This window comes from Mesoplodon bidens, assembly GCF_964165515.1.
Source record: "Mesoplodon bidens genome assembly, contig: HAP1_SCAFFOLD_164, whole genome shotgun sequence".
Classification (NCBI taxonomy): domain Eukaryota; kingdom Metazoa; phylum Chordata; class Mammalia; order Artiodactyla; family Ziphiidae; genus Mesoplodon; species Mesoplodon bidens.
The window spans coordinates 184,871-256,959 of record NW_027671188.1 but is presented as its reverse complement, the minus strand read 5'-3'; the positions used below and the strand labels follow the sequence as shown (position 1 = coordinate 256,959).

The 72,089-nt window shown below is 41.6% G+C and overlaps 1 pseudogene across 1 annotated transcript; it reads left to right on the top strand.

Annotated features, from left to right (window-relative positions):
* The first annotated feature begins 17,055 nt into the window (after positions 1 to 17,055).
* On the top strand, positions 17,056 to 67,835 carry LOC308611705 (ubiquitin-like modifier-activating enzyme 1; annotated as a pseudogene). The gene is made up of 22 exons: positions 17,056 to 17,119; positions 18,019 to 18,108; positions 23,226 to 23,522; positions 51,212 to 51,346; positions 55,922 to 56,019; positions 56,106 to 56,252; positions 56,376 to 56,551; positions 56,671 to 56,775; positions 56,866 to 56,946; positions 57,277 to 57,432; positions 59,860 to 60,026; positions 60,149 to 60,345; positions 61,979 to 62,043; positions 62,265 to 62,460; positions 63,121 to 63,182; positions 63,305 to 63,491; positions 65,368 to 65,522; positions 65,621 to 65,713; positions 65,837 to 66,018; positions 66,305 to 66,405; positions 66,510 to 66,582; positions 67,699 to 67,835. The product of its transcript is annotated as a ubiquitin-like modifier-activating enzyme 1 (transcript).
* The last annotated feature ends 4,254 nt before the right edge of the window (positions 67,836 to 72,089 follow it).

Below are 72,089 nucleotides of genomic sequence, written 5' to 3'. Positions count from 1 at the left end.
TATTCCTTACAGTGACAGTGTGCATGGTGACACTGCACCCAGTAACAGTGTTCATGGTGACAGTGTTCACGGTGATAGTTCCCATGCTGAGAGTGTCCATGGTGACAGTGCCCATAGTCACAATTCTTATGGTGTATTGCTCACAGTGACAGTGCCCATGGTGAAATTACCCAGGGTGACATTACTCATGGTGACAGTGCTCAGGGTGATAGTGCCCATGGTGAGAGTGCCCATGGTCACAATTTTCACAGTGATAATACCTATGGTGAGTGTACCTAGGGTGACAATGCCCATGGTGGCATGCCCATGGTGACAGTGCTCATGGTGAAAGTGTTCATGGTGACAGTGCCCAGGTTTACAGTGTTTATGGTGATAGATGTCACGGTGTCAGTGCCCACGGGGACAGTGCCAAGGCTGACAAAGCCCATGGTGTTACTTCCCATTGTGATAGTGCCCACGGTGACAGTGCCCATGGTGACAGCGCTCAGTGTGACAAGGCCCATGGTGACAGTGCTCACGGTGACCGTGCTCATGGTGACAGTGCCCATGGTGAAAGTGCTCACCTGGTAAGTGTCCCTGATAACATTACCCATGGTGGTAGTGCCCCTGGTGACAGTACCCATAGTGAAAGTGCTAATGGTGAGAATGCCCATGGTGACAGTGCCCAGTGTGAAAAGGCCCATGGTGACAGTGCTCACGGTGACCATGCCCATGGTGACAGTGCCGATGGTGAGAATGCCAGTAGTGAGAGTGCTCATGGTGAAACTGCCCATGGTAACATTGCCCATGGTGATAGTTCTCATGGTGTCAACCCCACAGTGACAGTGCCAATGGTGATAGTGCCCGTGGTGAGAGTTCTTACATGGAGTGCGACCATAATGACCATTTTCACGGTGACAGTGCCCATGATGATATTACCCATGGTGACAGTACTCTTGGTAAAAGTGCCCATGGTGACACTGCACATGGTGGCAGTGCAAAATGGTGACAGTGCCCATGGTGATGTTGACCATGGTGACATTGCTTACGGTGATAGTCCTTATAGTGATAGTGTGTATGGTGAAACTGCAACAGTGACACAGTGCTCATGGTGACAGTGTTCACGGCGATAGTGCCGATAGTGAATGTGCCGTTGGTGATAGTGCCCATAGTCACAATTCTCACAGTGTAGTGCTCACGGTGACAGTGCCCATAGTGAGAATACACAAGGTGACAGTATTCATGGTGACATTGCTCACGGTGAGAGTGCCCATGTTCACAACTCTCAAGGTGATAGTGCCCATGGTGACAATACCCAGGGTGACAGAGCTCATGGTAAAAGTGCTCACGGTGACAGTGCCCGTGGTGACAGTACCTAAGGTGATATCTCAAATGGTGAGTGTGCTCATGGTGACAGTGCCCATGGTGACAATACCCAGGGTGTCCTGCCCATGGTGACAGTGATCATGGTGACACTTCTCTTGTGGACAGTGCCATAAGTGACATTGTTCATTGTGGCAGTGTTCATGGTGACAGTGCCCATGGTTACATTGCTTATGGTGATAGATGTCACGGTGGCCGTGCCACAGTGAAAGTGCCCACGCTGACAAAACCTATGGTGATACTTCCCATTTTGACAGGGCTCACGGTGACAGAGCCCATGGTGACAGTGCCCAAGATCACAGTTCCCATGGTGAGAGTGCTAATGGTGACTGTGCCCATGGTGACAGTGCCCAGTGTGACAACGCCCATTGTGACAGTGCTCACGGTGACCGTGCCGATGCTGACAGTGCCGATCGTGATAGTGCCAATAGTGAGAGTGCTCATGGTGATACTGCTCACAGTAATAGTGCTCATGGTTACAGTGCAAATGGTGACAATACCCATGATGACACTACTCATGTTGAAAACACCCATGTGGCAGTTCTCATAGTGACCGTTCTCATGGTGACAGTGCAAATGGTGACAATACCCATGGTGAGAGTACTCATGTTGAAAATACACATGGTGGCAGTTCTCATAGTGACCGTTCTCATGGTGACAGTGCTCATAATAGCAGTGCCCAAGGTGGCAGTGCTCGTGGTGACAGTGCTAATGGTGACAGTACTCTTGGTGGCAGTTCCCATGGGGACAGTACTGATGGTGACACTGGGCATTGTTACAGTACCTATGGTAACTGTGCTCACAGTGATAGTGCACATCGTGACAGTGCCCATGGTGGTAGGTCACCTGGTGACAGTGCTAAATAGTGACAGTGCACTTGCTGACAGTGCTCATGGTGATAGTGCCATGGTGACAGTGCAAAAGGGTGATAGTGCCCATGGTGACATTGCTCATGGTGATTTTGCTTATGGTGATAGTCATTACGCTGAAAGTGCACATGATGACACTGCACGCAGTGTCAGTGTTCATGGTGACAGTGTTTATGGTGATAGTTCACATGGTGTGTACATGGTGACAGTGCCCATAGTCCCAAATCTCATGGTGTAGTGCTCATAGTGAGAGTGCCCATGGTGAAAATACCCAGGGTGACAGTACTCATGTTGACAGTGCTCAGGGTTATAGTGCCCATGGTGACAGTGCCCATGTTCACAATTCTCACAGTGATAATGCCTATGGTTTGAGTACCTAGTGTGGCAATGCCCATGGAGACAGTGCCCAAGGTGTCATGCCCATGGGGACAGTGCTCATGGTGACTGTGCTCACGTTTGCAGTGCCATAAATAACAGTGCTCATTGGGGCAGTGCTCATGGTGACCATGCTCATGGTGACTATGCCCATGTTTAGAGTGTTTATGGTGATAGATGTCACGGTGTCAGTGCCCACAGGGACAGTGCCTATGCTGACAAAGCCCATGTGATACTTCCCATTGTGAAAGTGCCCATGGTGACATCGCCCAGTGTGACAAGTCCCATGGTGACACTGCTCATGGTGACAGTGCCCATTGTGACAGTGCCGATGGTGAGAGTGCCAATAGTGACAGTGCTCATGGTGCAACTGCCCATGGAGACATTGCCCATGGTGATAGTGCTCTTGGTAACAACCCCACAGTGACAGGGCCAATGGTGATAGTCCCCGTGGTGACAGTTCTTACATTGAATGTGACCATGGTGACAGTTCTCACGGTGAGAGAGCCTATGGTGAAAATTCTAATAGTGACCATGCTCACGGTAACAGTGCCCATGGTGATTTTACCCAGGGTGACAGAGCTCATGGTAAAAGTGCTCACGGTGGCAGTGCCCATGGTGACAGTACTTAAAGTGACAATTCCCATGCTAGGAGTGCTCATGGTAACAGTGCCCATGGTGACAATACCAAGGGTGTCCTGCCCATGGTGACAGTGATCATGGTGACACTGCTCATGTGGACAGAGCCATAAGTGACTGTGCTCATTGTGTCAGTGCTCATGGTGACCGTGCTCATGCTGAACAGTGCCCAAGGTTACAGTGCTTATGGTGATCAATGTCACGGTGGCTGTGCCCACGGTGACAGTGTCCACGATGACAAAGCCCATGGTGATACTTCCCATTGTGACAGTGCCCACGGTGACAGAGACCATGGTGACAGTGCACAAGATAACAGTACCCAGGGTGAGAGTGATAACTGTGACTGTGGCCATGTTGAGAGCACCCAGTGTGACAACACCCATTGTGAAAGTGCTCACAGCGACTGTGTCAATGCTGACAGTGCCGATGGTGATAGTGTCAATTGACAGAGTCCTCACGGTGACACTGTCCATGGAGACACTGCCCATAGCGATAGTGCTCATCGTGACAACACCTCGGAGGCAGTGCTAATGGTGAGAGTCCTCGTGGTGACAGTTCTCACGGTGAAAGTGACCCTGTTGAAATTGCTCATGGTGACAGTGCTCATGGTGACAGTGCTCAAGGTGATAGTCTCCATGTTGACAGTGCCCATGGTGACTCTTCTCATGGTGACAGTGCCTATGGTGATAATGCTCTTAGTGACAGTGCTCACGGGGACAGTGCCCATGGTGACAGTGACCACGGTGACTGTTCTCACCATGATAGTGTCCATGGTGACAGTGTTCGTGGTGACAGTCCGCATTGAGGCTGTGCCCATGGTGACAGTTCTCAGGGTTATAGTGCTCACAGTGATAGTACTCACGTTGACAGTGTCCAAGGTGACAATACCGATGGTGACAGTAATCATGGTGAAAGTGCCCATGGTGGCAGTTCTCATAGTGACAGTTCTTGTGACAGTGCTCATGGTGGCAGTGCCCATGGTGAGACTACCAAAGGTGAAAACTGACCATGGTGACAGTGCACATGGTCATGGTGCATCTGGTGGCAGTGCGCATAGTGACAGTGCCCATGGTGATAGTGCCCATGGTGAGAGTGCCCATGGTTACAGTGCTCATGGAGACAGTGCCCATGGTGACAGTGCCCCTTGTGACGGTGCACACCGTGAGAGTGCCCATGGTGGCTGTGCCCATGGTGACAGTTCTTATCATGATAGTGCTCACGGTAGCAGTGTTTATGGTAAGAGTGGTCACGGTGGCAGTGCTCACAATGAGAGTGCCAAAGGGGAGAATACTGTCTGTGACAGTGCCCATGGTGACTTTTCTCTGTGTGACAGTGCCCTTGGGGAGAGTTAGCAGGGTGAGATTTTTCACAATAAGATCTGTCACCATGGGCACAGACACCATGGGCACTCTAACGGTGTGCACTGTCCCCAGGGGCACTGACACTATGGGTACTGTCACCATGAGCACTGTAACCATGGGCACTCTCACCATGGGCACTATCCATATGAGCAATATCACTATGGACACTGTCACCATTTTGTACTGCCACCATGTGCAGTGTCACCATGGGCATTTTCACTATGAGTACTGTCACCATGGGTAATATCACCATGGTCACTGTCACCGTGAGCACTCTCACTATGAGAATTTTCACCATTGGCCCTATCACCATGAGAATTGTCACCATGGGCACTGTCAACATGGAGACTATCATCTTGAGCACTATCACCATGAACACTGTCACCATGAGCAATTTCAACAGGGCCACTTTCACCATGAGAACGGTCATCACCGGGGCTCTCACCATTGGCACTGCCTCCGAGAGGTTGTCACGATGAGCACTATCACCATGGGCAGTGTCTCCATGGGCAGTTTCACCATGAGCACCCTCACTATTGGCACTATCACCATTGGCACTGTCAACGTCAGCACGGTCACCGTGAGCACTGTCACAATGGGTGTTGTCACACTGGGTGCTGTCACAATGGGCACAGTCACCATTAGCAGTCTCACCATGGGCACTGTGACCATGGGCACTGTCACCATAAGCACGGTCACCATGAGCACTGCCACAATGAGCACTGTCACTTATGTCACTGTCCTCATGAGAAGTGTCACCATGATCAATCTCACCATGGGCAGGACACCCTGGGTATTGCCACCATGGGCACTGTCACCATGAGCACTCTCACCATGGGAATTGTCACCTTAGGTACTGTCACCATGGGCACTGTCACCGTGAACACTTTTACCATGAGCTTTGTCACCCTGGGTATTGTCACTATGGGCACTATCACCATGAGAGTTGTAAACATGGGCACTCTCACAATGGGCACTATCACCATGAGCAATGTCACCATGAATACTGTCACAATGTGTATTGTCACCATGGGCACTGTCACCGTTAGCACTCTCACCATGGGCACTGTGATCTTGGGCACTGTCACCATGGGATCTGCCCCCGTTGGCACTGTCACAATGGGAAGTATCACCATGGGCTTTGTCAGCGTGGGCAATGTCACCGTGGGCAAGGCCACCATGACATCTATCACCATAGGCTCTGTAACCATGGGCACTGGCACCATGAGCACGGTCACCATGAGCACTGCCACAATGAGCAATGTCACTTATGGAACTGTCCTCATGAAAAGTGTCCCCATGGTCACTGTCACCATGGGCAGGACACCCTGGGTATTGTCACCATGGGCACTGTCTCTATGAGCATTCTCACCATGGAAATTTTCACCGTAGGTACTGTCACCATGGACACTGTCTCCGTGAACACTTTTATCATGAGCTCTGTCACCCTGGGTATGGTCACAATGGGCACTATCACCGTGAGAGTTGTGTACATGGGCACTCTCACCATGGGCACTATCACCATGAGAAATGTCACCATGAATACTGTCACCCTGTGTATTTTCAGCATGGTCACTGTCACCGTAAGCAATACACCGTGAGAATTGTGACTATGGGCACAGTCACCATTGGCACATTCACCATTGGCACTATCGCCGTGAACACTGTCACCATGAGCACTATCACTGTGTGCAGTTTCACCATACACACTCTCACTGTAAGGACTAACACCATAAGCAATGTCACCATGATCAATATCCTCATGGACACTGTCACCATTTTGTACTGCCACCATGTGCAGTGTCACCATGGGCATTTTCACTATGAGTTCTGTCACCATGGGTAATATCACCATGGTCACTGTCACCATGAGCACTCTCACTATTAGAATTTTCACCATTGGCCCTGTCACCATGAGATTTGTCACCATTGGCACTGCCAACATGGAGACTATCACCTTGAGCACTGTCACCATGGTCACATTTAATGTAAGACCTGTCACCTCGGGGACTACCAACATTGGTACTGTCACCATGGGGTTGTCACCATGAGCACTATCACCATGGGCGATGTCTCCTTGGGCAGTTTTACCATGAGCACTGTCACTATTGGCAATCTCACCATCGGCAGTGTCACCATGGGCACCATCACCGTGAGCACTGTCACCATGGGCCTTGTGACACTGGGTGCTGTCACCATGGGCACTGTCACCGTAGGCACTGTCACAATGGGAAGTATCACCATGGTCTTTGTCAGCCTTGGCACTGTCCCCGTGGGCACTGACACCGTGACATCTATCACCATAAACACTGTAAACATGGGCAATGTCACCATGAGCACTGGCACAATGAGCACTGTTATTTATGGCACTGCCACCATGAGCACTGTGACCCTGAGCACTGTCACCATGGGCATGACACCATGGGCACTGTCACCATGGGCATTGTCACCCTAGGTACTCTCACCATAGGCATTATCACTGTGAGAATTGTGAACATGGGCAATGCCAATATGAACACTGTCACCATGAGTACAATCTTCCTGTTTATTGTCACCCTGGGCACTGTACCGTGAGCACTACACCATGAGAATTGTGACTCTGGGCACTGTCACCATCGGCTCATTCACCATCAGCACTATCGCCGTTAACACTGCCACCATGAGCACTGTCACTGTGTGCAGTTTCACCATACACACTATCACCGTAAGCAATGTCACCATGAGCAATATCTCCATAGGCACTGCCACTATTTTGCACTGCCACCATGTGCAGTGTCACCATGGGCACATTTACCATGAGTACTGTCATGGGTAATATCACCATGGACACTTCACCGTGAGCACTGTCACTATGAGAATTTTCACCATAGGCACTGTCACCATGAGAAGTGTCACCATGGGCACTGTCAACATGGAGACCATCACCTTGAGCACTGTCACCATGAGCACTGTCACCATGAGCAATATCACCATGGTCACATTCAATGTAAGAACTGTCAGCACGGGGACTATCACCATTGGAACTGTCACTGAGGGGTTGTCAAAATGAGCACTATCACCATGGGCATTGCCTCCATGGGCAGTTTCACCCTGAGCACTGTCACTATTTGCACTCTCACTGTTGGCACTATCACCACAGGCACGGTCACTGTGGGCCCTGTCACCATGGGCCTTCTCACACTGGGCACTGTCATCATGGGCACTGTCACAATGGGAAGTATCACCATGGGCTTTGTCAGCGTGGGCACTGTCTCCTTGGGCACTGACACCATGACATCTATCACCATAAACGCTGTAAACATGGACACTATCACCATGAGCATGGCCACCATGAGCACTGCCACAATGAGCACTGTTATTTATGGCACTGCAATCATGAGCACTGTCACCATGAGCACTGTCACCATGGGCCTTCTCACACTGGGCACTGTCATCATGGGCACTGTCACAATGGGAAGTATCACCATGGGCTTTGTCAGCGTGGGCACTGTCTCCGTGGGCACTGAAACCATGACATCTATCACCATAAACACTGTAAACATGGACACTGTCACCATGAGCATGGCCACCATGAGCACTGTGACCCTGAGCACTGTCACCATGGGCATGATACCATGGGCACTGTCACCATGGGCATTTTCACCCTAGGTTCTCTCACCATAGGCATTATCACTGTGAGAATTGTGAACATGGACACTGTTACCATGGACACTATCACCATGAACACTCTCACCGTGATCACTGTTACCATGGGTACTGTCACTGTGAGCACTATCACCATAGGCAATGGCAGCGTGGGCACTGTCACCATGGGCACTGTCATCATGGGTATTGTCACCGTGGGCAGTGTCACCATGGGCAAGGCCACCATGGGCAATACCACTGTGAGCACTGTCAGCACGGGTACTAGTATCATGTGCACTGTCACTGTGAGCAATGTCAGCATGGGTTGTCGCCGTTTGCACTGTCACCATGAGAACTGACAACATGAGCACTGTCACCATTTTCCACTGCCACAATGTGCACTACCACCATGTGCACTGTCACCATGGGCACTATCACCATGAGCACTGGCACCATGAGTACTGTCATCATGGGCACTCTCACCAAGGGCACGGCCACCCTGTGCACTGTTACCATGGTCACTATCACCGTGAGCACTGTCACCATGGGAACTACCAACATGGGCACTGTCATCATGAGCACTTTCACAAAGGGCACTGCCACCACGGCACTATTCACGTGAGCACACTCACCATGGGCACTATCACCATACGCACTGTCAGTTTCAGCACAATCACCATGGGTACTGCAACCCTGACCAATGTCACCATTAGCACTGTCACCATTCTCAGTATCACCATGTGCACTGTCACCATGGGCACTATCACCATGAGAACTGTCAGTCTGAGCACTGTCACCATGGGTATTGTGACTTTGGGCACTGTCACCGTGAGCTCTGTCACCATGGTCACTTTGCCATGAGCACTGCCACTCTGACCACTCTCACTATAAGAACTGTCACCATGGGCACTTTCACGATGGGCACTTCCAACATTGGCACTATCACCATGAGCACTGTCAACGAAAGCACTGTCACCGTGGGCAGTGTCAGCATGCACAATGTCACTGCAAGGACTATCACATTAAGAAATGTCATGATGGGCACTGTCAACATTTTGCACTGCCACCATGTGCACTATCAACTTAGGCACTGTCACCATGAGCACTTTATCACTGAGTACTCTCACCATGGGTAATATCACAATGGGCACTCTCACCATGAGAACTATCACCATGAACAATGTCATGATGGGCACTGGCGCAATGGGTCTTGTCACTATGAGCACTGAAACAATGGGCACTATCACCGTGAGAAATCTCACCACGCTAACTGTCCCCAAGGGCACTGTCACAGAGAGAAAAGTCATCATGAGAACTGTCCCAGTCAGTATTCTCACCATGGGTACTCTCTTTGTGGGTAATGCCTCCGTGAGCACTATTACCATGAACACTGCTACCGTGAGCACTAGCATGATAAGAACTGTCACTATGGGCACGGCCACCATGGGCACTCTCAGGGTGTGCACTGTCACCAGGGACACTGTCACCATGAGCAATGTAACCATGGGCACTCTCACCATGAGCAATATCACCATGGGCACTGTCACTCTTTGCACTGCCACCAGATGCACCATGACCATGTACACTGTCACCATGGGCAGTGTCACCATTGGTAGTCTCACTATGGGCACTGCCACCATGAGCACTGTCACCATGAGCACAGCCACCATGAGCACCATCACAAGAACTGTCACTATGAGAACTGTCACCATGGGCACTTTCACATGATTACGGTCACCGTGGTTATTGTCACCTTTGGCACTGTCAACGTGAGTATTATCACCGTGAGCACAATCACCCTGAGCACTGTCACCATGGGCACAGCCTCAATGCGGACTGTCACCGTGAACACTGTCACCATGGCCACTACCATGGTGAGAACAGTCACCATGGTCACTGTCACCATGGGCACTGTCCCCGTGAGCACCGTCACTAAGGGCATAATCACCATATGCACTGTCACCGTGAGAACAGTCACCATGGGCACTGTCAAAATGGAAACTATCACCATGAGCAATGTCACCATGAGCAATTACAACAGGATCACTTTCACCGTTAGAACTGTCACCGCGGGGACTCTCACCATTGGCACTGCCTCCGAGGGTTTGTCATGATGAGCACTGTCACCATGGGCAATGTCTCCATGGGCAGTGTCACCATGAGCACTCTCAATATTGGCACTATCAACATCAGCAGTGTCAGCATAGGCACGGTCACCGTGAGCACTGTCATAAAGGGCATTGTCACACTGTGTGCTGTCACCATGGGAACAGTCACCGTTAGCGCTCTCACCATGGGCACTGTGATCTTGGGCACTGTCACCATGGACTCTGCCCCCGTTGGCACTGTCACAATGGGAAGTATCACCATGGGCTTTGTCAACCTAGGCAGTGTCCCCGTGGTCACTGACACCGTGACATCTATCACCATAAACATTGTAAACATTGGCACGGTCACCATGAGCACTGGCACAATGAGCACTGTTATTTATGGCACTGCCACCATGAAAACTGTGACCCTGAGCACTGTCACCATGAGCATGACACCATGGGCACTGTCACCATGGGCATTGTCACCCTAGGTATTCTCACCATTGGCATTATCACTGTGAGAATTGTGAACATGGGCACTGTCACCATGTGCACTGTCACTGTAAGGACTATCCCTGTAAGCAGTGTCACCATGAGCAATGTCACAGTGGGCACTGTCACCATTTTGCACTGCCACCATGTGCGGTGTCACCATGGGCACTTTCACCATGAGTACTCTCACCATGGGAAATATCACCATGGACACTGTCACCGTGAGCACTGTCACTATGAGAATTTTCACCATAGCCACTGTCACAATGAGAACTGTCACCATGGTCACATTCAATGTAATAACTGTCACCTCGGGGACTATCACCATTGACACTGCCACCGTGGTGTTGCCACCATGAGCACTATCTCCATGGGCAATGTCTCCATGGGCAGTATTACCATGAGCACTGTCACCATGGGAATTGTCACTTTAGGCTCTGTCAGCATGGGACTGTCACCATAAGCACTTTTTCGATGAGCTCTGTCACCCTGGGTATTGTCACCATGGGCACTATCACCGTGAGAGTTGTGAACATGGGCAATCTCACTGTGGACACTATCACCATGAGCAATGTCACCATGAATACTGTCACCCTGTGTATTGACACCATGGGCACTGTCACCATGAGCACTATACCGTGAGAATTGTGAGAATGGGCACTGTCACCATTGGCACATTCATCATCGGCACTATCGCCATGAACACTGTCACCATGAGTACTGTCACTGTGTGCAGTTTCACCATACACACTATCACCGTAAGAACTATCACCATAAGCAATGTCACCATGAGCAATATCACCATGGGCACTGTCACCATTTTGCACTGCCACTATGTGCAGTGTCACCATGGGTAATATCACCATAGGCACTATCACTGTGAGAAATGTGACCATGCAGAATGTCTCTATGGGCACTGGTACCATGGGCATTGTCACTGTGAGCACTGTAACAACGGGCACTCTCACCGTGAGAAATCTCACCATGCTAACTGTCCCCATGGGAACTGTCACCGTGAGAAGTGTCACCATGGGCACTGTAACTGTCGGCACTTTCACCATGGGCACTGTCATTGTGGGCACTCTCACCATGGCCATTGCCACCTTGGACTCTATCACCATGAACACTGTAACAATGCCCATTATCACCGTGTGCAGTGTCACCATGGGCACTATCACCATGAGTACTGTCACCTTGAGTAATATCACCATGGGAACTGTCACCGTGAGCACTGTCACTATGAGAATTTTGACCATAGGCACTGTTACCATGAGAAATGTCACCATGGGCACCGTCAACATGGAGACCATCACCTTGAGCACTGTCACCATGAGCACTGCCACCATGAGCAATGTCACCATGGTCACATTCAATGTAAGAACTGTCACCACGGGGACTATCACCGTTGGCACTGTCACCGTGGTGTTGTCACCATGAGCACTATCACCATGGGCAATGTCTCCATGGGCAGTTTCACCATGAGCACTGTCACTATTGGCCATCTCACTATCGGCCCTGTCACCATGGTCATGGTCACCATGAGCACTCTCACCATGGGCCTTGTCACACTGGGTGCTGTCACCATGGGCGCTGTCACCGTGGGCACTATCACAATGGGAAAAATCAGCAAGAGCTTTGTCACCAAGGGCACTGTCCCCATGGGCACTGACACCGTGAACTCTGTCACCTTAAACACTGTAAACATTTGCACTGTCACCATGAGCACGGTCACCATGAGAACTGCCACAATGAGCACTGTTATTTATGGCACTGCCAACATGAGCACTGTCACCATGAGCACTGTCTCCATGGTCATGACACCATGGGCACTGTCACCAGAGGCATTGTAACCCTAGGTACTCTCACCATAGGCATTATCACTCTGAGAATTGTGAACATGGGCACTGTCCTATGGGCATTATCACCATGAGCACTGTCACCATGAGTACTCTCACCCTGGGTATTTTCACCATGGGCACTGTCACTGTGAGCCCTACACCATGAGAATTGTGACTATGGGCACTGTTACTATGGACACTCTCACCATGGGAACTATCACCATGAACATTGTCACAATGAACACTGTCACTGTGTGCACTGTCACTATGTGCACTGTCACCATAAGGACTATCACTGTAAGTAAAGTCACCATGAGCAATATCACCATGGGCACTCTCACCTTCTTGCACTGCCACCACGTACACTGTCACCATGGGTAATATCACCAAAGGCACTTTCACCATGAGAAATATGACCGTGCGGAATGTCTCTATGGGCACTGGCATCATAGGCCTTCTCACAGAGCACACTGTCACAACGGGCAATATCACCGTGAGAAATCTCACCATGCTAACTATCCCCATGGGCACTGTGACTGTGAGAAGGGTCACCATGGGAACTGTCACTGTCGGCACTTTCACTTTGGGCACTGTCATTGTGGGCACTGTCACCATGGCCACTGCCAGCTTGGGCTCTGTCACCATGAACACTGTAACAATGTCCATTATCACCGTGTGCACTGTCACCATGGGCACTATCACCATGAGCACTGTCAGCATGTGCACTGTCACTATTTAGCACTGTCACCAGGTGAACTACCACCAGGGGCACTGTCACGATGTGCACTATCACAGTGAGCACGGTTACCATCGGCACTGTAACAATGCACAGTGTCACCATCGGTACTGTCCCCATGGGAACTGCCACCAAGTACACTGTCACCAGTAGCACTGTCACCACGAGCACTGCCACCTTGGGAACTGCTATTATGAGCACTGTCACCATGAGAACTGTCGCTATGAGAACTGCCACCATGGGTATTTTCAACATGAGTACCATCACCATGGGTATTGTCACCATTTGCACTGTCACCATAAGCACTATTACCGTCAGCACTATCACCGTGAGCACTCTCACTGTCGTCACTGTCCCCACGAGCACTGTTGCCCTGGGTACTGACACAATTCGGACTGTCACCATGAGCCCTGTCACCATGGGCAATATCACTGTGAGCACTCTCACCTTACTCACTGTCTCATGGGCACTGTTACCATGAGCACTGTCAACATAGACAATAGTGCTGTGGGCACTGTCACCATGGGCACTGCCACCATGTGCACTCTCACTGTGAGCACTGTCACCATGGGTACTGCAACCATGAGAAATATCACCGTGAGTACTGTCTGCATGGGTTGTCACCATGTGCACTGTCACCATGAGAACTGTCAACATGGGCACTGTCACCATTTTTCACTGCCACCATGTTCAATGTCACCATGGGCACTCTCACCATTTTTCATTGCCACCATGTGCAATGTCACCATGGGCACTATCACCGTGAGAATTGTCACCAAGAGTACTGTCATCATGGGTACTGTCACCAAGGGCACTGCCACCACGTGCACTGTTATCATGGTCACCAGCATCGTGAGCACTTTCACAATGGGAACTACCACCATGGGCATTATCAACGTAAGGACTCTCACCATTGGCAATATCACCATGGGCACTCTCACCATCGGCACTATTGCCATGAACACTGTCACCATGAACACTGTCACCGTGTGCAGTTTCACCATACAAACTATCACTGTAAGGACTATCACCGTAAGCAATGTCACCATGAGCAATATCACCATGGGCACTGTCACCATTTTGCACTGCAACCATGTGTAGTGTCACCATGGACACTTTTACCATGAGTACTGTCACCATGAGTAATATCACCATGGGCACTCTCACCATAAGCACTGTCACTATGAGAATTTTCACCAAAGGCACTGTCACCGTGAGAACTGTCACTATGGTCACATTCAATGTAAGAACTGTCACCACGGGGACTATTACCATTGGCACTGTCACTGTGGACTTGTCACCATGAACACTATCAACATGGGGAGTATCTCCATGGGCTGTTTCCCCATGAGCACTGTCACTATTGGCACTCTCACAATCGGCACTGTCACAATGGGCACAGTCACCATGAGCAGTGTCACCATGGGCCTTGTCACACTGGGCACTGTCACCATGGGCACTTTCACAATGGGAATTATCACCACGGTCTTTGTCAGCGTGGGCACTGTCCCCATTGGCACTGACACCGTGACATCTATCAGCATAAGCACTTTAAACGTGGGCACTGTCACCATGAGCACGGTCACCATGAGCACTGTCACCATGGACCTTGTCACATTGGGCGCTGTCACCATGGGCACTGTCACCATGAGCATGCTCACCTTAAGCACTGCCACAATGAGCACTGTTATTTATGGCTCTCCCAACATGAGCACTGTTACCATGAGCACTGTCACCATGGGCATGACACCATGAGCACTGTCACCATGGGCATTGTCACCCTAGGTACTCTCACCATAGGCATTATCACTGTGAGAATTGTGAACATGGACACTGTCACCATGGGCACTATCACATTGAGCACTGTCACCGTGAGTACTGTCACCCTGGGTATTTTCACCATGGGCAGTGTCACTGTGAGCACTACACCATGAGAGTTGTGACTATGGGCACTGTCACCATGGACACTCTCACCATGGGAACAACCACCGTGAACATTGTCATCATGAACACTGTCACCATGTGCACTGTCACCATGAGAACTGTCAGTATGGGCACTGTCACCATTATTCACTGCAACCGTGTGCACTACCACCATGGGCACTGTCACCATGGGCACTATCACGGTGAGCACTGTCACCATGAGTACTGTCATCATGGGCACTCTCAGCAAGGGCACGGCCACCATGTGCACAGTTACCATGGTCACTATCACCGTGAGCACTGTCACCATGGGAACTACCAACATGGGCACTGTCATCATGAGCACTTTCACAATGGGAACTGCCACCATGGGCACTATTAATGTAAGCACTCTCACCATGGGCACTATCACCAAGGGCACTGTCAGTTTCAGCACTATCACCATGGGTACTGCAACCATGACCACTGTCACCACAAACACTGTCACCATTCTCAGTATCACCATGTGCACTGTCACCATGGGCACTGTCACCATGAGAACTGTCAGCCTGAGCACTGTCACCATGTGTATTGTGACTTTGGGCACTGTCACCATGAGCACTGTCACCTTGGGCACTGGCACAATGTGAACTTTCACCATGAACATTGTCATCATGTGCACAATCACTGTTAGAACTGTCATGGTCGTCACTGTCAAAATGGGAACTGTAACCGTGAGCACTTTCACCGTGAGGGTTGTGACCATGGGCACTGTCACCATGGGCAAGGTTCCCATGGACAATTTCACTGTTAGTACTGTCACCATGGACACTATAAGTATGGGCACTGTCACCGTGAGCTCCGTCACCATGGGCACTTTCACCATGAGCACTGACACTCTGACCACTCTCACCATAAGAGAGGTCACCATGGGCACTTTCACGATGGGCACTTCCACCATTGGCACTATCACTGTGATCACTGTCAACAAGAGCACTGTCACGGTGGGCAGTGTCACCATGTGCACTATCCCCGCAAGAACTATCACATTAAGCAATGTCACAATGGGCACTGTCACCATTTGCACTGCCACCATGTGCACTATCACCTTAGGCACTGTCACCATGAGCATTTTATCACTGAGTACTGTCACCATGGGTAATATCACCATGGGCACTGTCACCGTGAGAACTGTCACCATGAGCAATGCCATGATGGGCACTGGAGCCATGGGTCTTGTCACTATGAGCACTGAAACAATGGGCACTATCACCGTGAGAAATCTCACCATGCTAACTCTCCCCAAGGGCACTATCACAGAGAGAAAAGTCACCATCGGAACTGTCACAGTCAGTATTCTCACCTTTGGCATTCTCATTGTGGGCACTGCCTCCGTGGGCACTATTATCATGAACACTGGTACCGTGAGCACTATCATGATAAGAACTTTGACCATGGGCACGGCCACCATGGGCATTCTCACGGTGTGCACTGTCACCAGGGGCATTGTCACCATGGACACTGTCACAATGAGCATGATAACCATGGGCACTCTCACCAATGGCACTATCACCATGAGCAATATCACCATGGGCACTGTCACTATTTTGCACTGCCACCAGAGGCACCATGACTATGTGCACTGTCACCATGTGCAGTGTCACCATTGGTATTCTCACCATGGGCACTGCCACCATGAGCACTGTCACCACGAGCACTGCCACCATGAGCACTGTCACAAGAACTGTCCCTATGAGAACTGCCACCATGGGCACTTTCACCATGATTATTGACACCGTGAGTATTGTCTCCTTGGGCAATGTCATCGTGAGTACTATCACCATGAGCACTATCACCCTGAGAACTGTCACCACGGGCACAGCCTCAATGCGGGCTGTCATCATGAACACTGTCACCATGGGCACTATCACGTTGAGAACAGTCACCGTGGTCACTGTCACCATGGGCACTGTCACTGTGAGCACTGTCACTAAGAGCATTATCACCATAGGCACTGTCACTATGAGAACAGTCACCATGGGCACTGTCAACATGGAGACTATCACCTTGAGCACTGTCACCATGAGCAATTTCAACAGGGTCACTTCCACCGTGAGAACTGTGACCATGCATACTCTCACTATTGGCACTGCCTCTTAGGGGTTGTCACGATGAGCACTATCACCATTGTCAGTGTCTCCATGGGCCGTGTCACCCTGTGCACTCTCAATATTGGCACTATTACCATCGGCACTGTCATCATCGGCATGGTCACCGTGAGCACTGTCACAATGGGTGTTGTCACAATGGGCGCTGTCACCATGGGCACAGTCACCATTAGCACTCTCACCATGAGCACTGTGATATTGGGCACTGTCACCATGGACTCTGTCACCTTGGGCACTGTCAGAATGGGAAGTATCACCATGGGCTTTGTCAGCATGGGCACTGTTACCATAGGCATGGCCACCGTGACATCTATCACCATAAGCACTGTAACCAGGGGCACTGTCACCATAAGCATGGTCACCATGAACACTGCCACAATGAGCACTATCACCATGGGCAATGTCTCCATGGGCAGTTTCACCATGAGCACTGTCACTATTGGCACTCTCACCATCGGCACTGTCACCATTGGCACGGTCACCGTTAGCCTTGTCACCATGGGCCTTGTCACACTGGGCGCTGTCACCATGGGCACTGTTAGGGTGGGCTCTGTCACAATAGGAAGTATCACCATGGGCTTTGTCAGCGTGGACACTGTCCCCGTGGACACTGACACCGTGACATCTATCACCATAAACACTGTATACAAGGGTAATGTCACCATGAGCACGGTTACCATGAGCACTGCCACAATGAGCACTGTTATTTATGGCACTGCCAACATGGCACAGTCACCATGAGTGCTCTCTACCATGGGCATGACCCCATGGGCACTGTCACCATGGGCATTGTCACCCTAGGTACTCTCACCATAGGCATTATCACTGTGAGAATTGTGAACATGGGCAATGTCACCAAGGGCACTGTCACCATGGGCACTCTCACCATGAGTACTGTCACCCTGGGCATTTTCTCTTTGGGCACTGTCACTGTGAGCACTACAGCATGAGATTTGTGACTATGGTCACTGTCACCATGGACACTCTCACAATGGGAACTATCACCGTGAACACTGTCACCATGAACACTGTCACTCTGTGCAGTGTCACCATGCACACTGTGACCATAAGGATTATCAATGTAAGCCAAGTCACCATGAGCAATGTCACCATGGGCACTGTCAACATTTTGCACTGCCACCATGTGCAGTGTCAAGATGGGTAATATCATTATAGGCACATGCACTCTGAGAAATGTTACCATGTGGAATGTCTCTATGGGAACTGGCACCATGGGCATTGTCACTGTGAGCACTGTCACAATGGGCACTATCACTGTGCCAAATCTCACCATGCTAACTGTCCCAATGCGTACTGCCACCGTTAGAAGTGTCAGCATGGGCACTGTCACCAAGGGCACTGTCACCAAGGGCACTGTCATTGTGGGCACTGTCACCATGGCCACTGCCAGCTTGGGCTCTGTCACCATGAACACTGTAACAATGTCCATTATCACCGTGTGCACTGTCACCATGGGCACTATCACCATGAGCACTGTCAGCATGTGCACTGTCACTATTTAGCACTGTCACCAGGTGAACTACCACCAGGGGCACTCTCACGATGTGCACTATCACCGTGAGCACGGTTACCTTGGGCACTGTTACAATGCACAGTGTCACCATCGGTACTGTCCCCATGGGAACTGCCACCAAGTGCACTGTCACCAGTAGCACTGTCACCACGAGCACTGCCACCTTGGGAACTGCTATTATGAGCACTGTCACCATGAGAACTGTCGCTATGAGAACTGCCACCATGGGTATTTTCAACATGAGTACCGTCACCATGGGTATTGTCACCATTTGCACTGTCACCATAAGCACTATTACCGTCAGCACTATCACCGTGAGCACTCTCACTGTCGTCACTGTCCCCACGAGCACTGTTGCACTGGGTACTGACACAATTCGGACTGTCACCATGAGCCCTGTCACCATGGGCAATATCACTGTGAGCACTCTCACCTTACTCACTGTCTCATGGGCACTGTTACCATGAGCACTGTCAACATAGACAATAGTGCTGTGGGCACTGTCACCATGGGCACTGCCACCATGTGCACTCTCACTGTGAGCACTGTCACCATGGGTACTGCAACCATGAGAAATATCACCGTGAGTACTGTCTGCATGGGTTGTCACCATGTGCACTGTCACCATGAGAACTGTCAACATGGGCACTCTCACCATTTTTCACTGCCACCATGTGCAATGTCACCATGGGCACCATCACCGTGAGAATTGTCACCATGAGTACTGTCATCATGGGCACTGTTACCAAGGGCACTGCCACCACGTGCACTGTTATCATGGTCACCAGCATCGTGAGCAATTTCACAATGGGAACTACCGCCATGGGCATTATCAATGTAAGGACTCTCACCATGGGCACTATCACCATGGGCACTCTCACCATGAGCACTGTCACTAATTGCATTATCACCATAGGCACTGTCACCATGTGAACAGTCACCATGGGCACTGTCATCATGGAGACTATCACCTTGAGCATTGTCACCATGAACACAGTCAATAGGGTCACTTTCACCATGAGAACTGTCACCACGGGGACTCTCACCATTGGCACTGCCTCCGAGGGGATGTCACGATGAGCACTATCACCATGGGCAGTGTCTCCATGGGCAGTTTCACTGTGAGCACTCTCACTATTGGCACTATCACCATCGGCACTGTCAGCATCAGTACGGTCACCGTGAGCAGAGTCACAATGGGCATTGTCACAGTGGGCACTGTCACAAAGGGCACAGTCTACATTAGCATTCTCACTATGGGCACTGTGATCTTGGGCACTGTCAACGTGGGCTCTTTCACTGTGGGCACTGTCACAATGGGAGGTATCACCATGGGCTTTGTCAGCGTGGGCACTGTCACCGTGGGCATGGCCACCGTGACCTCTGTCACCATAAGCACTGTAACAATGGGCACCGTCCCTCTGAGCACAGTCACCATGAGCACTGCCACAATGAGAACTGTCATTTATGGCACTGTCCACATGAGCAGTTTCACCATGATCACTGTCACCATGGGCAGGACACCCTGTGTATTGTCACCATGAGCACTCTCACCATGGGAATTGTCACCTTAGGTACTGTCACCATGGGCACTGTCTCCATGAGCACTTTTACCATGAGCTCTGTCACCCTGGTATTGTCACCATGAGCACTATACCGTGAGAATTATGACTATGGGCACTGTCAGCATGGGCACATTCACCATCGGCACTATCGCCGTGAACACTGTCACCATGAGCACTGTCACTGTGTCAAGTTTCACCATACACACTATCACCATAAGAACTATCACCATAAGCAGTGTCACCATGAGCAATATCACCATGGGCACTGTCACCATTTTGCACTGCCACCATGTGCAGTGTCACCATGGGCACTTTTACCATGAGTACTCTCACCATGGGTAATAACACCATGGGCACTCTCACCGTGAGCACTGTCACTATGAGAATTTTCACCATAGGCACTGTCACCGTGAGAATTGTCACCTAGGTCACATTCAACATAAGAACTGTCACCACGGGGACCATCAAAATTGGCACTGTCACCGTGGGGTTGTCAGCATGAGCACTATCACCACGGCTAATGTCTCCATGGGCAATTTTACCATGAGCACTGTCAATATTGGTTCTCTCACTATCGGCCCTGTCACCATGGGCATGGTCACCATGAGCACTGTCACCATGGGCCTTGTCACACTGGATGCTGTCACCATGGCCCATGTCACCATGGCCACAGTCACAATGGGAAGTATCACCATGCGCTTTGTCATCCTGGACACTGTCCCCTTGGGCACTGACACTGTGATATCTATCATCATAAACACTGTAAACATGGGCACTGTCACCATGAGCACTGCCACAATGAACACTGTTATTTATGGCACTGCCAACATGAGCCCTGTCACCATGAGCACAGTCACCATGGGCATGAAACCATGGGCACTGTCACCATGGGCATTGTCACCCTAGGTACTCTCAGCATAGGCATTATCACTGTGAGAATTGTGAACATGGGCACTGTCACCATGGGCACTATCACCATGAGCACTCTCACCATGAGTACTGTCACCCTGGGTATTTTCACCATGGGCACTGTCACTTTGAGCACTCCACCATGAGAATTGTGACTGTGGGCACTTCCACAATGGGCACTATCACTGTGATCACTGTCACCATGTGTACTGCAACCATAAGAACTGTCACCGTGAGTACTGTCTGCTTTGGTTGTCACCGTGTGCACTGTTATCATGAGAACTGTCAACATGGGCACTGTCACCGTTTTTCAGTGCCACCATGTTCAATGTCACCATTGGCACTATCGCCGTGAGAACTGTCACCATGAGTACTGTTGTCATGGGCACTGTCACCAAGGGCACAGCCACCATGTGCACTGTTACCATGGTCACTATCACCATGAGCACTGTCACCATGGGAACTACCAACATGGGCAATGTCATCATGAGCACTTTCACAATGGGAACTGCCACCATGGGCACTATCAATGGGCGGACTCTCACCATGGGCACTATCACCATGGGCACTGTCACTGTGAGCACTGTCACCATCGGCACTGTCACCATGAGCACTATTAGTGTGAGCACTACCACCGCGAGTACTCTCACCATGGTCACTGTCACCATGGGCACTGTCACCATGAGCACTGGCACAATGCGGACTGTCACAATGAGACCTCTCACCATGGACATTATCACCATGAGGACCCTCACCGTGGTCACTGTTACCATGGGTACTGTCACTGTGAGCACTGTTACCATAAGCAATGGCACCGTGGGCACTGTCTCCATGTGCACTGTCATCATGGGCATTGTCACCATGGGCAGTGTCACCGTGGGCACCGCCACCATTGGCACTATCACTGTGAGCTTCTTTACAAAACAAGTTTGGGCACGTTCTTTACCTTATTATGTCAGTCATGTAAGGTCACATTCTAACTTGCCTGGAATCATATGTGAAGGTAATCGCCAAGCTGACCTTTTGACACGAATTGTCGCTTTCCCTTGTATTGAGGAGGCACAAGCTTCACATAATTTGCATCATCAAAATTCCGTAGCTCTGTGATATCAATTTCAACTGCCCCGGGAGACAGCCAGATCTATAATTAAAAATTGTCCACATTGTCCAACTTATTCATCCAGTTTGCCCATGGGGGTCAACCCTAGAGGATTATTACCTAATATGTTATGGCAAATGGATGTAACTCATGTGCCAACTTTTGGAAAGCTATCTTATGTACATGGTTCTGTGGATACCTATTCTCATGTAATTCTTGCCTCAGCAAGAACCGGGAAAGCTTTTAAGGATGTTATGCAACACGTATTTTTCTGTTTTGCCTTTCTAGGCATTCCAAAAGCTCTAAAAACTGATAACGCTCCTGCCTACATTTCTAAGGCTTTTAAAAACTTTTGTGAAAACTTTAATATTTCCCATTCTATGGGAATCCCCTATAATCCTCAGGGTCATGCAATAGTGGAAAGAGCCCATCATACTTTAAAAGTTCAAATTACAAATTTACAGCAAGGGGAATTCAAATACACTTCTCCACATCACATCTTCAACACACACTATTTGTATTAAATAATTTGAATACTGATTCACAAGGTAATACTGCCATGATGAGACATTGGAATCCCGATATTAATAAACCTAAACATAGGGTGAAATGGAAGGATCTGCTCACTCGTCAATGGAAAGGACCTGATATTTTCTAACCAGCGGCTGAGGGTATGCTTGTGTATTTCCACAGGACGCTGACTCGCCGTTGTGGGTGCCTGACCGTCTCATCAGTCATGTCGGGCCCTCCGACCCCGCCTTACCACTTCCCAGTCAGGCACAAGGCACCACAGCCGGAGACGTCAGCTAATGAATCACCATCAGCTAAAGAACCACTGCTGCAGCAGATACAAAAGCTCACCATTGGAGAGAGACCAATTCTTTGTCTTCCGCGTCCGCACCCAAGACCTCGCAAGACACAAGCCATCTCTACAAGAACTTCGAATCCACCAACGTGGGGTCAGATTAAACGCTTGCTGATGACGCCGATAAAGTGGTAACAGAGCAGGGAGCTACCTTAACACCTGGAAATCTTGTTGTTGCTATGCTTGCTATATTGGCCTGCCAGGTAACTAGGGGAAATGCTTTGGATAAATCTTATTGGACATATCTCCCTGATCCACCGATTTTACAAACTGTAGCCTGGGATAATGAGGGTATACCAGTGTCTACTACTATGCCCAGGTTAATGGGAGGAGCCATAAGCTCCTATCCATATAATAAATTTAAAACAAATAATAATTTTACATTTCATGGAAAATCAGGGTTCCATACTATATGTTTTATATTTCCATCAATTAATAACTCTGTAGCCTCTCGTAAGGATGGATGTATACCGGTTTTTCTTAAAGGACAGCTTACTGCTTCTCCTTTGAGTCAATCTAATAAGAGACTTCTTTGGTCTTTGATTTACCTAGCACCTGGAGAAGATCCAACATATAATCAACCTTCCTCTCATCTTTAAAATTTCTTCCTTGTAATCCTCCTTATGGTATCCATACAGGAGTACAATCATCTATATTACAATCTCCGGAAGACCAATTGGATAGTAACTGGGACGCTGTAGATACCAATACAAGATTTCCTACATGGAATTATTGTATATATTCTTCAAGAATTGATATTCCCATAGAGGATACCACAAAAATGTGCATGATTGGAGTAATCCTGATCCATGAAAGGATTATAGATCTTATTTACAACATCATGCACATTATGATTGGAATAATACACTCATTCCTGCTTCTATGCTTGTTTATAGATGGCACACTGGAGGATGTGTGCCTCCTATACTAACTATGGCTCAAGAGAGTATGTATTATGCACAGACCCAGCTTTGGAAAGCTATTGCTGCACCACCACCAGTTATTCTTCATAGACCTAAAAATATGGGTATTTATTCTATGCAGGCTTGTGTGTCTGCACCTCATGTATTCTTGGTAGCCCCAAAATATGTGGATCTAAATATTTATTATAATACTTCTGATTCTACTTTTTGGACACATTGCTATGATTGTATTTCGACAAGTTGTATAAATCCCTCTATGAATGTACAAGTTTTAATGATTCTTAAACGACCTCCATACATTATGTTGCCTTAAAATTATCATCTGCCTTGTATGATGATTATGGCTTACATGTTTTGCATGAAACTGAACTTTTATTACATTCAAAGAGACTTGTTGCAGCTTTAATTCTAGCAATATCTACATTTATAGCTGTAATAGCATCACTTTCTCTTTCAATAAGTTCCTTAGCTCAACATGTACATACAGCTCAACACGTAAATGAGCTTTCAAAAATGTATCTTTAGCTCTGGCTACTCAGGAAGTTATAGACAGAAAGTTAGAAGCAAAGGTGGATGCCTTAGAAGAAGCAATTTTACACATAGGGCATGAATTAACAGTGCTCAAAGTAAGATTAGCTTTGAGGTGTCATAAAAAATATAGATGGATTTGTGTTACTCCTCTAAAAGTGAATGCATCATTATATTCTTGGGAATAAATTCGTACTCATATTATGGGAGTTTGGAACCAAACAGATGCTAGTTTAGACCCTACTAAATTACATCAAGATATTCATGACATAGGAAATACAAACTTAGGTTTATCTCCGGCACAGTCTGCTCAGAAATTTTTTGAAAGTATTAAGTCACTTGTGTCACATAAAACCTTATTCTCAATGCTCATTAATGGAGGAATCATGGCAGTTGTTGTACTAATTCTGATATTTTTACTTCCAGTCCTCATTAGAATAATTATTAAAAGCATCAAACAACTTTCCGTGGAGCTACATACTGCACTTTTAAAAAATAAAAAAGGGGGAGATGTCGGAAGCCATCCTGGAGGCATTGCACCATGACAAAGTCATGAGCAACGGAAGGCACTACAAGGCAGTGCCGTGTCAGTAAGGTGGACTACAGCTCCGTTGTTATGTTTTATGATAATAACTTTACATACAGGGGCAATTTTGGGGGGATGTTGCTCCAGGTGAAAAAAAATTCCTCTAGGACTCCCCCTCCTGAAACTATCATAGGATGGGAAGTACCCACTAAAGCCCTGTGTAAATGGTAAAGAATTAAGAGCCTGGAGCTAAGGGGATGTTTTTGTTAAAAACACCCTCTAGTATGGAGTTACGGCCATGGGCTGGAGTTCCTGATGATGACATAGGAAATTTATGGTTCTATTATAAAGGAAAATTAATTATAGAAAAACAAATGACTAGAGCAGAATTCGTTGCCCGGATAGGGAGAAAACGCTGTCTCAGTTGAAGGAAACAACGAGAAAGAGCATGCAGGTACATTGTAAATATTTTCCTGGAACCATTGTAAAAGGATGCACATGCAAGAAGCAAAATAGGAACAAGTAGCTCCAAATTTTACAATTGAAATAATCATAGAACTGCTTGGCTTGGTTACTAAGAAACAACCTGTGATTAATGGGAACTTGGGGAAATATTTTAATAGGACATCTAGAAACTAGGGGATGTTTGTTTTAAAAAATCTTTATAGAATATTTTCAGGTTTGATTGTGCTAAGATTGTTTGGCCACGTACCTGGTAATGTAATCAACTACGATATATAAACCTGTGATTGTAAACAATAGAGGAAGAATGGAGAATAAAGACATGAGAAAGAGAAACATGCAATGCTGATACTTTAAGAAGTGTAATAGAATTATTTCCTTTGCTGACGCTATCCATCCCTCGGGTATCCCGAGACTCACTAGAGCTGGACTCTGGCAATATATGGCCTTTATTATGTTGTGGAATCTTCCTTCGATGTCTACTGTGTGGAGGGTTTTTATCATAACCTGGTGTTGAATTTTTTCAAAAGCTTTCTCTGCTTCTATTGAGATGATCACATGTGTTTTCTCTTTCAATTTTTTAATATGGTGTATCACATTGATTGATTTGCATATATTGAAGAATCCTTTTATTCCTGCAATAAACCCCACTTGATCATGGTGTATTTTCCTTTTAATGTGCTGTTGGCTTCTGTTTGCTACTATTTTGTTGAGGATTTTTGCATCTATATTCATCAGTGATATTGTCCTGCAGTTTTCTTTTTTTGTGATATCTTTGTCTGGTTGTGGTATCAGTGATAGTGTCTCCATAGAATTAGTTTTGGACTTTTCCTCCCTCTGCCATATTTTGGAAGAGTTTGAGAAAGACAGATGTTAAACTCTTTAAGCCAGAAAGGACTGGCAGGACATCTTAAGTGATGAAGGAGAAAAACCTGCAACTAAGATTAATTTTTTTTGAAATATGTGAGATCACACCATGTTTGTTTTTATATGCCTGACTTACTTCTTAAGTACTTCTCACTTCATCGTACTTCTGCTCAACATCTCTTACTATTAGAGATGTTGACTTAACATAGTGCCCTCAAGGTGCACCCATTTTGTTACAAAAGGCAGCATTTTCCTTCTACTATGCCTGAATATATTTTTATTGTGACACATTTTTTTTCCTGCCACACAAAATACTTTTCTGTGCCACATTTTCTTTTTCCATCTATTCCGCCTAAGTGTGTTGTTTTCCTGTTATGGCATTTGAGAATGATGGTGCAGTGTACATGGGATGCAGGTATCTTTATGACTCGGTGATTTTCCTTCCTCTATAAAAATATCCAAAGATTTTTTCTGGATGATTTAGTAGTTCTACATTTTTAGCTTTTTGAGGAATCTTCAAACTGGTTTCTAGAGCGGCTATACCAGTCAGCATTCCTAACAAGAATGTAGGAGGGTTCCCTTTTGTCATGCCTGCTATCTTCTCTTTTTTTTTATAATAGACAATCTAATAGATATGAGGTGATATTCCACTACAGAGGTTTTGCACTTTCCTAATATATGTTTGTTATTAGCTGCTTATTTCGTATGTGTTTCTAATATTTTCTGCAATTCTGTAGATTGCCTGTTAATTCTATTGATTGTTTCCTTTATTATATAGGAATGTTTCAGTTCAATTTCACTTCACTTAACTTTTGATTTTGTTGCCTGCTCTACTGCTGTCATAGCCAAGGAATTATTGCCAAGGCCAATCTTGAGAAGTTTGTTCCTTATCTTTTCTCAATGGATTTGAAACATTTAGGTCTTATCTTTAAAGCAATTTCCCCAACATTTCTGAGATACAATTGACATATAACGTTGGCAGTTTTAAGGTACACAGCATGATGGTTAGATTTACATCTATGCTGTGAAATAATGTGATAATAATGTTAGTTAATACTTCTATCACCTCACATGGTTACCAAATTTGTGTGTGTGCTGTAAGAACATTTAAGATCTACTTTCCGAGTAACTTTTAAACATGCAATAACGTATTGGTAACTAACTCACTATCCTGTAATTTAGATCCCAAGAAGTTACACATTTTATAACATGAAATTTATGCTCTCTGACTATCATCTCCCTATTTCTCCGAACCTCACACCTATTAAATACATATACACTCTTTTTTTTGAAGACCTCAGCCATTTAGATTTCATAAATAAGTGGGATCACACAGTTTGTCTTTATGTCTCTGATTGTTTCACTAAGAATAATGCCTGCAAGTTGATTATATGTGGTCACAAATTGCAGGAATTTCATTATATGACTGTATAATATCCACTGTCGTAATATATACATTTCTTAATCCATTTAATCATTGATAAACGGTTAGTGACTATGCCTGGCATATTTTAGATAAATATTTACACAGTGAACATGGGAGTGCAAATATCTCTGTAAGTTAACTGATTTCATTTCTTTCAATTATGTATATTCAGAAATGGAATTGCTAGGTTATATGGTGGTATTATTTTTAGAATTTTGAGGAACATCCATATTATTTTCCATAGTGGTTGTACTAAGTTACACTACCACCAAAAGTCTGTAAGTGTTCCCTGTTTTCTACATGCTTGACTACACTTTTATGTCTTTTCTTTTTCATAATAACCACTATGAAATGCGTGAGTTGCTATCTCATTGTGGTTTTATTTTGCATTTCTCTTACTATTAAAGAGGTTGAGCAAATGTTCATGTGTCAGTTGGTCATTTGTAAGTCTCCTATGGGGGGAATATATCTGCTAAGATCTTCAGCCCACCTTTTAATTAGATTATTCAACTTTTCTAAAAAAAACTAAGTCTTTTTTATGTTTCAACATTAGTCCTGTAGCTGGCATGTTGTTGGCAAATATTTTCTCCCATTCCATAGGAGAATTCTTATGCCTCCTGTTCCTTTGCCTCTTCACTCTGTTCAAGTTTCTTTTTGTGCAGAGGCTTTTAAATTTGATGTTTTCACACATGTTGAATTTTCTTTTTGTTCCTTCTTCTTTTGGTATCATATCCAAAAGAATCATTGCTGACACAAATGCCTTGGAGATTTTTTTCTGTTTAATTCTAAGGATTTTGTGATTTCTGTTCACGTTGTGTTAATTTTTGAGTCATCTAAGATGGGTGTTCAATTTTATTCTTTTCCATGTGGATATTCAGCTTTTCCAACACTACTTAGTGTAAAGTCTATTTTTACTCCATTGTTTATTCTTGTCTTCTTTGTCATGTGTTAGTTGACTGGACATGGCTGAGTTTATTTCTGGGCTCTCAGTCCTATTCTATTGGTATTTTGTCTGTTTTTATTCTAATTTCACATTATTTTGGTTACCGTAACTTTGTATAATAGTTTGAAACCAGGAAGTGAGTTGCACCCAGCTTTGTTTATCTTGCTGAAAATTGCCTTGTCTATTTTCAGTGTCCTTTGTTGTTTCGTACAATTTTTAGGATTATTATTCTATTTCTGGGAAAATTGTCATTGAAATGTTGATTGGGATTCCATTGAAACTGTAGATAGCTTGAGGTAGCGTGAACATTTTAACAGTATTAATTCTTTCAATTTAGAAATATGGGATACTTTTCTATTTACATATATCTTCTTCAGTTTTTGTAAATGTTATATTTTTAGGTGTACAGATGGTTTTGTCTCCTTGCTTAAATGTATTCCTAACATTTTATTGTTTTAGGTGCTGCGGTAAATGTAAGTGTTTTTTTTTTTTTTTCTCTCAGGTATTTTCTTGTTAGTGTATAGAAATGCAACTAATTTTGTATTCTTATTTCAAATCCAACAAAATTACTGATTTCATGTATTAGTTCTAACAGTTTCATGGGGTTTTGGTGGAGTCTTTAGGATTTCCTGCATACAGAATATGTCATCTTCAAACCAAGACATTTTAAATTCTTCCTTTCCACTTTGGATCCCTTTCATTTCTTTTCCGTGCCTAATGGTTCTGGCTAGGGATTCTACTATTATGTTGAAGAGAAGTGGTGATAGTGAGCATTTTTTATTTGTTCCTGTCTTAGAGGAAAAGTTTTCCGCTTTTCATCTTGAATATGATGTTAGCTGTGGGCTTGATAATATATGATCTTTATTACATTTAAAATGTTTCTTCTCTCCCCAGGTAGTTGAAAGCTTTAATCAAGAAAATTTAGAAAATTCTTTCAAACATTTCTTCTGCATGCTATTCGTGTCGTAAATTAAAATTTTTGATTTAAAAATGTTAACTGCCCTTGCATCACCAGGAATTATTTCACCTTAGCATGTTGAACATTTTAGTGTGTTTTTGAATTTGGTTTGCTAGAATTTTGTTGAGAATTTTTGCATCTATATGTACAAGGATATTAGCTTGTAAGTTCTGTGCTTTTTGTTTTGTTTTGTTTTGTTTTGTGTTCCCTTCTATTTCCTTATGTGGCTTTGTTAATCAAGAAAATCCTGGTTTTATAAAATGAGTTTGGAAATGTTTCCTCTTTTGTAGTTATTTGGGAGAGTTTGGGAAGGACTGGCAATAAATCTTCATTAAATGTTCAGTAGAATTCACCAGTGAAACTAACTGATCCTGGGCTTCTCTTTGTTGGGAGAGTTTTGAATAGTGCTTCAATTTCCTAAGTCAGTATTTGTATGATCAAGATATTTTTTGTTTGTTTGTTTTTTGCTTCTTCATGATTGTCTTGCTATGTTTTATATAGGAGTTTTTGGAGATTTATCCATTTTTGTAACCCAGTTTTTTAGCATTCTTTATAACTATTTGTATGCTATGGTGTCAGCTGCAATTTCTCCTCTTTCAGTTAAAGTTTTATTTATTAAGCTCTTTTTTTCTCTTCGTTAGTCTTGCTAAATCTTGTCAATTTTATGATCCTTTCCAAATTCCAACACTTGGATTCAGTTTTTCCTAATTATCTGATATTTGTTTTATTCATTTCCATTTGAATCTTTCTTATTTTTTTCCTTTTATTCCTGGTGCTTAATTTGTTCATTTTTCCTAGTCCTTCATGCATATGCACAAGTGGTTTATTTTAGATTATTCTTTTCTCTTTTAGAAGAATCTATGATTGCTAAAATTAATTCATCCATTGACTGATTTTTCTATATTCCAAACGTTTTGGTATGTTGTCATTTTCGTTTATCTGAAGGTAGTTTCAGATTTCCCTTTTGACTTCTTCCTTGACCCATATATATTTCCAGTGTGTGTTGTATAAGTTTACATATAAGGGATTTTTCTTTTTCTCTTGTTATTGATTTCTAGCTTCATAACATTATGATCAAAAAAGATGCTTAATGTGACTCTGATCTTCTTAAATTTGTTAACGCTTGCTTTATGTTTCAAGACAGTGTCCATTCTGGGAAATGCTCCTTCAGCACTTAAGCAGAATATGAATTTTGGTACTGTTGAATGGAAGTTTTCTATAAGTTTATTAGGTACATTCTGTTTCTTTATTAATTTTCTAAGGTAGAAAGTGGGATAATACAGTCACTTACTATTATTTGTTTTATTGTTGATTTATCCTCTCAGATCTTTTTTTTTTTTTTTTTTTGTGGGCGGGTGTGGGTATACGGGTCTCTCACTCTTGTGGCATCTCCCGCTGCAGAGCACAGGCTCCGGACGTGCAGGCTCAGTGGCCATGGCTCACGGGCCCAGCCGCTCCACGGCATGTGGGTTCTTCCCAGACCGGGGCATGAAGGCATGCCCCCTGCACGGCAGGTGGACTCTCAAGCACTGCGCCACCAGGGAAGCCCTCTATCAGATCTCTTTTTTTTTTTTTTTTTTTTTTTGTTTTTTTGCGGTAGGCGGGCCTCTCACTGTTGTGGCCTCTCCCCCTGCAGAGCACAGGCTCCGGACGCGCAGGCTCCGCAGCCATGGCCCACGGGCCCAGCCGCTCCGCGGCATGTGGGATCCTCCCAGACCGGGGCACGAACCCGTGTCCCCTGCCTCGGCAGGCGGACTCTCAACCACTGCACCACCAGGGAAGCCCCCTCTATCAGATCTCTTAATGGTTGATTTAAATATTTGTTTAATCCCGCAACGTTCAGTACCTATATATTTACAATTATTATTTTATCTTGATAAATTGATCCATTATCATTGTATACTGACCTTATTTATCACTTGTGACCTACTTTGACTGAAAGTCTGTATTACCTGAGATTGGGAGATCAAGTCCTGCACTTGTTTGGAAACTGTTTGGACTATCAATTTCTATTCCCTCACCTTCAGCTTATGTGTGTCCTTAATGATAAAATGGTTCTTTTAGACAGCATATTGTTTTTTTATCATTTATATGGCAATATAATTGTTTTACACTGTTGTGTTAGTTTCTGCTGTATAGTAAAGTGAATCAGCTATAGGTATATTCCCATATCCACTCCCTCTTGCATCTCCCTCCCACCCTCCCTATCCCACCAAGCTAGGTGGTCACAAAGCACTGAACGTATCTCCCTGTGCTATGCAGCTGCTTTCCACTAGCTATCTATTTTACATTTCGTAGTGTATATATGTACAGACGACTCTCTAACTTCATGCCAGCTTACCCTTTCCACTCACTATATTCTCAAGTCAATTCTCTATATCAACATCTTTATTGCTGTCCTACACCTACATTCATCAGAATGTTTTTTAATTCCCTATATATATATATATATATATTAGCAAAAAGTTTGTCTTTTGTTTCTTTCTGACTCATTTCACACAGTATGACAGACTCTAAGTCTATCCACCTAACTGCAAATAGCTCAATTTTTATTTCTATTTATGGCTCAGTGATATTCCATTGTATATATATGACACACCTTCTTTATCCATTCTTCTGTCAATTGATACTTAGGTGTTTACCTGTCCTGGCTATTGTAATTACACCTGTAATGAACTTTGTGGTCTATGACCCTTTTGGAATTATGCTTTTCTCAGGGTATATACAAAGAAGCGGGATTGCGGGGTCATATATTAGTTCAAGTTTTAGGTTCTTAATGACCTCCATATTGTTCACCATAGTGGCTGTAACAATTTACATTCCCACTAACAGTGCAAGAGGGTACTGTTTTCCATACACCACTCCAGAATTTAGAGTTTGTAGAATTTTGAAGTTGATGGCTATTCTGACTAGTGTGAGGTGACACCTCATTGTAGTTTGATTTATATTTCTTTAATGATTCATGATATTGAGCAACCTTCTATGTGTTTTATTGCAATCTGTGTATCATCTTTGGAGAAATGTCTATTTAGGTCTTCTGCCCACTTTTGGATTGTTGTTTGTATTTTTTGGTTTAGAGCTGCATGAGCTGCTGGTAAATTTTGAAGATTAATCGTTTGTCAGTTGCTTCATTTGCAAATATTTTCTGATTCTGAGGGTTGTCATTTGGTCTTGTTTGTGGTTCCCTTTGTTGTGAAAAATGTTTTAAGTTTCATTAGTTCCCATTTGTTTAATTTTGTTTTTATTTCCATTTCTTTAGGAAGTGGGTCACAAAGAATCTTGCCGTGATTTATGTCATAGAGTGTTCTGCCTATGTGTTCCTCTAAGTGTATGATAGTGTGGAAACTTACTTTTAGGACTCTAATCCATTTGTGTTTATTTTTGTGTATGGTGTTAGGGAGTGTTCTGATTTCATTCTTGTACATGTAGCTTTTCAGTTTTCCCAGCACTACTTGTTGAATAGGATGTCTTATCTCCATTGTATATTCTTGCAACCTTTATCAAAAAGTAGGTGACCATATGTGCATGGGTTTACCTCTGGGCTTTCTATCCTGTTCCGTTGATCTATATTTCGGTTTTTGTGCCAGTATCGTACTATCTTGATTATTGTAGATTTGTAGTATAGTCTGAAGTCCTGGAGCCTGATTCATCCAGCTGCGTTTTTCTTTCTCAAGAGTTCTTTTGGTATTTAGTGTCTTTTTTTGTTTCCATACACACTGTGTAATTTTTTCTCCTAGTTCCCTGGAATATGCCATTGGTAATTTGATAATGATTGCATTGACTCTGTAGATTGCGTTAGGTCATATAGTCATTTTCACTATGTTGATTCCTACAACCCAAGAACATAATATATCTCTCCATCTCTTTGTATCCTCTTTCATTTCTTTCATCAGCGTCTTATAGGTTTCTGCATACAGGTCTTCTGTCTACCTTGGTATATTCGTTCCTATTCTATTTGTTGCAATGGTAAATGAGAGTGTTTCCTTAATTTCTCTTTCAGATTTTTCATCATTAGCCTATAGGAATCCCAGAGATTTCTGTGCATTAAAGTTGTATCCTGCTACTTTCCCAAAATCATTGATTAGCGCTAGGCATTTTCTGGTAACATCTTTAGGATTCTCTCTGTGTAGTATCAGGTCATCTGCAAAGAGTGACAACTTTAGAGTACCTCCCAGAACTTCTGCTGGCAGTGTCCTTGTCCCTATGGTGAGCCACAACAGCCCCCCGCCTCTGCAGGAGACCCTCCAACATTAGCAGGGAAGTGTGGCCACGGCTGCCTTACCGGAGAGCAGGTCTTCCCTTGCCTTGCGAGCCCTGGGGTGGGGCTCACTTTACGCCTGGTGTGGGGTTGGTGTGATCAGCTTCGCAGTCTGGAAGGCTTTAGGAGTTCACAGTATAAAAGACTTTCGAAGTAAAATGCAATCAATATTTCCAGCAATTCCCAAGAACTCTGAATCGGCTGTTGAATGGGAGGAAGCATTGAAATCCAAATGAGATGAGCATGGTGGGTGAAGTCCAGAACGATTGATACGGGAAAAGCTGACTTTGGAGATGTCACAACAGCAAAGGGACTCGATGGATTTCTCCTCAGGAACACATGCAGATTGTTGAGTGAACCTGTGGGATGGATGGTATTCAGTGTCCTCATAGGAGGCCAACAGTCATTTCTGTGTGCTGTACTTTATTACAACTGATTTGGTTATGTTCATGTGGGGGGGGGGTGTTGGAGGGAGGGCAACGTTTTCCCAAAGTTAGGAAGACTATTTAAAAATATATGGGTACCTTCTCGATGTGAAGGAAATCCCAGGGGAAATACTTTTATGCCTGTAACAGTTGGAACCAAGTTTTTTACCTGAAAAAAAAATTATAACGTATGATTAAAAATCTTTATAAACAGACTCCTAACAGCAGTAGTACCTCTAAGTCTAATTAAATAAGTTTCAGCAGCCTTTCTTGTCTGTATGTGGCTGTCAGAACTCGGAGGACTTGCTCCTGTTAGGCAGACTCCAAAGTGACGGGTTAATGGGTGAATCCTGTCCATCAGGCACTGGGTGTGGCTCTCTTGTCCTGAACACAGTCTTTGATTTGTATATGCCAGTCATTTACCTGACAGCCTCACCTTAGGCCTGTAAATTCTTAGACAAGAAGCCAGTAACAGATTATGATAACTTGAAAGGATAATCATGTGAAAATGATGATATTATGGGTATAAAATGTACTTTTTTGACAAGTTGGTTCGGGGTCCCTAAACACTGACTGACAGTTTATAGCTTTATTTCAGTTGTCAATATAAAAATAGTCCAATTATCACCTATCTTAACAAATATTTTTAACCAAAAAGATACCTGAGAACTCAGTCTCAGGTAAATTAAATTTTAAGAAAAGTACTTTAACATGTCAGTATGACCAGAAAATTAACCTCTGGTTGAATATCATTGTGTATTTTCTTTATAATTGCTTAGGCTTTAATTAACAATCAGTTTTAAAAAGTACATTGAAATTTATCTGTTAAAATGAAACCTTTTAGTTTTAAGAAAAAAATTTAAATGAGATGTCAAGTGCCTAATGTAACATTTTTCTCTGGACTGTTACCCTATTAAAGCTGCTGTATTGTTAATTAAAAAGAAAAAGAGTGACAACTTTAATTCTTCTTTTCCAATTTGGATTCCTTTTATTTCCTTGTCTTCTCGGATTGCTGTGGCTGAGACATCCAAAACTATGTTGAATAAGAGTTGAGAGGGTGGGCAACCTTGCCTTGTTCCTGATCTTAGTGAAAATACTTTCAGTTGTTCACCATTGAGGACGATGTTTGCTGTGGGTTTGTCATATAAGTCCTTTATTATGTTCAGGAATCTTCCCTCTATGCCTACTATGTGGAGGGTTTTTATCATAAACTGGTGTTGATTTTTTTCGAAAGCTTTCTCTGCATCTATTGAGATGATCATATGTGTTTTCTACTTCAATTTGTTAATATGGTGTATGACATTGGTTGCTTTGCATATATTGGAGAATCCTTGTATTCCTGGAATAAATCCCACTTGATCATGGTGTATTTTCCTTTTAATGTGCTGTTGGATTCTGTTTGCTACTATTTTGTTGAGAATTTTTGTATCTATATTCATCAGTAATATTGGCCTGCAGTTTTATTTATTCATTTATTTTTTTGATATTTTGTCTGCTTTTGGTATTAGTGATGGTGTCTCCATAGAATTCGTTTTGGATTTTTCCTCCCTCTGCTACATTTTGGAAGAGTTTTAGAAGGACAGGTGTTAAACACTCCAAGCCAGGAAGGACTGGCAGGACATCTTAAGTGATGAAGGAGAAAAACCTGCAAAGAAGATATTTTTTTTAAATATGTGAGATCACACCATGTTTGTTTTCATATGTCTGACTTACTTCTTAAGTGCTTCTTTCTTCGTCGTACTTCTTCTCAAAATCTCTTACTATTAGAGATGTTGATTTAACATAGTGCTCTCAAGGTGCAGCCATTTTGTTACAAAAGGCAGCATTTTCCTTCTACTATGCCTGAATATATTTTTATTGTGACACATTTTTTTCCTGCCACACAAAATACTTTTCTGTGCCACATTTTCTTTACCCATCTATTTAGCCTAAGTTTGTTGTTTCCTGTTATGGCATTTGAGAATGATGGTGCAGTGTACATGGGATGCAGGTGTCTTTATGATTTTGTGTGTTTCTTTCCTTATAAAAATACCCAAAGAGTTTTTTTCTGGATGATTTAGTAGTTCTAATTTTTAGCTTTTTGAGGAATTTTCAAACTGGTTTCTAGAGTGGCTATACCATTCAGCATTCCTAACAAGAATGTAGGAGGGTTCCCTTTTGTCATGCCTGCTATCTTCTCTTCTTTGATATTAGACAATCTAATAGATATGAGGTGATAATCCACTACAGAGGTTTAGCACTTTCCTAATATATGTTCGTCGTTAACCACTTATCAGGTACTTGTTTCTAATATTGTATGCTATTCTGTAGATTGCCTCTTAATTCTATTGATTGTTTCCTTTATTATATAGGAATGTTTCAGTTCAATTTCAATTCACTTAACTTTGGTTTTGTTGCCTGCTCTACTGCTGTCATAGCCAAGGAATTATTGCCAAGGCCAATCTCGAGAAGTTTGTTCCTTATCTTTTCTCAATGGATTTGAAACTTTTTGGTCTTATCTTTAAAGCAATTTCCCCAACACTTTTGAGATATAATTGACATATAACGTTGGTAGATTTATGGTACACAGCATGATGATGAGATTTACATCTATGCTGTGAAATAATATGATAATAATGTTAGTTAATACTTCTATCACCTCACATAGTTACCAATTGTGTGTGTGTGCTGTAAGAAAACTGAAGATATACATTCCCAGTAACTTTTAAACATGCAATAAAGTATTGGTAACTAAGTCACTATCCTTTAATTTAGATCCCAAGAATTTACACATTTTATAACAGGAAATTTGTGCTCTTTGACAATCATCTCCCTGTTTCTCCCCACCTCACACCTATTAAATATGTATAAACTCTCTTTGTGATGAACACACCATTTAGATTTCATAAATAAGTGGGACCACACAGTTTGTCTTAATGTCTGATTGTTTCACTAAGCATAATGCCTGCAAGTTGATTTCATGTGGTCACAAATTGCGGGAATTTCTTTATATGACTGTATAATACCCATTATGGTAACATATACATTTCTTAAGCCTTTTTATCATTGATAAACAGTTAGTGACAATGCCTTGCACATTTTAGATAAATATTTATACAGTGAACATGGGAGTGCAAATATCTCTGTAAGTTAACTGATTTCATTTCCTTCAAATATGTGTATTCAGAAATGGAATTGCTAGGTTATATGGTGGTATTATTTTTAGTATTTTGAGGAACATCCGTATCATTTTCCATAGTGGTTGTACTAAGTTACATTCCCACCAAAAGTCTGTAAGTGTTCCCTGTGTTTTACATGCTTGACTACACTTTTCTCTCTTTTCCTTTTCATAAAAACCACCAGGAAATGTGTGAGTTGATATCTCATTGTGGTTTTATTTTGCATTTCTCTTACTATTACAGATATTGAGCCAATATTCATGTGTTGCTTGGTCATTTGTATGTCTCCTGTGGGGGGAATATATCTGCTAACATCTTCAGTCCACGTTTTAATTAGATTTTTCGCTTTTTTTTAACTGAGAGTGTTTATGTTTCTACATTCTCCTGTAGCTTGCACGCTGTTGGCAAATATTTTCTCCCATTTCACAGGACAATTCCTATGTCTCCTGTTCAGTGCCTCTTCACTGTTCAAGTTTCTTTTAGTGCAGAGGCTTTTAAATTTAATGTTTTCACACATGTTGAATTTTCTTTTTGTTCCTTCTACTTTTGGTATCATATCCAAAAGAATCATTGCTGAGACAAATGTCTTGGAGATTTTTTTTCTGTTTAATTCTAGGGATTTTGTGATTTCTGCTCATGTTGTGTTAATTTTTGAATCGTCTAAGATGCATGTTCAATTTTATTGTTTTCCATGTGGATATCCAGTTTTTCCAACACCACTCAGTGTAAAGCCTATTTTTACTCCATTATTTATTCTTGTCATCCTTGTCAAATGTTAGTTGACTGGACATGGCTGAGTTTATTTCTGTGCTCTCAGTCCTATTCTATTGGTCTATTGTCTGTTTTTATGCTAGTCTCACACTATTTTGATTTCCGTAACTTTGTATTATGGTTTGAAACCACGAAGTGAGTTTCATCCAGCTTTGTTTATCTTGCTGAAAATTGCTTTGTCTATTTTCAGGGTCCTTTCTTGTTTTGTACAATTTTTAGGACCGTTATTCTATTCTAGGAAAATTGCCATTGAAAAGTTGATTGGGATTCCATTGAAACTATAGACAGCTTGAGGTAGCATGACCATTTTAACAGTATACATTCTTTCAATTTAGAAATATGGGATAGCTTTCTATTTACTTGTTTCTTCTTCAGTTTTTGTGAATATCATATTTTTAGGTGTACACATGTTTTTGTCTTCTTGCTTAAATGTATTCCTAAGATTTTATTGTTTTTGGTGCTGCTGTAAATGGAAGTGTTTTCTTTATTTTTCTGTCAGCTATTTTCTAGTTAGTGTATAGAAATGCAGCTAATTTTGTATTTTTATTTCATATCCAACAACATTACTGAATTCATTTATTAGTTCTAACAGTTTCACGGGGTTTTTGGTGGAGTCTTTAGGATTTCCTGCATACGTAATATGTCATCTTCAAACAGAGACATTTCTAATTCTTCCATTCCACTTTTGATCCCTTTTATTTCTTTTGCTTGCCTAAAGGTTCTGACTATTGTTTCTAGTATTATGTTGAATAGGGGTGGTGAGAGTGGGCATTTTTTATTTGTTCCTGTCTTAGAGGAAAGATTTTCAGCTTTACACCATGAATATGATGTTAGCTGGGACCTTGATAATATATGACCTTTATTACATTTAAAATGTTTCTTCTCTCCCCAGGTAGTTGAAAGCTTTAATCAAGAAAATTTAGAAAATTCTTTCAAACATATCTTCTGCATGCTATTCGTGTCATAAATTAAATTTATTGATTTAAAAACATTAACTGCCCTTGCATCCCCAGGAATTATCCCACCTTATCACGTTGAACATTTTATTGTGCTATTGAATTAGGTTTGCTAGAATTTTGTTGAGAATTTTTGCATCTATATGTAAAAGGATATTAGCCTGTATGTTCTGTGGTTTTCACTTGTTTGTTTGTATGTTTGTTTTGTTTTCTTTTGTTTTGTGTTTCCCTTGTTATTTCCTTATCTGGCTTTGTTATTCAGGAAAATGTTGGTTATGTAAAATGAGTTTGGAAATGTTTCCTCTTTTGTAGTGATTTGGGAGAGTTTGGGAAGGACGGGCAATAAATCTTCATTAAATGTTCAGTAGAATTCACCAGTGAAACTAACTGATCCTGTGCTTCTCTTTGTTGGGAGAGTTTTGAATACTGCTTCAATTTCCTAAGTCATTATTTGTATGATCAAGATATTTTTTGTTTGTTTGTTTGTTTTTGCTTCTTCATGATTGTCTTGCTTCATTTTATATAGGAGTTGTTGGAGATTTATCCATTTGTGTGACCCGGTTTTTTATCATCCTTTATAATGATTTGTGTGCTATGATGTCAGTTGCAATTTCTCCTCTTTCAGTTAAAGTTTTATTTATTAAGCTCTTTTTTGCTCTTTGTTAGTCTAGCTAAAGCTTGTCAATTTTATTATCCTTTCCAAATGCCATCACTTGGATTCATTTTCTCCTAATTATCTGATATTCATTTTATTCATTTCCATTTGAATCTTTCAAACTTTTTCCTTTTATTCCTCGTGCTTAATTTGTTCATTTTTCCTAATCCTTCAGGCATAAGTTTAAGTTGTTTATTTAAATCATTCCTTTCTCTTAATATAAGAATTTATGATTGCTAAAAATAATTCCTTCTTTAGACTGATTTTTCTACATTCCCAAAGTTTGGGTATATTGTAATTTTTGTTTATCTGAAGGTAGTTTCAAGTTTCCCTTTTGAGTTCTTTCCTGACCCATAGGTTTTTCCAGTGTGTGCTGTATAATTCTACATATTAGGTTTTTTTTTCACTTTTTCTATTGTTATTGATTTCTATCTTCATAACATTATGATCAAAAATGTTGCTTAATGTGGTTTTGATCTTCTTAAATTTGTTAACGCTTGCTTTATATTCCACAACAGCATCTATCCTAGGGAATGCTCTATCTGAACTTAAGAATAATGTGGAATCTGATTCTGTTGGATGGAACTTCTATATAATTTTATTGGGTACATTCAGTGTCTTTATCAATATCCTAAGGTATAAAGTGAGAGAATATAGTCCCTTACCATTATTAGTTTTACTGTTGATTTCTCCTATCAGATCTGTTGATGGGTAATTTATATATTTGTTTAATCCTGCAACGTTCAGTACATATATATTTACAATTATTATAATCTCTTGATAAATGCATCTATTATCATTGTATACTGATCTTCTTTATCAATTGTGAACTATTTTGACTGAAAGTCTGTATTACCTGAGATTGGGGGAGCCAGTCCTGCTCTTGTTTGGAAACTGTTTGGACTATCAGTTTCTATTCCCTCACCTTCAGCTTATGTGTGTCCTTAAAGTTAAAATTGCTCTTGTAGACAACATATTGTGTTTTTTTATCATTTATATGGTAATTTAATTATTTTACAATGTTGTGTTAGTTTCTGTTGTATAACAAAATGAATCAGCTATAGGTATACATATATTCCCATATCCACTCCCTCTTGCATCTCCCTCCCACCCTCCCTATCCCACCAAGCTAGGTGGTCACAAAGCACTGAACGTATCTCCCTGTGCTATGCAGCTGCTTTCCACTAGCTATCTATTTTACATTTCGTAGTGTATATATGTACATACCACTCTCACACTTCGTGCCAGCTTACCCTTTCCACTCCCCATGTTCTCAAGTCGATTCTCTACATCTGCATCTTTTTTCCTGTGCTGCTCCTACCTTCATCAGAAACTTTTTTTTAGATTCCATATATATGTGTTAGCAAAGTGTTTTTTCTTTTTCTCTTTCTTACTTCACACTGTATGACACACTCTAAGTCTATCCACCTAACTGCAAATAGCTCAATTTAATTTCTCTTTATCTCTGAGTAATATTCCATTGTATATATATGCCACACCTTCTTTATTCATTCATGTGTCGATTGACACTTAGCTTTTTCCCTGTCCTGGCTATTGTAATTACACCTGTAATGAACTGTGTGGTCCATGACTCTTTTTGAATTATGGTTTTCTCAGGGTATATGCACAGTTGTGGGATTGTGGGGTCACATATTAGTTCTACTTTTAGTTTCTTAATGACCACCATACTGTTCTCTATAGTGACTGTAACAATTTACATTCCCATTAACAGTGCTGGAGGGTTTCCTATTCCCTACACTCTCTCAAGAATGTATAGTATATTGATTTTTTGATGACAGCTCATCTGACTAGTGTGAGGTAATACCTCATTGTAGATTTGATTTATATTTCTATAATGATTCATGCTCAACATGAAAGGTTGAGCAAACTTTCATGTGTTTTATTGCAATCTGGGTATCATCTTTGGAGAAATGTCTATTTAGGTCTTCTGCCCATTTTTGGATGGTTTGTGTGTTTTGGTTTACAGCTGCATGAGCTGTTGGTAAATTTTGGAGATTAATCCTATTTCAGTTGCTTCATTTGCAAATATTTTCTCCCATTCTGAGGGTTGTCGTTTCGTGTTGTTTATAGTTTCCTTTCCTGTGAAAAATTTTTGTTTCACTATGTCCCATTACTTTAATTTTGTTTTTATTTCCATTTTTCTAGGAAGTGGGTCAAAAAGAATCTTGCTGTTATTTATGTCATAGAGTGTTCTGCCTATGTTTTCCTCTAAGTGTTTGATAGTGTCTCACCTTACATTTAGTCCTTTAATCGATTTGTGTTTATTTTTGTGTATGGCGTTAGGGAGTGTTCTAATTTCATTCTTGTACATGTAGCCATTCAGTTTTCCCAGCACCACTTGTTGAAGAGGATGTCTTATTTCCATTGTATATTCTTCCCTCCTTTATCAAAAATAAGGTGACCATATATCTGTGGGTTTACCCCTGGGCTTTCTACCGTGCTCCATTGATCTATATTTCTGTTTATGTGCCAGTACCATACTGTCTTTATTACTGTAGCTTTTAGTATAGTCTGAAGTCCAGGAGCCCGATTCATCCAGCTGTTTTTCTTTCTAAAGATTGTTTTGGCTATTCGGCATGTTTTTTTTTTTTTTCCATACACACTGAATTTTTTTCTTCTAGTTCCCTCGAAAATGCCATTGGTATTTTGATAGGGATTGCATTGACTCTGTAGATTGCGTTATGTCATACAGTCATTTTCACTATGTTGATTCTTCAAACCCAAGAACATGGTATATATCTCCATCTCTTTGTATCCTCCTTCATTTCTTTCATCAGCATCTTATAGGTTTCTGCATACAGGTCTTTTGTCTACCTGGGTATGTTTCTTTCTATTCTATTTGTTGCAATGGTAAATGAGAGTGTTTCCTTAATTTCTCTTTCAGATTTCCCATCATTAACCTATTGGTATCCCAGAGATTTCTGTGCATTAATTTTGTATTGTGCTACTTTACCAAATTTATCGGTTAGCTCTATTCATCTTCTGGTAGCATCCTTAGGATACTCTATGTGTAGTATCAAGTCATCTGCAAAGAGTGACAGCTTTACTTCTTCTTTTCTGATTTGGATTCCTTTTATTTCCTTTTCTTCTCTGATTGCTGTGTCTGAAACTCCCAAATCTATGTGGAGAAAGAGCTGTGAGGGTGGACAACCTTCTCTTGTTCCTGATCTTAATGAAAATACTTTCGGTTTTTCACCATTGAGGATGATGTTTGTTGTGGGTTTGTCATATATGGCCTTTATTATGTTGAGGAAACTCCCCTCTATGCTTACTATGTGGAGGGTTTTTATCATATATTGGGTTTGAATTTTTTCGAAAATTTCCCTGCATCCATTGAGATGATCATATTGTTTTTCTCCTTCAATTGGTTAATATGAAGTATCACGTTGATTGATTTGCATATATTGAAGAATCCTTGTATTCTTGGAATAAACTCCACTTGATCATGGTGTATTATCCTTTTAATGTGCTGTTGGCTTCTGTTTGCTACCATTTTGTTGAGGATTTTTGCATCTATATTCATCAGTGATATTGGCCTGTAGTTTTCCTTTTTTTTATTATATCTTTGCCTGGTTTTGGTATCAGGGTGATTGTGGCGCCATAGAATTAGTTTTGGAGTGTTCCTCCCTCTGCTATATTTTGGAAGAGATTGTGAAGGACAGTTGTTAAATTCTCCAAGCCAGAAGGGACTGGCAGGATATATTTAAAGTGATGAAGGAGAAAAACCTGCAACGAAGATTAATTTTTTTTTCCTATAAGTGAGATTACACCATTTTTGTTTTTATTTGTCTGATTTACTTCTTAAGTACTTCTTACTTCTTCTTTCATCATACTTCTTCTCAACATCTCTTACTATTAGAGATGTTGACTTAACATAGTGCCCTTAAGGTGCACCCATTTTGTTACAAAGGCACCATTTTATTACTAGTATGCCTGAATATATTTTTATTGTGCCACTTTTATTTCCTGCCACACAAAATAACTTGCTGGGGCACCTTTCCTTTATCCATCTATTCAGGCTAAGTGTGTAGTTTTCCTGGTATGGCATTTGAGAATGATGGTGCAGTGTACATGGTATTCAGTTGTTTTTTAGAGTCGGCATTTTTCCTTCCATTTTATAAATAACCAAAGATTTTGTTCTGGATGATTTGGTAGCTCTAATTTTTGGTTTTATGAGAAACCTCCAAACTCTTTTCTAGAGTGGCTACACCAAACAGCATTCCCAACAAGAGTGTAAGGTGTTTCCCTTTTGTCATGCCTGCTGTCTTCTCTTTTTTGATAATAGCCAATCTAACAGATATGAGGTGATATCCCACTACTGAGGTTTTGCACTTTCCTTATGTATGTTGGATATTAGCCACTTCTAAGGTACGTGTTTGTAAATATTTTATACTATTCTATAGATTGCCTGTTAATTCTGTTGATTGTTTCCTTTATTATGTAGGAATGTTTCAGGTCAATTTCACTTCACTTAAATCTTGATTTTGTTGCCTTCTCTCCTGCTGTCATTGTCAAGAAATTATTGCCAAGGCCAATCTTGAGAAGTTTGTTCCTTATCTTTACTCAAAGGCTTTGAAACATTTAGGTCCTATCTTTAATACATTTTCCCCAATATTATTGAGATATAATTGACATATAACCTTGGTAATTATAAGGTACACAGCTTGATGATTAGACTTACATCTATGTTGTGAAATAATGTGATAATAATGTTAGTTAATACTTCTATCACCTCACATAGTTACCATTTTTTTGTGTGTGCTGTAAGAACATTTAAGATCTCCTTTCCTTGTAACCTTGAAATATGCAATAAAGTGTTGGTAACTAAGTCACTATGCTGTAACTTAGATCCCAAGAATCTACATATTTTATACCAGGACATTTGTACTCTTTGACTCTCATCTCCTTATTTTTCCCAAACCCACACCTATTAAATACATATCAACTCTCTGTTTTGATGACCTCTGCCGTTTAGATTTAATAAATAAGTGGGACCACACAGTTTGTCTTTATGTCTCTGAATGTTTCACTAAGCATAATGCCCACAAGTTGATTTCATGTGGTCACAAATTGCAGGATTTTCTTTATATGGCTGTTTAATATCCATTGTGGTAATATATACAGTTCTTAATCCGTTTATTCATTGATAAACAGTTAGTGTCTATGCCTTGCATATTTTGGTAAATATTAATACAGTGAACATGGGAGTTCAAATATCTCAGTAAAGTAACTGATTTCATTTCCTTCAAATATGTATATTCAGAAATGGAATTGCTAGGTTATATGGTGGTATTATTTTTAGTACTTTGAGGAACATCCTAATTATTTTATGTAGTGGTTGTACTAAGGTATATTCCCACCAACAGTCTGTAAGTTTTCCCAGTTTTCTACATGCTTGACTACACTTTTCTGTCTTTTCCTTTTCATAATAACCACTAGGAAATGTGTGAGTTGACATCTCTTTGTGGTTTTATTTTGCATTTCTCTTACTATTACAGATGTTGAGCAAATGTTCATGAGTCTCTTGGTCATTTGTAGGTCTCCTATGAAGGTAGTATATCAGCTAAGGTGTTCAGCCCACGTTTTAATTAGATTATTCAGCTTTTTTTTAATTGAATCCTTTTATGTTTGGACATTAGTCCCGTAGCAGGCATGTTGTTGGCAAATCTTTTCTCCCATTCCATAGGAGAATTCTTATGCCTCCTGTTCAATGCCTCTTCACTCTGTTCAAGTTTCTTTTTGTGCAGAGGCTTTTAAATTTGATGTTGTCACACATGTTGAATTTTCCTTTTGTTCCTTCTACTTTTGGTATCATACCAAAAAGAATCATTGCTGAGACAAATGCCTTGGAGATAATTTTCTGTTTAATTCTAGGCATGTTGTGATTTCTGTTCATGTTGTGTTAATTTTTGAATCGTCTAAGATGGGTGTTCAATTTTATTCTTTTCTGTGTGGATATCCCGTTTTTCCAACACCACTCAGTGTAAAGTCTATTTTTACTCCATTGTTTATTCTTGTCGTCCTTGTCAAATGTTAGTTGACTGGACATGGCTGAGTTTATTTCTGGGCTGTCAGTCCTATTCTATTGGTCTATTGTCTTTTTTATGCTAATTTCACACTATTTCGATTACCATAACTTTGTATAATAGTTTGAAACCAGAAAGTGAGTTGCAACCAGCTTTGTTTATCTTGCTGAAAATTGTTTTGGCTATTTTCAGGTTCCTTTGTTGTTTTGTACAATTTTTAGGATTGTTATTCTATTTCTAGGAAAATTGCCATTGAAAATTTATTGGGTTTCAAATGAAACTATAGATGGCTTTAGGTAGTGTGAACATTTGTACAGTATTCATTCTTTCAATTCAGAAACATGGGATAAGTTTCTATTCACTTGTGTCTTCTTCAGTTTTTGTAAATGTCATATTTTTAGGTGTACAGATGTTTTTGTCTCCTTGCTTAAATGTAGTCCTAACATTTTATTGTTTTTGGTACTGCCGTAAATGGAAGTGTTTTATTTCTTTTTGTGTCTGCTATTTTCTTGTTAGTGTATACACATGCAACTAATTTGGTATTTTTGTTTCACAGCCAACAACATTACTGAATTTGTTTATTAGTTCTAACAATTTCATGCGGTTTTTGGTGGAGACTTTAGGATTTCCTTCATACAGCATATTTTATCGTCCAACAGAGGCATTTTTACTTCTTCCTTTCCACTTTTGATCCCTTTCTTTTCTTTTTCTTGCTTAATGCTACTGGCTAGGTATTCTAATATTATGTTGAATAGGAGTGGTGATAGTGGGCATTTTTTATTTGTTCCTGTCTGAGAAAAAATGTTTTCAGCTCTTCACCATGAATATGATGTTAGCTGTGGGCTTGTTAATATATGACCTTTATTACATTTAAAATGTTTCTTCGCTACACAGTTAGTTGAGAGCTTTAATCAAGAAAGTCTAAAAAATACTTTCAAACATTTCTTCTGCATGCTGTTCCTGTGGTTAATTAAAAGTATTGATTTTAATATGTTAACTACCCTTACATCCTAAGGAGTTATCCCACCTTATCATGTTGATCCTTTTAGTGTGCTATTGAATTTGGTTTGCTAGAATTTTCTTGAGAATTTTTCGATCAATATGTACAAGTATATTGGCCTGTAAGTTCTGCGTTTTTTGTTTGTTTTGTTTTGTGATTCCCTTGTTATATCTTTATCTGGCTTTGTTAATCAGATAAATGCTGGTTTTATAAAATGAGTTTGGAAATGTTTCCTCTTTTTTAGTTATTTGGTAGGGTTGGGAAGGCCTGGCAATAAATCTTCATTAAATGTTCAGTAGAATTCACCCATGAAATGATCTGATCCTCGACTTCTCTTTGTTTGGAGAGTTTTGAATACTGAATCAATTTTCTAATTCATCATTTGTATGATCAAGACATACTTTTTTTTTGTCTTCTTCGTGATGGTCTTGCAACATGGTACATTAGAGTTAGTGGAGATTTATGCATTTGTGTGACCCTGTTTTGTAGCTTTCTTTATTATTATTTGTATGCTAGGGTGTCAGTCACAATTTCTCCTCTTTCAATTAAAGTTTTATTTATTAAGTTCTTTTTTCTCTTCATTAGTCTAGCTAAAGCTTTGTCAATTTTATTATGCTTTACAAATACCAGCTCTTGGATTCAGTTTTTAAATAATTATATGATTATTGTTTTATTCATTTCCATTTGAAAATTTCATATTTCTTCCTTTTATTCTTGGAAATTAATTTGTTCCTTTTCCCTAGGCCTTCATGTATAAGGATAAGTCGTTTATTTAAGATCATTCTTTTCTCTTAATAAAAGAAGTTATGAATGCTAAAACTTCACTCTTTAGATTGATTATGCTACATCCCCAAAGTTTTGGTATGTTGTCATTTTTGTTTATGTGAAGGTAGTTTCAGATTTCCCTTTTGACTTCTTCCTTGACCCATAGATTTTTCCAGTGTGTGCTGTTTAATTTTACATATTAGGAATTTTTCACTTTTTCTCTTGTTACTGATTTCTAGCTTCATAACGTTATGATAAAACAGGATGCTCAATGTGGTTTTGATCTTCTTAAATTTGTTAAGGCTTGCTTTATGTACCAAGGCAGTGACTATCAGGGGGAATGTTCCATCAGCACTTAAGAAGCATGTGGATTCTGGTTCTGATGAATGGAAGTTCTCTATAAGTTTATTAGGTACCTTCTGTGTCTTTATTAATTTTCTAAGGTAGAAAGTGGGATAATATAGTTCCTTAGTATTATTATTTTTACTGTTGGTTTCTCCTCTCAGATCTCTTAATGGTTGATTTAAATATTTGTTTAATCATGCAACATTCAGTACATATATATTTACAATTATTATAACCTCTTGATAAATTGATCCATTATTATTTTATACTGACCTTATTTATCACTTCTGAACTACTGTGACTGAAAGTCTGTATTACATGAGATTGGGAGAGCCAGTCCTGCTCTTGTTTGGAAAGTGTTTGCACTATCAGTTTGTATTCCCACACCTTTAGCTTATGTGTGTCCTTAAAGTTAAAATGGCTCTTATAGAGAGCATATTCCTTTTTTTTAACACCTATATCGGAGTATAATTGCTTTACAATATTGCATTAGGTTCTGCTGTATATCAAAGTGAATCAGCTATAGATATACACATATTACCTTATCCACTCCCTATTGCATTTTCCTCACACCATCCCTATCTCACCCAGCTAGGTGGTCACAAAGTACTGAACTTATCTCCCTGTGTTATGCAGCTGCTTTCCACTAGCTATCCATTTTATATTTGGTAGTGTATGTACGTCTATATGACTATCTCACTTCGTGCCAGCTTATCCTTGCCCCTGCAAGTGTTATCAAGTCGATTCTCTACATCTGCATCTTTATTCCTCTCCTGCCCCTACGTTCATCAGAACCTTTTTATTTTCTGATTTCGTACATAAGTCTTAGCAAACAGTTTTTTCTTTTTTCTTTCTGATTTACTTCACGAAATATGGCAGACTCTAAATCCATCCAACTAACCACAAAGAGCTCAAATTCATTTCTATTTATGTCTGAGTAATATTCCATTTTATATATATATGCCACACATTCTTTATCCATTCTTCTGTCCATGGACACTTAAGTTGCTTCCATGTCCTGGCTATTGTAAATAGACCTGTAATGAACTTTGTGTTCCATGACTCCTTTTGAATTATGGTTTTCTCAGGGTATAAGCACAGTAGTGGGATTGCTGGGTCATATGCTATTTCTAGTAGTAGTATCTTATGACCTCCATACTTTTCTCCGTAGTGACTGTAACAATTTACATTCCAAACAACAGTGCCAGAAGTTTCCCTTTTCTTCACACCCTCTACAGAATTTATTGTTTGTACCGTTTTTGTTGATGGTCATTCTGACTAATGTGAGGTGATACCTCAGTGTAGATTTGATTTACATTTCTTTAATGATTCATGATATTGGGCAACCTTTCATGTGTTTTATGGCAATCTGTATATCATCCTTGGAGAACTGTATAGTTAGATCTTCTGCTCATTTTTGGATTGTTGTTTGTGTTTTTGGTTTGGAGCTGCATGACCTGTTGGTAAAATTTGGAGATTAATCATTTTTCAGTTGCTTCATTTGCAAATATGTTCTCCTATTCTCAGGGTTGTCTTTTGGTCTTGTTTATGGTTTCCTTTGCTGTGCAAAAGCTTTTAAATTTCACTAGGTCCCATTTGTTTATTTTTGTTTTTACTTCCATTTCTCTAGGAGGTGGGTCAAAAAGAATCTTGCTGTGATTTATGTCATAGAGTGTTCTGCCTAAGTTTTCCTCTAATTGTTTGGTCATGTCTGACTTTACATTTAGGACTTTAATCCATTTGTGTTTATTTTTGTGTATGGTGTTAGTGAGTGTTTTAATTTCATTCTTGGACATGTATCCGTCCAGTTTTCCAAGCACCACTTGTTGAAGAGGATGTCTTATCTCCATTGTATATGCTTGCCTGCTTTGTCAAAAATAAGATGAGTATATGTGAGTGGGTTTATCTCTGGGCTTTCTATACTGTTACATTGATGTATATTTCTGTTTTTCTGTCAGTACCATACTGTGTTGAGGACTGTAACTTTGTAGTATAGTCTGAAGTGCAGGAGCCTGATTCATCCAGATCCGTTTTTCTTTCTCAAGTTTGTTTTCGTTATTCGGTGTCTTTTTATTTCCATACACATTGTGCAATATTTTCTTCTGATTCCCTGGAAAATGCGATTGCTAGTTTGATAGGCATTGCATTGAATCTGTAGATTGATTTGGGTAATATAGTCATTTTTACAATGTTGATTCTTCCAACCCAAGGACATGGCATATCTCTCCATCTGTATCACCTTTCATTTCTTTCATCAGCATCTTATATAGTGTTCTGCATACAACTCTTTTCTCTCCCCGGGTATGTTTATTCCTATTCTTTTTGTTGCAATCGTAAATAAGAGTGTTTCATGAGTCAAGAGGAGTTCAAGTTGTCTAAAAGCCTACATGTCATTTGTAGAAAGGATCTAACCTTCAGGTATACCCTGAGGTATGTCTTTGCATCTATGGCCCATGGTGCCATTTAGGGCATGTCTATTCTGGAGGGGACCTATACAGGTGGTGTTTAGGGACTGAGGGGAGGGATTTGGATGTCTCTTTGGGGGCATATCATTTTGCGCCAGGGCTTAGGAATATTTGGCAGATGGTCATTGGTGGCCATGTTTCGATAGCACATGGTATTTGCAATGTTCTCCAAAGGGAGGTGGATTTGGGTAAAATTGGAGATTTCTAATCAAGGCAGGATTTGAGGAATATTGTTTAAGTAAGGGTCCTAGTACAAGTGTTGGGATCTTGCCAGAATGACTTTTGTGACCCAAGTTCCATTATAGGGTCCTCCAAGCATTTGGAGATCTGTGTCAATAAGATTCGATTCATCGGAAATCACTTTTCTCGTAAAGATAGTCTTCAAATCAGGCTAAGAAAGGATACTGGAGATAGTCAACTGGGATCTGGAGAGAAACAGGGTACCATTAGGACTTCATTTTCTATAGTTTTACTACCATTCATGAACATATGGCGCCCTTCTTGTCAGGAATGGAGAAAGAACAGTTGTGCTGCTGGGACACAGATATTATCATGCAAAATTACATGCATTGGTTATTCATGAGGGAAAGTATAGTCCCAATTTAGAGAGGATCTATTTAGGACAGATGTACATCTATCATGAAGAGTATGGCCTTTGCTCATTCATGTACATAAACTATGTATAATTTTCCCTAACGGGTTACAGAGTTGTGAGCCTTGTGTCTAGCGAAGAAGTACATACTTCTGTATATGAGGAAGGGAAAGCCTTCTGGTCCAGTATGTCAGTTACCTGCAAAGTTTCTAAATGAAAAATCCAGCATTGTTCTCTCCCTGCTGTGTGATCACAGGCAATTTCTTTTCAGCATCCATTGGTGGTAGGAAGGTGATGATAAGAAGAACAGCAAATACTTACATGATCTTTACAGTGTGGTGAATGTAAGTCTTTATCAGGTGTCATAATACACCAGGTAATTTAATAGTATTCCAGCTACTAATGTTAATTAGGTAGTATGTACTCTGTGTCACACTCTTTTTTATGCCCTTTATTCATATTTAGTCATTTAAACTCTACCAATGGGGAAAGTTACAATCATTATCCTCATTTTATAGATGGCCCAGAGAAGTGAGGTCCCTGTCTTCAGGTCACACAGCTGATAATCATGGAAAGAATTACTGGAAGGGTCCAACACTTCTCTTGTGCCAACTGCGGGCTGGAACACGAAAGGATCATTGTTTCTTCCTCAGAAAGGACAGCTAATGAGTTATGTCAGAAGATGATAGTGTAAGGCCCTCCAAAAATTCTTTACATTACAAACCTACAAAGTTGTCAGACTCAACTTTTTCAGAACTCTGGAAATTGACAAAATTTCACAGGAACTAGGGAAGTATTTACGTGTTTAAAAATGACTGAATCTTGGTAAGATCAGCAAGCTCTAGAGACTTTAAATGGTCACAATCCCATCCTCCTTTTTTCCAGCTTAATAATAGTACATATTGAAAGAGTATGCATTCCTTTTGCATCGAGTAGCCACCAGAAGGAGAAGAACAAAGTGAGAATTCTTTCAGAACCTCATCTCCAAAGATTTATCATTATCTGATGTGACTGAGATGTTCCTTGGAATTCTGCGTTTGCAAGACTGTATATATTTGACATAATTTGGAGGTCACCCAGTGCAGATGTACTTTAACCTGGGGAGTTGTCAAAATAATTATGGGGGCAGAAAGAAAGTTTTAAGAATTAATGCCAAGAAACATCCCAAATTTGATGCAAAACATCATTATACAGATTCGCCCAGCTAAACAAACGCAAAGCAGGTTAAACTCAAAGAGATCCAAGCAACACATATCATAAACTACTGAAAGCCAAAAACCAAGAGAGAATTGTGAAAGCACTGTGTAGCAACCCATGACATGTAAGAGATTCTCAATTAAGCCAAAAAAAAAAAAAGACTACTCATCAGACAACATGCAGGGCAGAAAACACTTCGATACATTCATAGTGCTAAAAGAAAAAAAAAAACTGTCAACCAAGAATTTTATATGCAGCAAGACCATCTTTTGAAACTGAGGACAGGAGTAGGACAATTCCAGATAAGCACAAAATGGAGAGGATTTATTGCTAACTATCTGCCCTACAAGATGAGATAATTCTTGGAGAGAGTCCAAACTAAAATGAAAGACACTTTGATGATAACTCAAATCCAGAGAAAGAAAGAACATCTGTAAAAGTAATTATATAGGTAAATATAGAGTATAATTTAAACGATTTTTTTGTTTGTATGATTGTAGTCTGAATAATAGTCCCCCAATATGCCCACATTTTAATCCCCAGGACATGTATGTTATTTTATGCAGAAAACTTTGCATATATGATTATATTAGAGTCTTCAGATGGGAAATGTTCTTGGGTTACCTTGGGTGGATCTAATCAAAATGCTTCTTATAAGAGGAATGAAGGAGATGTCGGTGACAGAGGACAAGTTAATGTGATGACAGAAGTAGATAATGAACTGATGTATTTGAAGGTAGTAGAAGGGGTTACTAGACTAGGAATACTAGCAACCACTAAGCAAAAAAAAAAAAAAAAAAAAAAAAAAGGGCAAGGAAATACATTCTCCCAGCAGAGTCTCCAGATGGACCCAATCCTGCCAACATATTGACTTTAGCCCAGTAAAATGGATTTGGGACTTGTAACATGTAGTATTTTAAGAGAACAATTTGTAAAGTTTTAAACAATTGAATTCCTGAAAATGTGTTAAAGCAACAATAGTAAACAAATGCAGTTACTTTTTTCTCTTACCTGATTTAAAGCATTACTCCACAGGAAAAAAAAATTAATTGGTGCTGATGTAAAAAGTGTATAAAGATGTAATTTATGATAAGAACAACACAAGAAAAAGGATAAACTAGATAAAAGAAAAAATTCATATTTTGAAATTAAGTTGGTATTAATGTGAACTAGGTTGTTAGAAACTGTCAGTTTACTTTATAACAACCTAATTCCAGAGCAACCACTAATAAAATGGCTCTAAAATGTATATAGTAAAAGAAATAACAAATAACCATAAAAGTGGTACACTAGAAGATGTCCAATTAAAAAGCAGATTGTCAGTATGGATTTTTTAAAAACATGACCACCTATATGTTGTTAAAGAGACAAATCTTAGTGTGAAACAAATAGATTTTAAGTAAAATGTTGCAAAGATAAGTCTCATGCCAAGAAAACTCGAAAGAGAGTTATAGTGACTATACTAACAACAGACAAAACAGATTTTAAATAAAAAAATGAGACAAAGGACAGTATATATTACTGTATTATTATATTAGATTAACAATATATTATTGATAAAAGGGTAAATCTGTTGAAATACACAAGAATTATAAACAAATGCTCACCTAACAAAAAAGTTCCAGATACCTGAATCAAAAACTTACAAAATTTGAGAGAGAGATAAATAGGTTCAACAGCCTATCCAAATGAATGACAAAACATATGATCACCAAGGGAAGAGAAGACCTAAACAAAACTATGATATAAACCGAGTGCACTTAACAGACATGTACACAACATTCCTCCCAAGAACAGAAGAATACAATTTCCTTTCACTTGAACTAGGAATGTTCTCCAGGATAGACTTCACGTTAGGCCATAAAACAAGTGTCAATAATTTAAATCACACCAAATTGTTCTCTGACCACAAAGGAAAGAATAATGGGCATCAGTAATAGGAGGAACTTGTGAAAACTTGTAAATATGTGGAAATTAAACAATGCATTCCTAAGTAATAAAAGAGTCAAACAGTGTCCAAGAGATATTAGAAAATACTCTGAAGTGAATGAAAATGTAAACACAACATACCAAAACATGGGATTCGGCAAAAACAGAGCACAGAGGAATATATATATATATATATATATATATAATATAATATATATATATATATATATATATATATAATACATTATATACATTTGTATAGTTTTCTCCATGTCTCTTCTGCAGTTTATTAAATATTTATTAAATATGGGTTTATAGTTTTATGAAATTGGGAAAATTTCTGCCCACATGTTTTTTGAAAATATTACTTTCGGAGCTCACTGCCATATCATTATCTCTTTCCAGAACTCCAATTACATGAGTATTAAGGCACTTGACTTGTTTGACTTTCCCCCCACACACACACCTTTTGTATTTTGCATAGTTTCTTCTACTTTGTTAAACTTCCTAATTTTTTCTTGTGTGTTAATTTGTTAATCACATCTGTTATGTAAAATCACAGGTCAAGAACATTAAAACATCTATTATAACTATATTTCACATGTCAAAGAAATTCCCAAGAAAGGGGTGGGCCAAAAGAGTTTTTGAAGAAATAATGGACCAAAAAATTACAAATTTAATGAAAACTAAAGCCACAGATGTTGCTGGTAAGTTTCTGGTAAGTGTTGATGGATGGAAGGTAATTGTGAATGTTAGCGTTTTGGAGTTGTGTTTTGTGTTCCTTTAATATTTTTGAGTCTGTTCTAGAGAAATTATGTAGTTGCCATCTGATCCTTTCAGGCCTTACTTCTTTTTCTCTAGAGTGGCATTTAGGCATAGAATACCTGTGTTGTCTGAAGAAATCAGCATTGTGTTTTCGTTTTTGATTTTGTTTTATGATGTATGATACATTATTTTTATTTCTTAATTGAAGTATAGTTGATTTAAAAATTAGTTACTTTTTGCTTTACAGCAAAGTAACTCAGTTATCTATATATACATTCTTTTTCATATTCTATTCCATGATGGTTTATCTCAGGATACTGAATAGATTTCTGTGTGCTCTACAGTAGTACCCTGTTGTTTATCCATTTTATATATAATAGCTTATATCTGTTAACTCCAAACTCCCACTGTATGGGGGAAGGTGTTAGGTGAGGAATAAGGTGGGAGGTTTTCATATTCCTGTTTTGATAGTGCTGTTGATCTTGGGAGGGAATGAATTGACAGATAACCCTTCATTCTTTTCATCCCCCAGGTCCCTACACCTTTAGTATCTGTGATACCTCCAATTTCTCTGACTACATCTGTGGAGGCATTGTCAGTCAAGTCAAAGTAACTAAGAGGATAAGCTTTGTGACTATGAGCAGGAGGGTGTGTTGTAGGGTTCCAGGCATCTCCACGATTTTACTTTTTTGGTTCTGATATCTTGTTCTTCACAGAAAACCTTGCCTACTTCACAGGCAGAGCCGGACTTTGTGATAACAAATTTTGTCAAGTATTCTCGCCCTCCTCAGCTACAAATTGGCTTCCAGGTCCTGCACCAGTTCCGTGCCCAGCATGGTCAGCCCTCTCGGCCCCACAATGAGGTAGATGGGTGGGCAAGCCAACCAGGTCCTTGAACCAAAGCTGCTCTATGCCTTTTCATCTACTTAGTTTTTCTACCTCTCCCTCTCCCCACAGTGGTGTGATTGTTCTTTTACTCCTTCCAGGGGGATGCAACAGAACTGGTGACCCTAGCACAGGCTTGAATTCTCAAGCTCTGCCACCAGTGCAGCAAAAGAGTCTGGATGAAGACCTCATCCAGAAGCCGGCTTATATGGCCCCTGGGGATCTGGCACCCATCAACTCCTTCACTGGTTGTGTGGCTGCCCAGGAGTTTATGAAGGTCAGCGTGAGTGGAGACGGACAGTGCTGGGCCTGGGCCAGGTTCCTTTCCAGCCCTGCTGCTTGCTTTCCAGCTCTGATTAACCAGCGATCACATTCTCTTTCTAACCGACTCCTCAGGGCTGCTCTGGAAAGTTTATGCCTGTTATACAGTAGCTGTACTTTGATGCCATTGAGTGTCTCCCTGTGGAAAAAGAGGCCTTTACAGAGGACACCTGCCTTCCAGTATGTGATTTGGGCCCATGGAGAAGACATTATTGTGGATCTTTTTAACGTGGCTTTTCCCTAACCCTCTCTTCCCTTCACATGACTCAGTGCCAGAACCATTATGATGGGCAGGTGGCTGTATTTGGCTCTGACCTGCAAGAGAAGCTGGGTAAGCAGAGATACTTCTTGGTGAGAGAACCTTGTGGTCAAAAGCTACCTTTAGGTCCCCTAGGCTCTGGCCACCTCTTCTGGAGTCTCCTCGTGGTGTACAAGGGATGGTGTTGGCTTGTACCCTCATCTCATCCCTCTTCCATTTTCTTCGCACCAGGTCCTTTATATCCTGGTCTTGTGCCTCTTTCTTTAGAGGACCATGGATTTTTATGGCACTGTGACTTAAATATGCAGTCATAGATCCTCTTACACTCTCTTGCCATCTGCAGGGGTAGTGAGGACTGAGGAGTGGTTTTGTTACCCAGTGACCCTAACCATCTTGTGTCTCTCTTCTTGGCCACCTCCCAGGTGGGTGCAGGGGCCGTTGGCTGTGAGCTACTCAAGACCTTTGCCATGACTGGGCTAGGCTGTGGGGAGGGTGTGGCAATCACCATTACAGACATGGACACCATAGTAAAATCCAATCTGAATCGACAGTTTCTGTTCCAACCTTGGGATATCAAGGTGAGTGGAATGGATATGGTATGTGGTTCAGCTTTGTTTTTCACTTTTCTCCTGTCTTTTTCTGGTTATCTGTCTTATTGCCTTTGGACTTTTTTTTTTTTTTGGTATGCGGGCCTCACACTGTTGTGGCCTCTGCCATTGTGGAGCGCAGGCTCTGGACCTTCAGGACCAGCGGCCATGGATCATGGGCACAGACGCTCCACGGAATGTGGGATCTTCCTGGACAAGGGCACGAACCCATGTCCCCGAAACGGCAGGTGGACTCTCAAGAACTGTGTCACCTGGGAAGACCACCTTAGGACTTTTTTGTGTGTCTCTTTCCTTCAGTTCTTATTTCTTTTCTCTACCACTCACTCTTTCTTCCAGGAGATATTTATTGAAAACTTATTACATCTTTCATTTGTGAGTTTAAACCTGTCCCCAGCCATCTTTTTTTTTCTTTGGTTTTTGGTTACGGCTAATGTGGAACTCTGGAAGCTAGATTATAGAGGGATCTATCTGGGGCGTCTCTGTAAAGTTCAGTGTTATTTTGCCTGCCCAGTGTTTATCTTTCCTTTCATTTTATCATGCAAATACTAGGTACTACTTAAGTAGTTAGAATATATAAGATAGCAAATGAAAGGTTTCTGCTTTTGTCTAGTGAGAAGACATAGTAAATGAGAGATTCTCTAATGCAGTGGAGGTTGGCAGCACTCTTTCCTCAAGTCCAAAAGATCACAACTCTTTTAAGAATACTAAGACATTATGTCCTTTTTATCCTCATTTTATCAGGTGAAAGGGTAATTTTCCACTCTGTTCTAGGAGGCTGTCCATAACCCAAAAACACAGTATTTTCCAAATGACCAGACCAATTCATGATGATACAGAACTGTGCATTAACTAAAGAGCCATTCAAAATACAAAGAAAGACAGAGGGTATTGTTGTGGATCAGTATTTTACCTTTCAACTAAACTTTAAAGAAATATCGCTTGTCAAGTTTTGATATATATATAATTTTAAATATCAACAGTCATCTGAAAATGTTATTGATTTTTTTTTTCTGTGAGCCTGGATATCCCTGACATCTTTCAAGCAAAACATGTAATACATTAAAGTCAGTAAATAACGAAAATTCAGCTATCTTCTAAGACATTATATAAGTAAAATTTGTAAAACTGTAAATACAGATTGACTCCTGTCATTAACGCTTTGTATTGGAGTTTCTTTCATAGTGTTTGTAGTATATAATGGAATTATTCCATATTAATTAATTAATTTATTTATTTATTTTTGGCTGTGTTGGGGCTTCCTTTCTATGTGAGGTCTTTCTCTAGTTGTGGTAAGCGGGGACCATGCTTCATCGCAGTGCGCGGGCCTCTCACTAGTGCAGCCTGTCGTTTTGTGGAGCACAGGTTCCAGACGCGCTGGCTCAGTAGTTGTGGCTCTGGCCTAGTTGCTCCGTTGCATGTGGGATCTTCCAAGACCAGGGCTCAAAAACATTTCCTCTGCATTAGCAGGGAGATTCTAAACCACTGTGCCACCAGGGAAGCCCCTCCAATTTTAAATGGAGTAATAATATTTTAAAATGTTCTCAGATTAAATATCAAACGTAGGAAATCCTGATAGCTGTGCATCAGATAAAAAAGAAACCACAAACGTTGTTTTAACTTCATTTTGGACAACTGCTAGAGCAAATAATAAATACAATAGCACTGTATGTGGTTAGAACATAACAAGGTGAAACATACTGTGTAGGGGCAAGAATGAAAATCAAGATATAGAACTGGAAGTGCCATGAGAGGGTGGTTTGCAGTGTGGTAAAGGAAATCCACATTGGAAAGGTGGTATAACCGCAGAGAATTAAAGATGGTATACGAGAACAGGAAGAAATCTCAGGGAAGAGAATGCCAGGTGAAGTTAACAGTGTGAGCAAAACCCTGAGTTTGGAATATGACTGCTATGTTTAAGGAGTAGAGACAGAGATAGATCATGGTAAGAGAGAAGGTTGTCAAAGGAATAGGGACCAGCTCATTTCACCCTTAGTGAAAGTGGGAATCAATAGAGGGTTTTGCGGAGAGGAATGTGATCTGACTTGGATTTTCAGAGGATCCTTTTTGTTTTTGTAAGTTCAGAGGACCTTGGTTTTCTTTGCGTGAATGCACTCCAACTCGGGGTGCTAGTAACGAAAAACAGTGGATGTTCGGTAGACAAAAGAACAGATACTCAACCCATTGTCTCCTATTGTATCACTGTTTTCCTTTTTTATTCACGCCATTCCTCATTTGTCCCAGCCCAAGCTGTGTGGCATTTGTCATAGACCACAGAGCCTCCTGACCTCAGAGCCTAGGTCTTGTGCATCATTACTTAAATCAGTTTTCAGAACAGCTCTGTAAAGTTTTGTTGGGTGATTATGTGAATGACAGTTCTGTTTCTCCATCACTACCCAGAAATTGAAGTCTGATACAGATGCTGCAGCTGTGAACCAGATAAACGCACACATCCGTGTGATGAGCCATCAGAACTGTGTGGGCCCTCACAGAGAGCATGTGTATGATTGATAAATTCCTCCAAAACCTGGATGGTGTGGACAATGCCTCGGACAATGTGGATGCCCGTGAGTTTTGGGGATGGGTGAGGACGAGGCGAGAGTAATGTGTGTGTTTTAGGGAGTGTGTGTCACCGTGTCCTATCCTGATGTTATTTTCCCCACCCTCACCTGCTGCAACTTTCTCACAGGCACGTATATGGACTGCTGCTGTGTGTTGTACCGAAAGCCTCTTCTGGAGTCAGGCACACTGGGTACCAAGGGTAATGTGTAAGGGTTTATCCCCTTCCTGACAGAGTCATACAGCTCCAGCCAGGACCCTCCTGACAAGTCCATCCCCAGGTGCACACTGAAGAACTTCCCGAATGTCATCGAGCACACTTTGCAGGTGATCAGCCTTGCAGGGAGAAAGAGGTGGAACAGATATGTACTGGGACAGTGTCTCAGTTGCCAAACTCTTGTTATTCCGATGATGAAGCCTCAGTGTATGTAATATCTGCCCTCTCTTTAACTCTCCTTCACTCACTTTAAACCTAGGAGCCTAACGCTTTTCATAATGATTTCTTTAACTTGAAATTTTTATTTTGCAAGCATACAGGGAAGTATTATTTATACCATGTGAAATACTTTATGTGAGAAGTGTATATCTAAACGGTGAGGATATGTTTCTTTGTGTACAGGATACTATTTTGTCGTTGAACAAAATTAACTTAATATCATCTCTGCTAGTTATTTAGATATCTCTAATATTAAGTCCATATTTAGGAATAATTCTCTAATTGTTTCCCAAAATATGTTTAATAGTTTGTCAGCATAGTTGTGTTTATATAGTACACATACATACAAAAGAGCATAACTCTCATGTACATTGACAAAGTAAAAGCACCCCATTAACTGGTCCTCAGAACTTGGCCCTAATTACAGTCCCCTTTCAAACCACAAATAACCATCCTTTTATCAAAATGATTCTTAACCCAGTCTTTGAGGCTATGTTTAGGAAGTATGGGAACAGGAAGAAAATGAGCAGTAACAGTTCAGTCTGTCACTTTTCCTTCCAGAAGGGAAGAGTTTATACTTGTGGAGTCAGTTCAGTATGTGTCTTTCTCCCTTTCCATGCATCCCATGTTGGTGTGTGTGTGTGTGTGTGTGTGTGTGTGTAGATACAGAGAGACGGAGAAAGAGATGTGTTTTTGTGTGTGTGTTCATTTCTATACATATAAATCCTCTACTAGGTTATGGTTCTATTATTGTGTTTCTCTCTACCCAGTATGCAGAAAGGCCAATAAAAAGGATTTTAAAACTAATATACTATGTGCCCTTGGACTTAACCACTTCATGCTTCAGATTCCTTATCTGTAAAATTGGAATGACAGTAGTAACTCTCACAGGAATTCTGAAAAACATGTATACTTAATATGCCCTTGTGACTTTCAAACTAAGCTTTAAATGTGTACATGTTTGCTTATTTCTTATTAACTCCCTGAGGTGTAGTTTTACTGTTACAGTGTTTGTCTTTAAAATGAGGAAACACAAGTAAAGATATACCTGATTGTCACAAGACTGTGGCACAGCTGGCCTTTGAACCTGGATTTCGAGCATCAAGGTGCTCCAGATCACTTCACCAGTGACTATTTATCGACCTCCGAATTCACAGGGGTCAAACCTCTATCTTACTTTCTTCCCAGTCCCCAGAACCTGCATAGAGATCGTTCATGTTTTATTCTTGGTGTGAACTTTTTCTTGAATTGATGCATGACATACCTAGGGTAATGTGTACATCTTAATAAATTCTGCATGAATGTACACTTGTGTGTAAACCTCTTCCCAGATTAAGATCATAGGTTTTTACATTGAAGTGGTGAGGGCTTGACAAGTTTGACCAGACAGATTGGGAGGGTTTTCTTCCTCTGTTCTCCCATAACAGCCATGCTCTTCCTATTTGCTGTATTTCCTGATGGTGGTCCTAAGGCCTACAGAAACTTATTTGTTTCCCATAACCCACGTAGTGTTGATTTGCTCTGTCTGCCGTGGATGAGTTTGAAGGTCTCTTCAAGCAGCCAGCAGAAAACGTCAACCAGTACCTAATGTGAGTAATTCTGTCCAAATCCTCGCTCACCGTGTCTGCTGCCTGTCAGTCAAAGCATTCTGTAACCAGTGTAACACTTAGGACCTGGTCTACTTTTCAAATAATCTAATGATTCCTTGGGCCTTATACATTTGGGAGTCAGCACTGACTTTTCATGCTGTTAAGCTCCCTCTGGGATCACTGTGTAACTCTGAGTTTGTGTCCTCTCTAATTCTTGATAGGGATTCAAAGTTTGTGGAGCAAACACTGCACCTGGCAGGCATCCAAACCCTAGAGGTGCTGCAGGCTGTGCAGCTCAGCCTGGTGCTTCAGCGGCCACATACATGGGCTGACTGTGTGACGTGGTCTTACTAGCACTGGCACAACCAGTGCTCCAACAACATCAGACAGCTGCTGCACAGCTTTCCTCCGAACCAGGTATTACACTCTTCTGGGCTCCATTTGTCAGAATAGGCTTACTGGAAGCAGTTTGTTAAACGCTTTTGACATGGTTCATTGCAGTTCATCCATTTGTGGCAAGACCACCAAGTCCCAGAGATCTCATTAAATGGTTAAGTGAGTGATTTTTGAAGTCAAAGACCTGTTCCTCCCAACCTCTCTCCTCTACCTGCCCAGCCCTGTTCTCTCAAGCAACATACTTGGTACCTATTCCCTTAGATATGACATGAGTCATTCCAGATTCCCTGTCAGGGCTATAGAGATTGTAGAAGAGAAATTTTGGTGTTAAGAGCACAGGACCTAGGTGGCTTCAAGTCTCAACTGCATTTGATATTGGGACTAATCATGTATTTTCTCTCTGTGCCTTAGTAGCCTCATGTAGGAAGTTGGAATAATGGTGACCTAATTTCATGAGAGTTCTATGAGGGTTGATTTATATTTACTAAGTTAATAAATTAAATATGTTACTACACGACTGGCAATCCATAAAAGTTTCATAAATAGCTCTGTGTCTGGCACAAAGGGAGTGCCCAGCGATATACTAATTTGGGACTTCCGGGCTTGAAAATGAGGAGTCACAATTATGAGAAAGACCTCTCCTCTCAGGTCCCACTCTCCCACATCTTTCTGTTTTCCTAGCTTACAAGCTCAGGAGCCCCTTTCTGGTCTGTGCACAGCCGCTCATCTTTGATGTCAGCAATGAAGTCTCCTCCCTCAGGTCTCCTACAGTCGGGTCAAATGTGGGTACGTGGATGGGAAGGAGGCTGCAGCTCCTAAGGTGAGTACTGATATGCTTACCCCTCCATACCTTGCCTTCTCTTAGCCCCTGCATCTGGACTAGGTGATAGCTGCTGCCAACCTGTTTGACCAGGCCTATGGGCTGAGGGGCTCTCAGGACCGAGCTTCTGTGATCATACTCATTCAGTCTGTGCAGGTCCTTGAGTTCACCCCAAAGTCTGGTGTCAAGATCCATGTTTCTGACCAGGAGCTGCAGACCACTTCGTGTGTTGGTGAGGATGTTTATCTAGTTGGCCTAGAGCTAGCATCCTACTTATCACCTACCTATGCAAGCCTCCCCTGTACTTGTGTTTTGCCACTGGCTCTGCTCTGAGATCTCAGGCCTGAGATTAATCCACACTGTCCTTTGGTCCTTGCTTCTTCCAATTTAAAATAAGGTTGGTTGGTTGAGGCAAGTTCTCTGATGCCCTACTACTTTGTTCTTCCCACTGTTTCTCCCTCAGGTGCACCAGTTGTCCAGCTCTTTTCTGTGTGTATGTTTGCTTTGTTTTGTTCTTTCTCTGTTTCTTTTTGTGTCCATATGCAGGGACAAATGGATATGATCTTTACCAGTAGGCTCTCTGCCTTGATTTCTTCCTTGATTCATTTCATTATAGATCTCCTCATCCACCTCCCCCCTTCTTTGGTATGCCTGTTTACCCTATTGTTATTTATTTATTTACTGATTTATTTATTTATTTAGGCTGTGTTGGGTCTTCGTTTCTGTGTGAGGGCTTTCACTTCTTGTGGCTCACGGGCCTACTTGCTCTGTGGCATGTGGGATCTTCCCAGACCAGGGCTCGAACCCGTGTCCCCTGCCCTGGCAGGCATATTTTCAACCACTGGGCCACCAGGGAAGGCCTAACCTATTTTTAACCTCCATATATCTTTCCTCATCTCCCTCTCTAGATAGCCCTCCTCATCTCTCCATCTCTAACTACCCCCCAACTCAAATTTCCCCCCCTCTACCCTATTCTGTCTCATGCTCTGTAAGTCTTCCTCTACATTTCATCTTCTTTGTATATATCCTTCAATTTCTTCGTCTGTATATCTCTCCCCTCCTGATGTATCCCCCGCATTTCCCTTCCGAAATAACTACTCTCTCATGCTCCTCTTTGTATATTTTCTTTATTTATCACCCTACGTGTCTCCCTTTCAGGTGTTTTGAACTTTCCCATTCTCTGAACGTTCTCATAATCTTCACATTTATCCTCCTTGGTCTCCCTCTTCAGATTTTTTCACGTCTCTCCCATTTCATATTACTCTCTTCTTGGCTGTCTGTACACTTTCCCCCTATGTTCCTTTCTGTATCTCTTATCCCTCTGTCTCTTGTTTTCCCTCGTATCTTCCTTCATGTCTCCCCATCTCTCTCTATGTCTTTCTCTTGAAGTATGTTCTCATTGACTCCTTTTTTTTTTAATTGTGGTAAGAAACACAAAGGATTTACCATCTTTAAATATAGTAGACTTCCAGTTTGGAAGGCTTAATATTTAATGGAATGGATTTTAAGGCTTAATATTTCATTGGATGGATAGATCACATTTTTCTGTCCACTCATTCAGCAGTGAACAACTTCTGTGCTTTCACCTCTTATCTGTCATGATTAACGCTGCTGTCTATATCCTTTCTTAGTGGCTTTACCTGTTGCCCTCAGTGTCTCTACATATCTCCATGTCCCACACACCTGTCTACCTTTTTCTTTTCTGACATGTTTTCTGCCCTATCTTTCCCCCTTCTTTTCTCTTTCCCATGATGTCTCTCCTTTTCAAATCCTTTATCTGCCTGAACATCTCTGCCCCACCCTGGATTCCTGCTGGCACCTCAGACCGTGAACAGGGATTTAACATGTATCTAAGGACTAAAGTGTACTTCCTCCCTTTCCGCAGTGGATAATCAACTGCAGGAGCTCAAGCCATGCTGACCAACCAGAGAGCCTCCCTGGGTTCAAGATCTGCTGTGATGGGGACCTCAACCGTGTATGAGAAATGGCTGAGCCACCCTAAGTTTTTTGGGGATTACAGGCCTGACTGTAATTATGTTGTTGTTGTTGTTGTTGTTTTCGGTACGTGGCTTTCTCTCTCTTGTGGGCTCTCCCATTACTGAGCACAGGCGCCGGATGTGAAGGCTCAGCAAACATGGCTCCTGTGCCCAGCCGCTCCCTGGCATGTGGGATCTTCCCCGACTGGTGCACGGACCCGTTTCTCCTGCATCGGATGACCCAAGTATCTTTTGTGGTCTGGGCTAGTATTTGGCTGGTCTGGCAGGTAATTGAGGTGAATATACCTCAGTTCCCAGTATCCAGGAAAACTTTTTCTCCTTAACTCTGTCTCTCCTGTTCTTCCTCTGTCTCCACTCACAACAGGATGATGACAGCAACTTTCCTATGCATTTCATTGTGGCTGTATCGAGTCTCTGGGCAGAGAGCTATAACATTCCCCCTGCTGACCGGCATAAGACTACAATAGTCTATACCTAACCTTGCATCCTTTTCCAAGTTTAACTCTGCCACATTTGAAGTCTTCTGTAGACCTTGAACGTCTCTAACAACTACGTCTTCTCATCACCTTCTGTATTACAGATCAAGCTGATTGCAGGGAAGATCATTCCAGTCATAGCAGCTATAGTTGGCCTTGCAGGTCTGGAGCTGTACAAGGTAGTTCAGGGACACCAACAGCTTGAGTCCTATAAGAACAGCTTCATCAACTTGGCCCTTCCTTTTTTTTCCGTTTCTCTGAGCCCCTTGCCCCACACCATCACCAGGTAAGGGCTTGCTTATATAGAATCCTTTGGTGTTGCCCATCAGTGATTGATGCTATGTGTGTGTGTGCATGCGTAGAAGTTGTGTGTATCTTATTTCGGTAGAACTGGCTCTAGTTTTCATCATACCTGGTGAGAGGCTTTTTTAATTTTGTGTATCCTTTGTTCATTGTTTGAACCTGTGCAAAGTAGGAATGGAACTGGCATGTTTGTGAAATGAAGAGGAGCGTATGATTAGGGCTTGCTCCCATTTTACTCTTGGTGCTTTACTCTGTGCTTTGTCCCATAATACTACAACCAGCGTGGTCACTGTGGGATTGCTTTGAGGTACAGTGGCTGCAGCCTAATGGTGAAGAGATGCCCCTCAAGCAGTTCCTTGACTATTTTAAGGTAAGACCCTTTCACTCACTGCACCTGTGGTGGTGGTTGCCCAGGTTACTGGTACTGTCCATCCCAGTGACCCTGTTGCCCCTCCTCGTTTCCACCCTCTTCAGACAGAGTACAAGTTAGAGATCATCATGCTGTTCCAGGGTGTATCTATGTTCTACTCCTTTATCAAGACAGCAAGTAAGATCAAAGATCAACTCAGGCTTGAGTTGGGTCAGTGTGCAAACAGAAACAGGTCCTGCCTGGGGTGGGAAACATCAGCTAGCTATGCAACTCATCTTCACTGTTCTCTTAACTTTGTCTCTGTAAGTCTTTCCTCTCTGTTTACTTCACAGACTCTCTTTCTCCTCACTCCAGGATGTCAGCAATAGTGAAACGAGTATCAAAGCAAAAGCTGGGACACCACATTCAAGCACTGTTTCTTGAGCTGTGCTGCAACTAGAGCGGCAATGATTTGGATGTCCCCTATGTACGATACACCATTCGCTATTCCCTCTACACCCATCTACCTCATTCTCAGTCAAATCAATCTATTTCCATTTCTCTTATAGTTGTCGCAAATGCTGAGCCTTAAGTTCTTCTGAGGACTTTTTGTTGTTGCTGCTGCTTTCTACTGTTTGGAGTTGGAATTCTTAATAAAGAGTTATTAATCCAAGTGTGTCATATCCTTCTTTTGTCAAAGGCCCGTACCCTGCTGTCTGTGGGAAAGACCAGCCTTTCTTTAGCTCTGTAGGTTCAGGTGATAGTATGAAAGGCTCAGCCCCTCCCACCAGCATGGAATTTGCCTCACATCCAAGCTTATGAGAAAAGATTAAATCCAACTGTTCTGGTAAACCATTGGTTTGCTATTTTTTCCTTTGTCCTCTCTGTTTAAAAAGAAATAGAGGGGGAGTTCAGGAAGATGGCAGAAGAGTAAGTCACGGAGATCACCTTCCTCCCCACAGATACATCAGAAATACATCTACACGTGGAGCAACTCCTACAGAATACCTACTGAACGCTGGCAGAAGGCCTCAGGCCTCTCAAAAAGCCAGAAACTCCCCACGTACCTGTGTAGGGCAAAAGAAAAAAAAAGAAAAAAACAGAGACAAAAGAATAGGGATGGGACCTGCACCAGTGGGAGGGAGCTGTGAAGGAGGAAAGGCTTCCATACACTAGGAGCCCCTTTGTGGGCGGAGACTGCTGGTGGTTGAGGGGTGTAGCTTTGCAACCACATAGGAGAGCACAGCAACGGGTGCGGAGGGCAAAGCAGAGAGGTTCCCACACAGAGTATCGGTGATGACTGGCACTCACCAGCCCAAGAGGCTGGTCTGCTCAATGGCCGGGGCATGCAGGAGCTGGGAGCTGAGACTCGGGCTTGGGTCAGAGCGCAAGGAGAGGACTGGAGTTGGCGGTGTGAACACAGCTTGAATGGGTTAGTGCAGCACGGCTAGCCGGGAGGGAGTCCGGGAAGAAGTCTGGAGCTTCCAGAGAGGCAAGAGACATTTTCTTCCCTCTTTGATTCCTGGTGCGTGAGGAGAGCGCTACTTAAAGGAGCTCCAGAGAAGGGTGCGAGTTGTGGCTATCAGCGTGACCCCAGAGATGGGCATGAGATGCTAAGGCTGCTGCTGCCACCACCTAGAATCCTGTGTAGAAGCACAGGTCCCTCCTCATGCCTCCGTGAACAGGAAGCAGAGCAGCCCGCCAGTGTCAGGGTCCCGAGATCCAGGGACAACTTCCCCAGGAGAATTAATTGTGCACCTCAGGCTGCTGCAAAGTCACGCCAGATTTGGACACCACAGGCCAGACCTGCATCCATATGCCTCCATCCCCACGGCCTGAGAGAGGCAGAGCCACTGAATCAGTGGCTCCTTTAACCCTGTCCTGTCTGAGCGAAGAACAGACACCCTCAGGCAAGCTACATGCAGAGGCAGGGCCAAATTCATAGCGGAAACACAGGAGCTGTGCGAGCAAAGAAGAGAAAGGGGGCTTCTCTGGTGGCACAATCATTGAGAATCCGCCTGCTAATGCAGGTAACACGGGTTCGAGCCCTGGTCTGGGAAGATCCCACATGCCACGTGGAGCAACTAGGCCTGTGAGCCACAACTACTGACCCTGCACGTCTGGAGCCTATGCTCCACAACAAGAGAGGCCACAACAGTGAGAGGCCTGCACACTGTAATGAAGAGTGGTCACTGCTTGCCAAAACTAGATAAAGCCCTCACACAGAAATGAAAACCCAATACAGTTAAAAATAAATAAATTAATGAAAGTACACTTAATTCAAAAATATATTTTTAAAAAACATTTCACACCAGGGTCAAAAACAAAAACAAACAACAAAACACAGACAACAAAAACAAAAAAAGATAAAGGGAGATCTCTCCCAGCAGCCTCAGGAGCAGCGGACTAATTCTCCACAATCAACTTCATGTACCCTGCATCAGTGGAATACCTGAATAGACAATGGTTCATCCCATTTTGACGGGTGGACTTTGTGAGCAAGATATATTATTTATTCCTCTTTTCCTCTTTTTGTGAGTGTGTATGTGTATGCTTCTGTGTGAGATTTTGTTTGTATAGCTTCGCTTTCACAATTTGTCCTATGGTTCTGTCAATTTTTTTTTTTTACTTATAAAATATTTCTTTCCTTAATAATTATTTTTTATTTTTGTTTTAATAACTTTTTAAATTTTATCTATCTTTTCTTTTTCCTTGCTTTCTTTCCTTCCTTCCTTCTTTCTTTCCTTCTTTCTACTTTTTCTCCCTTTTATTCTGAGCCATGTGGATGAAAGGCTCTTGGTGCTCCAGCCAGGAGTCAGTGCTGTGCCTCTGAGGTGGGGAAGCCAAATTCAGGACACTGGCCCACAAGAGACCTCCCAGCTGCACATAATATCAAATGGTGAAAATCTCCCAGAGATCTCCGTCTCAATGTCAAGACCCAGCTTCACTCAACAACCAACAAGCTATGGTGCTGGACACCATATGCCAAACAACTAGCAAGACAGGAACACAACACCACCCATTAGCAGAGAGGCTGCCTGAAATCATAATAAGGCCACAGACACCCTAGAACACAACACTAGACCTGGAAATTTTCACCAGAAAGACAAGATCCAACTGCATCCACCAGAACACAGGCACCAGAGTCCCCTCCACCAGGAAGCCTACACAACCCATTGAATGAACTTTAGCCACTGGAGACAGACACCAAAAACAATGGGAACTACGGACCTGCAGCCTGCAAAAAGGAGACCCCAAACACAGAAAGATGAGCAAAATGAGAAGACAGAAAAACACACAGCAGATGACGGAGCAAGGTAAAAACCCACCAGACCTAATAAATGAAGAGCAAATAGGCAGTCTACCTGAAAAAGAATTCAGAATAATGATAGTGAAGATGATCCAAAATCTGTGAAATAGAATAGAGAAAATGCAAGAAACATTTCACAAGACCTAGAACAAGTAAAGAAGAAACAAGTAATGATGAACAGCACAATAAATGAAACTAAAAATACTGTAGAATGGATCAGTAGCAGAATAACTGAGGCAGAAAAAATGGATAAGTGACCTGGAAGTAAAATAATGGAAATAAAACTGCAGAGCAGAATAAGGAGAAAAGAATGAAAAGAACTGCAGACAGTCTCACAGACCTCTTGGACAATATTAAATGAACCACATTCGAATCATATGTGTCCCAGAAGAAGAAGAGAAAACGAAAGGGACTGAGAAAATATTTGAAGAGATTATAGTTCAAAATATCCGTAATATGGGAAAGGAAAAATTTAATCAAATCCAGGAAGCACAGAGTCCCATGCAGGATAAATCCAAGGAGAAACACGCCAAGACACATATTAATCAAACTATCAAAAATTAAATACAAAGAAAACATATTAAAAGCAGCAGGGGAAAACAAACAAACAAACAAACAACACAAAAGAGATTCCCCATAAGGTTAACGGTGGATCTTTCAGCAGAAACCCTGCAAGCCAGAAGGGAGTGGCAGGACATATTTAAAGTGATGAAGGAGAAAAATCTACAACCCAGATTACACTACCCAACAAGGATCTCATTCACATTTGATGGGGAAATTAAAAACTTTAACGACAAGCAAAAGCTGAGAGACTTCAGCACCACCAAACTAACTTTACAGCAAATGCTAAAGGAACTTTTCTAGGCAAGAAACACAAGAGAAGAAAAAGATCTACAAAAACAAATATAAAATAATTAAGAAGTGGGAAGGGGAACATACATATTGATAATTACTTTAAAGGTAAATGGGTTAAATGCTCCGACCAAAAGACACAGACGAGCTGAATGGATACAAATCCAAGACCCATATATATGCTGTGTACAAGAGACCCACTTCAGACCGAGGGACACATACAGAATGAAAGTGAGGGGATGGAAAATGGTATTCCATGCAAATGGAATTCAAAAGAAAGCTGGGGTAGAAATTCTCATATCAGAAAAAAATAGAATTTAAAATAAAGACTATTACAAGAGACAAAGAAGGACACTACATAATGATCAAGGGATCGATCCAAGAGGAAGATATGACAATTGTAAATATTTATGCACCCAACATAGGGGCACCTCAGTACATAAAACAAATACTAACAGCCATAAAAGGGGAAATCGACAATAACATATTCATAGTAGGGGACTTTAACACCCCACTTTCACCAATGGACAGATCATCCAAAATGAAAATAAATAAGGAAACACAAGCTTTATGTGATACATTAAAAAAGGTGGACCTAATTGATATTTATAGGGCATTCCATCCAAAAACAACAGAATACACATTTTTCTCAAATGCACATGGAACGTTCTCCAAGATAGATCATATCTTGGGTCACAAATCAAGCCTTGGTAAATTTAAGAAAATTGAAACTCTATCAAGTATCTTTTCCGACCACAATGCTATGAGACTAGATAGCAATTTCAGGAAAAGATCTGTAAAAAAATACAAACGCATGGAGGCTAAACACTACACTACTTAATAACGAAGTGATCACTGAAGAAATCAAAGAGGAAATCAAAAAATACCTAGCAACACATGACAATGGAGACATGACGACCAAAAACCTATGGGATGTAGCAAAAGCAGTTCTAAGAGGGAAGTTTATAGCAATACAATCCTACCTTAAGGAACAGGAAACATCTCAAATAAACAACCTAACCTTGCACCTAAAGCAATAAGAGAAAGAAGAACAAAAATCCCCCAAGGTTCGCAGAAGGAAAGAAATCAAAAACATCAGATGAGTAATAAATGAAAAAGAAATGAAGGAAACAACAGCAAATATCAAGAAAACCAAAAGCTGGTTCTTTGGGAAGATAAACAAAATTGATAAACCATTAGCCAGATTCATCAAGAAAAAAAGGGAGAAGACTCAAATCAATAGAATTAGAAATGAAAAAGGAGAAGTAACAACTGACACTGCAGAAATACAAAAGATCATGAGAGATTGCTACAAGCAACTCTATGCCAATAAATTGGACAATCTGGAAGAAATGGAAAACTTCTTAGAAATGCACAACCTGCCAAGACTGAATCAGGAAGAAATAGAAAATATGAACAGACCAATCACAAGCACTGAAATCGAAACTGTGATTAAACGTCTTCCAACAAACAAAGCCCAAGACGAGACGGCTTCACAGGCGAACTCTATCAAACAACTAGTGAAGAGCTAACACCTATTCTT